The sequence below is a fragment of the Pseudochaenichthys georgianus genome, chromosome 14 (assembly GCF_902827115.2).
Source record: "Pseudochaenichthys georgianus chromosome 14, fPseGeo1.2, whole genome shotgun sequence".
NCBI classification, from domain to species: domain Eukaryota; kingdom Metazoa; phylum Chordata; class Actinopteri; order Perciformes; family Channichthyidae; genus Pseudochaenichthys; species Pseudochaenichthys georgianus.
In genome coordinates, this window is record NC_047516.1 from 18338122 (window position 1) to 18409852 (window position 71731).

General features: G+C 41.7%; 4 protein-coding genes across 5 annotated transcripts; 2 read left to right on the forward strand and 2 right to left on the reverse strand.

Moving 5' to 3' along the window:
- Nucleotides 1-592: 592 nt before the first annotated feature.
- On the reverse strand, nucleotides 593-4661 carry casr (calcium-sensing receptor). Its single transcript, XM_034099969.1, has 6 exons — nucleotides 4477-4661; nucleotides 4085-4391; nucleotides 3092-3931; nucleotides 2768-2998; nucleotides 1812-1935; nucleotides 593-1722 (listed from the first exon to the last, which is right to left on the reverse strand). Exons 1-6 carry the CDS (start codon nucleotides 4659-4661, stop codon nucleotides 593-595), a joined length of 2817 nt encoding a protein of 938 aa, XP_033955860.1.
- A 7768-nt stretch (nucleotides 4662-12429) lies between these two features.
- Nucleotides 12430-18140, forward strand: LOC117458022 (cationic amino acid transporter 2). Its single transcript, XM_034098259.1, has 11 exons — nucleotides 12430-12799; nucleotides 13042-13197; nucleotides 13394-13556; nucleotides 14151-14284; nucleotides 14748-14970; nucleotides 15544-15680; nucleotides 15792-15894; nucleotides 16597-16721; nucleotides 16810-16976; nucleotides 17788-17896; nucleotides 17998-18140. The coding sequence occupies exons 1-11, from the start codon at nucleotides 12430-12432 to the stop codon at nucleotides 18138-18140; spliced, it is 1830 nt and encodes a 609-aa protein (XP_033954150.1).
- Nucleotides 18141-26473: 8333 nt separating this feature from the next.
- kif20a (kinesin family member 20A) lies at nucleotides 26474-40822 on the forward strand. 2 transcript variants are annotated; one of them, XM_034099485.2, is made up of 19 exons: nucleotides 26474-26680; nucleotides 33802-33976; nucleotides 34169-34291; nucleotides 34369-34488; nucleotides 34649-34787; nucleotides 34936-35111; nucleotides 35233-35332; nucleotides 35729-35941; nucleotides 36091-36202; nucleotides 37169-37243; nucleotides 37343-37486; nucleotides 37703-37871; nucleotides 37984-38133; nucleotides 38300-38439; nucleotides 38627-38729; nucleotides 38904-39111; nucleotides 39200-39285; nucleotides 39381-39518; nucleotides 40156-40822. In XM_034099485.2, the coding sequence occupies exons 2-19, from the start codon at nucleotides 33809-33811 to the stop codon at nucleotides 40495-40497; spliced, it is 2706 nt and encodes a 901-aa protein (XP_033955376.1). In that variant the 5' UTR covers nucleotides 26474-26680; nucleotides 33802-33808; the 3' UTR covers nucleotides 40498-40822. The 2 variants fall into 2 exon arrangements, with proteins under 2 accessions (XP_033955376.1, XP_033955375.1); XM_034099484.2 differs by lacking the exon at nucleotides 26474-26680 and adding an exon at nucleotides 32554-32770.
- Nucleotides 40823-41187: 365 nt separating this feature from the next.
- Nucleotides 41188-45908, reverse strand: cdc23 (CDC23 (cell division cycle 23, yeast, homolog)). Its single transcript, XM_034099486.2, has 16 exons — nucleotides 45744-45908; nucleotides 45224-45296; nucleotides 44547-44684; nucleotides 44383-44425; nucleotides 44191-44296; nucleotides 43960-44092; nucleotides 43524-43701; nucleotides 43332-43429; nucleotides 43047-43128; nucleotides 42711-42864; nucleotides 42488-42607; nucleotides 42316-42391; nucleotides 42165-42226; nucleotides 41953-42031; nucleotides 41568-41687; nucleotides 41188-41482 (listed from the first exon to the last, which is right to left on the reverse strand). Exons 1-16 carry the CDS (start codon nucleotides 45854-45856, stop codon nucleotides 41330-41332), a joined length of 1728 nt encoding a protein of 575 aa, XP_033955377.1. The 5' UTR covers nucleotides 45857-45908; the 3' UTR covers nucleotides 41188-41329.
- Nucleotides 45909-71731: the final 25823 nt, after the last annotated feature.

Sequence of the window (71731 nt, forward strand, 5' to 3'; positions counted from 1 at the left end):
CCCTGCATAAGGTGGCATCGATTTGACAATGTAATGTCGAGGAACTATAGTTATTTTTCTTTTGTTGTCTTGTGGTTGACCATAAACGTAAGTAGTACATAACTTTAATTCCACATCCTGTAGTGTATTGATTTATAATGTGACTCATACTGTACATCTTCTGGTCTCATTAATCCACTTACAAATGGAAATGCCATTGTTGTCCACAAGTCAAATATTGATCCATGTTACCTGTCTTTGTCCTAACAAACAGATTTTGTTAACTCTTGCTGTTACCGTTGGTTGGTTGGTAGGTTCATAGAGAGATGTGATAACAAAATGAACGATCTAATGTAATGTTTTTATTTGTACAAAATCTTGTTTTAATATTAATAGGCTTAGTGTACATCAGGGTCATGCTGGAAATAATAAAAGTCACAGGATTCAGATAGTGTACAGTATACATCTTTCTGAAAAAATGTAAAAAAAAGAAGACAGGAAAAAAAGAAGATGGGGAGGTATAAGTGTAAATTAATTTCAAATAAGCACAGCCAATTATTGGTATTGATGAAAGGTTAGGGTTAGGGGTGTTTGACACAACCACATCATGCGATCACATGAGAGAGCTCCTCCTCGACTCCTCGAAGCTCAGGGACAGAGTTACTGTTCCACTGCCGAAGCTCATCCTTGGTTTGTGCTTTCCTGCATCGCTGTCCTTGCCGTTGGTCTTGAGGCTGATGGATGAGGACGGGCTCGAGGCAGAAGATCCACCAATGCTACCGGATTTCTTTCTTGCAGCCGTATTATGTTTCAGTGTAGCTTTGGCAGCTACTTTGAAAGCGTGGGCCGCGGTGCTGCATCGGACTTCCTCAGTGGTGTTACTGGAGGGTTTGAAGAGGATGATGTAGACCTTGTTGAAGAAGATACAGGCCAGCATCCCAAAGCTGGATGCCAGTATAGCAATGACTTCCACAGCTGAAACAAACTTGCCGTAAGTACTAAAGTACGCAGGTATAAAAGAGATCCAAACAATAAAGAATATGAGCATGCTAAAGGTGATGAACTTTGCCTCTGTAAAGTTTTCTGGAAGTTTCCGAGATTTGAATGCAAAAAAAAAACATATAGCTGCCAGGAGGCACGTGTAGCCAATAAGAAACCCAAGAGCCATCACAGATCCCTCATTGCAGGTGATAAAAATGATTTCATCAATGTCGTGATTCCTGTAGCTGGAAGGAGGGGCGTTGTAAAGCCACACCACACATATCATGACTTGGACAAATGTGCACAGAAACACCAGCAGGAACTGCAGGTTCAATCCCCACCATTTACGATGGAGACTTGTGGGGATCTTGGCTTCAAATACCAAAAGTACTCTGTTTGTTTTCACAAGGATGCAGGAGATACAGAGAACAAAGCTGATACCAAAGGCAGGTTGACGTAAACGACATGTCCAATCCTGTGGCTCTCCAATGAAGACGAGGGAGCTGGAGAAGCAACAGATCAGTGAGAATAGGAGGACGTAGGACAGTTCTCTGTTCGTGGCCTTCACTATTGGGGTGTTGCGAAATCTGACAAAGACTCCCATCACAAACGCTGTCATGAACACACCCAGTACTGCACATATGGCCAAAGCTATCCCGAATGGCTCTGTCCAGGAGAGAAACTCGATTTCCTTCAGGAGGCAGAATGTGTGGTTCCCATTGGACCAAGAGTTATAGGGACACTTGATGCAAACACCGGCATCTGTATAAAAACAAAAGTAATTTGTGTCAGAATGGCAACATTAGAAAGGTTTTACATTAGTAGATTGGGAATGTTTGTCATTCCGATACCTTTATGATTACTGTACTCTCCATCTGAGCACTCAGTGCATTCAAAGCAGCATGTGGGCATACTGTCGATGATCCCCTTTCTGGTACCAGGTTCACAGTCCTCACTACAATTAGAGAATGGCACCTATAGGATGTAAAGGTGAGAACAAACAGTTGTAACGTTCAAATATCATTGGTATAGGGTTTTATAAACAAAGTGTGACTTTGCAAAAGGCTTATCTTTTTTTAAGGGACATTATATGGTTTTACTACTAAGTCAGCTGTGATGTAACGGAAGGAAGTAAGGGACGAGGGGTTATGATATTTAGATTAAGGACCTAAGAAAATGAAAAACCTTAGACTACCAGGAGTTCTCCTGATCTGGGTAAATTGGTGTGTGAATATTCCCCAGCATACAAACTTACAGACACACACACTCTTAAACTAATTACACATAATGCAATGTGACAGCAGTTACATTGTTATTTATCAGCGAATTCTGCCACTCCCCTCAGCTAAAACAAGTGTTTTAGTATCTTTTATCCCATTGTTTTTGTTTTATTACACCTCACACTTACTGATTAGTTCACTCCCACCACTCTTTGTGATTTTGTTTACAGCTCTGGTGAAACCACTGTATGCAATCTGCCCTATTTGAGCGGCTAGCACTTAATTAGTATTTGCTTACAATATTATCAGGTAATAATACAATGTTGTATTTACAGCTAGTTCTACTGCCTCCAAGTGAACATACCAAATACCAAGTCCCATTGTTGGTCCAAGGGCTAAGATCATCTTAGCCTTAATGTTAAAATATGGCCCGGCAGCAGTCGTAACAATGTACATTTGCAACAGTTTCAATAATTTTTTGATAATTAGGAAGATCATTTCAGGGTAATGAAAAATACACCAAATGACAGTGGGAAACCGAATATGTTACTATAATGAGGAGATCCTCTAAAAACAGTTAGACTGACCTCAGAGCTGTATCCATTCCACAAAATCTGAGTCTTATCGATAAACAGTTTGGCCCCCCTCTTGATGTGCATGTTGTAGTATCCAACCTCCTGAAACAACACAGAGCCGTCCTCAGCAGACCTGTGCCAGTTTATGATGGTGTAGTTTGCTGCCAAGTCTGCGTTCTCATCAAAGTGCATCTTTTCGCCCATACTGTTGGTGTAGTTCAAGTGTCTGAGCTGCTTCAGGACCTAAGAGACAGAACCACACATTTTAATGCTTCAAAATGGTAAATTACTAGGAATGTCATTGCTTTGTTTTGAGGTATTTGTGCAACATTTTACCTGCCATGCTTCCATTTTCTTTAAATCTGCACATGAATGGTTGGCAAACAGTCCTTGTCCATGTGTGCAGATGAGTATGTCTTGTAGGGCCTGTGCAATGGAATAAACTGCAACATACACATTATAGGAGATACGAAGGTGTGTGAAGTCCAGGTATGGGGTCTCAACATTCGTGATGTCTTCTTCACCAGTACACAAAGGCCTGAAACTAGTGCTGCCATTCTCACTCTCATGCTGCCTCGGGCTGTCCTCAAGATAGCAGTTAAAGGTTTCTTCCCAAAACTCCCTGACAAATTCATTATGACTGTCTCTCTTTGGTTTGACTTGTTGTAAGAACCCTCTAAAGCCAGGTATATGCCCTGCCTTTAGGGCAACACCAATAGTCCCCGCTACAACATCAAGATACTCTGGTTTAGCAATGAGAGAGGAGCTAGCCCACGCTTCACTGGCTAACCAGGTGCGATCTGTGATGTTTCTCCTCACCATCTCTTTGATTAAAGGCTCCACATCTGGGCCGCTGGCAAACACAACAATGACTTTAGCGGTGGAGTTCTCAATCCTGTCAGCCAGTGCTTGGATTTCATGATCCTCAAAGTACTGAGAAATGAGTTCATTAAGGTGAATGCAGATATCTCGCTCTTCCATCTCCTTCTCAAACTTCTCGATGCCTGGGCGTCCGTAGTCATCATCTGAAGCCACAGCAATGACCCAGTTCCACTCAAAGTACTCAATGATGTCTGCCATGGCTGTGGCCTGGTACTCGTCAGTAGGAATGGTTCTCATGAAGGACTTGTACTGATTCTTGTTGCTCAGTAGGCGACTAGAAGAGGCATAGCTGATCTGAAACGGGAAAGATTTCACGTAATTCAACATAAAGGTTTATCAAGTTGGTGATAGAACATCATCCAGGAGGCCGATTAAATGTTTTATCGAGTGCACATTTATTGTCGACAACATTTTCAGGATGCAGGTGAAGTGTTTTGTGAGACTCACCTGAGGAATATAGAAAAGACCCAGTAGGTTTGCGACAGCTGTAGAGACGGCAGACCCGGCTGCTCCTACTACTGCTATGGTGGCTGGGATGTGATCAGTGCAGTTACAAAATTCATCTAAATTCAGGGAGTCTATCTTATTTTGGGCCACAAAGCTAAGCGTAGCTTCCAGGGCTTTTGACACTGTGTTGCATGTGTCAAAGATCCTGTAGCCCAGGGTGATGTTAGGCAGGAGGTCACTGCTGTTGTTTATCTCGTCAATCGCAAAAATCATGGCCTGAACCCAACGGAAACCACGGAAATTGAACCTGTGGAAGCCAAAAACAGGTGGATTTTAGACAATTTGAGCAGACTCATTCAGTAAAATCATAAAAACCTGTTTCATAATTTTACCTGACACACTGTGTGGATTCAGGCCGAGCGGCGAGGTCTTGGTCTTTGGATGCGACTCCAAAGTGGATGGGGAAAAGACCTCCGAGCAAAATATCCCCGGTCTTCTGAGCTCTCTGATGGGGCCCGTAGGTTGAAATCACATAACTGGACCCCATCACGATCAGGTAATACAGAACAAATCTCATCTTGTCTTTCTAATGGACAGGATTATTTTTCTACAACTCCCTGGAGTGACGGCTCTCTCAGTTTTATCTTCTCCTGTCAATCTTCCTGCTGCGCTGTTTTGCGTTTTTCATGTTTACACTGATGAGATGTCTGACTGTAGAAAAAAGGAAAAATGTATTATACTTTTGTAGTCAAATGGGCTAAATTCACATCAGGTATGCAACATCCTTTTTAAAATAAAACAAAACTTTGTATTAATGCAAATAAAAGTGGCAATTAAATGCTTTTTATTTCTTGATAGCCTTAACAATATATATATACATTCTTATAGGGATTTAGCGGTCTGGATACACGTTAGTCACTGAGCTCACTTTCCCACATAAAGCGTGACAGAGGTAAAAAATGGTGTTAATAGCCAACATGACCTGAGGCTACTACCACCTATTCTAACAGGACTACGCAGTTACATATGTTTTGGAGTTATGCTCTAGTAATGTTTTAAGAAAATAATCATTTTAACTTTTCACACCTCAGTAACACTGCAGTCCTGCAGCTGGAAATATCCATCTGAACCAAAATAGATTGTGGATTTACATTAGTGAAGTCACACTCTAATGACCCTCCTTCCTGCGAGCGCTCGGTCTCATGCAGTGGCCAGTGAACCCAGTCACCATGGAGAGAAGCCGTCTGCGCCTGGCTAATACTGCTGGAAAAATGCTGGGGCAGAGCTGTGATAATGAAGGAGCTAACGGCTGTAAGAGCCTCTGTTTGCCGCTTTCACAGCCTAAGTTCCACACTCCAGTTCCAATTGTTTTTTAATTTCCTTTTGCCATTATTATTGGTGGAAAGTGTATTCAGCAATAAATCCTGAAATACCTACAAAATACATTTTAGAATATAATCATTCAATTTTCCAACGTCAAACTTTGTGATGTCCTCCCTGCACAATCAGCTTCTTCAAGCGCTGGAATTTGCTTGGTGCTGAACATAAAACGTGAGAATTATATATAAATCTGTACTTCTCTCTACTTTGTTTTAAAATTGTTAGCGTGATGGAAATTATGTACACTATGTGTGTACCTGCCAAAGGACTGCATCATCACAGAAAGGATTAGGGCCACATCTTTTAGATCTGACCAAAAGTGAATTTTGAGTTATTTGATTAAAGTCAGAATTTTGATAATTCATTCTGTATTTTTTGTCAGAATTCTGACTTTTTTCTCAGGACTGAAAAAAACCACGAGGCTCTTATTCTCTTCCGCACATCCTTTCTCTCTTTGAGACCAATATTTGTATTATATATCATCCTTGTTAAAAAAAATACATAATAATACAAAATAAAAAAAATTACAATTTACCTACCTTTTCAATAAAGATAAAAAAACGGTAATGTAACCATGTTTACTAGCAAAGCAAAGTATGCAGTGTGATCTTTATACTTTAATTTGTTAAATAGCCTTGTTTATTTCTACATAGAAAAGTTATTCAATGATTTTTAACTCCAATTAAAAAGTAATTAAAACACCAAACGTGGAAAATAACATCAAACTTACCCCCTGAACTCCTGTGGGTTTTAAATAGGCTTGAAATAGTTAACCTGCAGGTATGCACAGATATTACGGCCTTTTCTCCAAAATGTCCCGAGTGCTGAATGAATTCACTGGACAATGGTGTGAGCTTATGAACCTCTCTCTGTAGATTAATCATTAACAGGGAGAGGGGTAGTCCATTTCCTTCAGCTAATGAAGTCTACTCACAGTTCACTTCACCTAAACTAAAGTCATCACAACCTACAGTGGTAAGATAAAACATAATCGACTTTTAGTACAGCGTTACAAGAATGCAATAATACAAACTGGCTTCATCATGTGACACCAGCTAGAATATGAGATGGAGACACATTGCAAAAGTTATTGTCTACAACCCTAATTTACGTGTTTTTCAAGTAGTGTAACTCGACTTTTGTGTCTGTACTACCACACATGGATTTCTTCGTATGACATCTCCAATTATAAATTAAATCTTCTAAAGTGGCTCTCTAATGGGATTTTCCACTACAGTGCCTCGCTCAGCTTAGTACGTATGGCTATAGGCCTCGTTAGGCCTTGTTAGGCCAGGCTCACTTTATGCTGCGTTTCCATTACAGTTTAGGAACTGGGGTTGTAACTATAGTAACGCAGTGTAGGCGGAGCCGTGATGCCATCTTCAATGCGAAATACAAAACCAACATCAGCCGTTAGCTGTGAGCTCTTAGAGCTCACAGCTCCTCATATCTGTTCAGAAACTAGACAAAAGTTAAACAAGTACAAACCACAGAGTTTCTGTGTAATGGCGAATCCAGTCGCTGATTTATTTATGTCTGTATAGGCCGTTGTTGTGAGTGTGGACGGTTGGAGCATATACTGTATTAGCTTAGCCGATCTCCATTGAGAAAACACGCATTTTAAACGGTTTTTCACCTGCCGTCTTGTCTGCAGACTTGTCAAAGCATTAATTCATGGTTTTTACTAACTGGTATCAGTATGTTGTTACTTCGGCATCATTTTGAAACGTGTAATACAATTAAATCACAGTAAAATATCTTCATTGTGTTGTAGTTGCCAGCGATTCTCTCACTAATTTAGCATACTCAGCCCGGTTGTTGGCCCGGAAAGAACCTCGATTTTGGAGAGCCAGAAAACTGTGAAAAAGTACCCACTAGCTTAAACCGCGCTCCGCACTGTAGTGGAAATGCGCCATAAATGCAGAGGTGTTCATCAGTGGCCCTCTACCGCCAGTCAGAAGAGGAGTGGAGAGATTCAGCAGATTGTTTGCACTGAACACGTGACTTTCAACTGTCTGTACTGACCATTCTGTACATTTTATTGACAATTTTAACTTTTTCTGGGACCGCAGACATCTTTTTAAGGCAGATAGAGTTTGCCGGAACAAGTCAGGCAAACTGTATCCTATAAATATAATGTATAATGTCCTTTATTGTTTTATGTTTCATGTGGAACCTATATGCTGCAGGTCTCCCTTGAAAAAGAGATCTATGATCTCAATGGGACCAATCTGGTTAAATAAAGGTTTGAAATGAAATGAAATGAGGAGTGAAATTGTCTCTAACATATTCAACTGCCTGTGTCATCAATCTGTTCCCTCTGCCAAGCACAAGCAACAAGAGGAGTCAAAACAAGAGGAAGACACAACACATCTCTCAGAAAACCTTGAAGATGTATCACTGCACCCGCCTGAGGAATGTCTTGATTATGGGAGACCTATGACACAAATGGAGGAGTCTCCACCGCCCTTCATCCCCCTATCACCTTTGAGGATACTCTTCCTTCACCCCACAGCTCTCTACTCTCCGTTCACCCTTTCACCCTCGCCCACCCTCCTGGAGATCGCTGAACACATGAAGGAGATACAGAGGGTTGGCACCAATTCCTTCCTGGATTTCAATGACCGCATTAAGACCCCATTTACACGGGAATGTTCGCGTTTACGCACCGAATTTGTTTTCAAAAAAGTCTTCTGTTCACACGCATTCGGCTCATTTAACGTGTCCGTTCACACGAGACCACTGGAAACGCTGTAGTACATATGCCGGGCCTGTAAGTGGCGTAGTAACTTCCGCCACAAAATACACCAAAAGCAGCAAAGAAGACCCCCGAGCATGGTTGCTCATGGTTCATGTAATTCTCCATGTCCACTTGTTGCTGATAGTTGTGGTCAGTGGCGGGGGGGGGCCAGTTATTTTCTGAGGGGGGCACAATAAATGCAGGACGAAAAAGAGAACTAGACAGTATGAAGTAATTGCGCATAAGAAATCAATGCAATACAGTTATTGGTATTTGTTTCAGTACACTTATTTATTTCAGATATATCTTCAATAAATCGTGTAATAAATCATACATTTTTCAATTTTTTCACTTTTCATTTTTAGGGGGGCCACAGGGGGGTCAGAGGTCAATGTTGGGGGGGCACTGCCCCCCCTAGAACCGCCCCTGGTTTTGGAAGAGGAGCTGTAGACATGCTAACATCTGTAGCATGACCAGTAGCAGTAGCTACTGACCATGCTACAGCAGTGAGCAGCAGAGGTGGGGAGAGGGAGGCGGGGCTATGGCTTCATCGCTATCAGGAAATGATCGTATAGGGCGTACACAGAGCGTTCCGGTTGCAGATCTATCCACCGCGGGACCTGCGGGGTCCGTTTCCCCGTTTCCATTACGGCCTTGTGTGGCCGAACAGGCTAAACGAAAGAGAAAAGTAGCGGATACAACCGTTTGCGTTATTGTGTAAACAGCACATAAGGCGATACACATGGTTGGCAGCATGTCCTTTATCCCCGCCCCTCAACGAGGCCCACCACAATCACCAAAGTCCATACTTCTCAAAAATTATAAACTCGTTTCTTTGAGTCAAAAATAATATACACATTTAAGTTGTTGTTGTTGTTGTTTAGTTGTTGTTGGGAAGACAGCTTGGCACTTGACATGCCATGTCAGCCACAGCTTGTCACAAAAAATCTGACTGATAGTGTGTTTAACGAACTTAAACTAGCTTTATTAATTGGCAGGTCTTTGGCAGGAAAAACATTTTTAATCAATGATTTTATCACTGAGCACAATCTCGATTTTATGTTTTTAACGGAAACATGGATTGAACAAAATAACAGTGCAGCTGTTCTTATCGAATCAACCCCTCCCAACTTCAGTTTTATTAGTCAGGAAATAATGCATAAGAAAGGAGGTGGAGTTGCTATTTTATTCAATGATTCCCTTCAATGCAGGAAGACATCTTATGGGAAATTTGCTTATTTTGAATATGTGGCCCTTCAGCTGAAATGCTCCTCTCGAGCTCTGTTCCTAAATATCTATAGACCTCCCAAATACTGTGCAAGCTTTTTTTGATGACTTTACTGAACTGCTGTCTATAGTCTGTATTGACTTTGACCGTCTAGTCATTGTTGGTGATTTTAACATCCATGTTGACAACCCCCAGGACAGAGGGGCTAAAGAACTGTTTTGTGTTCTTGATAGCTATGGACTGACTGAGCATGTGACGGAGCCCACGCACAATAAGGGGCACACTCTGGACTTAATTATCTCCAAGGGTCTGAATATGTGAGGTTGAGGTGACTGATGTTGCACTGTCTGACCATTCCTGTGTTTTCTTTGAGAGCTCTATTTCTGTTCACAAAAATGTTCAAAAAGAGGTAACCACAAAGCTATATTTAACTGAAAATACTATAGGGAAATGTTTACTCCACACTTGCCGCTGCTAACATCGCAGTACGATGCTAGTAGATCATTTTAATTAAAAAAATGATCAGTCATTATTGGGGTTAAAGTCCCCTCGTAGGTTAAAGTCCCCTGCGTGTGCCGTTTTGGTTTCAAGAACCTGGTTCACGGAGGATACCAAAACGTCCTAGAAATACAAGGTAAACTTAACCATGTGCATTTAAAAATAAAAAAGAGGGATAGTTTCGGCGAAAACTATAAGGTACCATGGGGTCAGATTATAATTTTCCAATTTCTTGAAATAACTAAAGGACAAGTTAAACAAGAAAGAGGAAAGAAAGGGTGGGAGGTGATAGAAAACTATTTATGCTAAAAAGTTAGCAATGATTGAGAGTCAGACCTAAACATTTCAGATGTGTGTATCTCACTCTGCACTGTTACTTTTATTCATGTATCTTTGCTTTTAAACAAGTGTTTTTAGATATCATTTTATAATATGTTTCTTAATGCTATTAATGTTTTTCATTTTTGTAAAGCACTTTGAATTGCCTTGTGTTGAAATGTGCTATATAAATCAACTTGCCTTGCCTTGCCTTGTTTTAAGCATCCAGCGAATAAGTTCTCTAGGAAAATGTTTATCTTTTATTGCCAGTAGAGACACGATACCAGGAGCCCCTAGAAGCAGTGGATTGCAACATGATGTGCCTCAAACAATTAGCTGCTTCCTTATGCTCTGCTGAACGCGTCTTCAATTTGTTGCTTAGCAGAAGTCGCCAGAGAAAAGAAAATTCACTTTACAACATGTTGACTTTCCTGTGGCATACCCAACACTGTGTCCATAAGACATGAGGCATGTGACATCCTACAAAAACAAATAATCTGAATTCTGAAGACACTTTCTTTCTTTTTAGTTTTGTGGTTTAATTTATTTCAATGTGCTAGAAAATTATTAAAGGTTCCATGTCATGGCCATTTCCACTGATCATAATTGCATTGTTGAGCTCTACTAGAATAGATTTATATTGTGCAATTTTCCAAACTCACATTGGTTTCTCAAACAGCATCTCTGTATAGTATGTGTATTCACTCTCTGTCCTAAACGCCTTGTTGGAGCTCCTATTTGTATCACCATAGATTAGGTTAGTAGTGGCGTAAGACTCCCACATGTGGCTATGTGACTCATTAGGTTATAAAGTGATACAACAGTTAAAATACACCAAAGAATAATGTTATGTTTAATGTACTGAGCCCAAACTGAATCCGAAAGCCTGGTTTTCATATTACTGAATGCAGTGGTGGATTTGAACAAAGTTCATTTACTCATCTTTAAGTAGCACTACAATTTTTCACTAGATTTTGGTTTTGCTGTTGTAATCCACAACAATGAGAGAAAAGGTAAAAGACTCGTGTAAGACTCTGTGATGAGTTGTACTGTTTTCACTCAGCATTGATCGTTTTCAGCCAACAATAGAGTTAAATAAAAGATATCTAACAACTAAGTTTATTAATAAATAGGTTTTTTATGATACTCTTACAGTTACAAAAAAAAGTGACAACATTACTTTATACAGACCTCCAAAGGTTTATATTTAAATGAAATAGCAGTGATTGGTTATCTTGTGTACCGCTTAGTATTAAAAACAATTGTAATATCCAATTAAGAATATCTCAAATAAAATATATTATTAACTCGTATTTGAATTCAATCCTGAATGAGATTGTGTTTGATTTATTTATAAAAATGTAAGCACATTTTGGCGTGAATGCCTCCATCTGCACACACATAAAGTCATTTATGGAATTCCTGTTATTGTTTGACATGCCAGAAAAGCCCTCAAACCAATCAAACTGATCCTCTCTTTTCAGAAATGACATGTATGTATGAAATGTAACATAATCTGTCAAAAATGTTGAGCCGCAACAATTTCACAGTGAGTGGATTTATCCTCACGGGTAGTGTGTGGACGAGTACGGATCAAAACACAGTCACATTGCAGCATTCAGAGGAAAGGTAAGGATGTCTTTCTTATGGGAATACAACCTATACTATACTGGATATTATCTATGTTAGCTAAAAAAAACATGGTACTTGTTTTAAATTATATTTATATCTTTCACAGTGTCATTAAATAATTGACTTTGCATGTGGATGAAAGTATTCCTGTGTAAAATCAATCTTACAGCAAACACACATAATAAATAAATGCAGTGTTCAACCTGTGTGTCTCTCGCACCCGTTTTACACATTCAAACTATTGCAGCATTTATTTATGACTCAAGATTCCTGCAATGAGACAAATGTTTCAAATTAAGAAAGGAGAGTTAGTTGGTGTCTAAAAATGTTTAAAGGGAGCATTTGCTTTGGAAATATGCCTTTCACTTTATGTTCTAGAGAAAATGTATTGAGTATGTGTTATTGTTGGAATAGTTTTCTTTATGTGTAATACACAACTGGTATTTTTCCTACTTCCTACTTTCCTACTTTTTCCTACTCATATATGCTTAAGTCTTGTTTAATGATTCTCTACCTTCAGCAAACAATTAAATGTCTTTCTTTAGCAGGATGTCAGGTGCAAAGATCCTGCTGTTTCTGAAGAGCCTGTCCCGTAGGAAACCTCTGGAGCCTGAAGGAGAGGTGTCCAACTTCCGCCGATGCCTGACCACTCTGGACCTGGTGGCCCTGGGGGTCGGCAGCACGCTGGGGGCCGGTGTGTACGTGCTGTCGGGAGAAGTGGCCAGAGCTGTGGCCGGCCCGAGTATCATCATTGCCTTCCTGATAGCAGCCGTGGCCTCCGTCTTTGCAGGACTTTGCTATGCTGAATTTGGAGCACGTGTTCCCAAAACTGGTTCTGCCTATCTCTACAGCTACGTGACTGTGGGCGAGATATGGGCTTTCATCACCGGCTGGAACTTGTTGCTGTCCTATGTCATAGGTAGGGATATTGCTATATATATTTACTGTGTGAGAAAGGTTTAATAGTCATCTTGGAAAAGTCACTTCTATCCTCTTAACAGTGACATTGCTCCATACAAGCCTCAAGTCTAAAATAAAAAGATAGGTTGGATAATATGTTTATTTTTATAACACAGGTTGCCCTATTTAGCCATTTATTTTGTCATTCAACCCATGCTTTATATACTGCATTTAAAAATCTATTTATTTACTGCTTTTAAGGGACGTCAAGTGTTGCCAGAGCATGGAGTGGGACCTTTGATGATCTTATTGGAAATTTAATCTCCAACTCTCTGGGGAAACAGGCTGCCATGAATTTAACTGGATTGGCTCCCTACCCAGACTTCTTTGCAGCTGCCCTCATAATGCTATTGGCAGGCAAGTTTCATAATATAAACCCCTGTGACCCTTTGGCATGTGTACACATTTATTATTATGAATTATGTGTGGAAAGTGAAGGAAAAAACCGTAGATAATCACATTTTATGATATATTTTAATGACATTTTCATATCTTTATACAAACAAGGTTCCATGTTTCATCACCAACTTTATATTTGATGTGTTTCCCTCAGGGATTCTTGCATTTGGCGCCAAAGAGTCAGCTGTTGTAAATAAGGTTTTTACAGCAGTGAACGTCCTGGTGTTGCTGTTTGTTATCCTCGCTGGAGTCGTTAAGGGGGACATCAACAACTGGCAACTTGGTGAAGAATCTCTGCTAAATCCATATGAGTACGGGTTCTTATTATTTTAATTCAAACATGTAAAACGTTTCCACAACATACGACACCAACTCAACTTCTGATGTCGTTATCTGCTGTATTTAAAGGGGCCCAATTATGCTTTTTGGGTTTTTCCTTTTACTGTAGTGTGTTATTTATTTCTGTAACATATTGACATCACTTTGTAACAATTGCACTTCTATTGGCTAGCACTCAAACACATTATATTTGATAGGCTAAGTGGCGGACCACATTTAAGTGGTTGACCAATCACAACAGAGCCGCCAAGCTAACCAATCAGAGCAGACTGGGCTCTGGTTTCAGACAGAGGGTGAAAAGAGGTGCTGCAGCACAGGCAGTATGAGAAGAATAAATAGCTTTTTGAACATTAAAGCATGGAAATATCTCACAGTAGAGACACAAAATACAAATATGAACCTGGAAATTAGCATAATAGGACCCCTTTAATACAATTATTGTTAAGTAACCGTATTTTTAAGGCTGCTAATGTTGGCTTTTCTTTTTAAATGTTGGTTACAAATATTAAGTTATTATTTGGTTGGCAGATTATTGTTGCATGACCAAGCATCAACCTGCCTATTCTTTACAGAAACTTTACATCGATGAACGACACCGCTATATTTGGCACTGGAGGATTTTTCCCTTTTGGCTTTGAGGGGACATTAGCAGGCGCAGCCACATGCTTTTATGCATTTGTTGGATTTGACTGCATTGCCACAACAGGTAAATTATTTCACTCATGTGCGGTACACACAGAGAGAAGAAGAGGGGATGCATGCCATAGCACGATATAGAACATAATAAGTTACTATACGTTATAATAATAACAACGTTATTACAATAATGCACATTTTATGGACAATCTAACACTAATATTTATTTTTGCACATTCGATGGACAATCTGCACTAATGTACATTCTCAAAATATTGAAGTGACTGTTATTTTGTATATATTGATTATTGTGTTTTTATTTAGATCTTAATATGTGCACATGTAAAAATGTGTCTTTGACTGTGTATATATACATATTTGCGCACATATTTTTATATTTTATATACATTTGTTTTTATATTCGGGATTGTGGGAAACAGTATTTCGATCTCTCTGTATGTACATACAAACTTGAAGATTGACAATAAAGTTGACTTTGACTTTGTTATGATAATAATGTGGGTTTTTTTCAGGGGAGGAGGTTCAAAACCCCCAGAAGTCGATCCCACTCGGCATTGTGGCGTCACTCCTCATCTGCTTCCTAGCTTACTTTGGTGTGTCTGCGGCCCTGACTCTCATGATGCCGTACTATTTGCTCAGTGTTAACAGCCCCTTGCCTGTGGCCTTCACATACATCGGTTGGGGCCCTGCAAAGTATGTAGTGTCTGTGGGATCCCTCTGTGCACTGTCAACAAGGTATGAAACACAGTGTGCCTTTAACAAACTGCCACATGTATCAATTACTTAATGTTATCCTTTGCTAATACAGTACATCCTGTAGATCAGGGGTGTCAAACTCAAGGCCCGGGGGCCAAATCCGGCCCGCGACTACATTTGATGTGGCCCGCAAGAGCTTGCAAAGAATATAATATGTTTATTATACTGTTACATGCCACTTTACAGAAGCAGGTTGCCCATAAACTACATGTCCCACAATGCATCTCGTTTTGTGACATGCGCACTGAAGAAACTTGCAATTATTTGCCCTTGACTTCTTCTTTCAGACGTAGTTAATTACTAAGTTATTATCCTATCCGATAATAATCCAAGTCAGAGGCAATAATGTCATATAATACATTATTTTATATATATTATATATTTATATATGTATATTTATATAGTTACCACCGACCCTTTGTGTGCAACCATGCTAATGTGGCCCGCAATGGAATTGAGTTTGACACCCCTGCTGTAGACGAAGATCATTTGAATCAGAGTTACAGTACATATTCATTTATATACATGACTTCTTTGTTCTTTTCCCCTCAGCCTACTAGGATCAATGTTCCCGATGCCCCGCGTTCTCTTTGCCATGGCCAGAGATGGACTTCTCTTTAGCCCTCTCAGTAAAATGAGTGAAAGACAAAGTCCTGTTATAGCGACACTGGTTTCAGGTGCTGTAGCAGGTAAAGTTTGTCAGATTCATTTGAATGCTTTTTCTCAGTAATTTTCTGAAAGTTGTAGTTTAAATATTATTCAATGACAGTATTTTTCTTATTATTGTTCATGTCTTTCAGCGGTCATGGCGTTGTTGTTTGACCTGAAGGCGCTGGTTGATATGATGTCCATTGGAACCCTCTTTGCATACACTCTTGTTGCCATATGCATCCTAATATTAAGGTTTGATCATTTCCTTTTTTAATATTTTTGGGCTCAGATTAGCCTTTGTTGGACAGTGGGAGATAGAGGGGATGACACAGTGGGGACTGAGCCAAAGTACATGAGCCACCAGCTCTAACCACCCATACCGTATGAGCCATACAGAAGCACTTCATTTAAAGTAATAATGAAAATATGTGTGGTATTATTACTCAATTGTTAACTACTACTATGATTGTTTGTGAAAAGAGCTCATGTTTATGTTGCTATGAGCTAGAATCCGTGAAGTTTTTGCATTTCTTTCTTCCATTTAACCTCCTGATAATGACAACATATTAAATTACATTACATGTTACTTGTTAGACGCTTTTATCCAAAGCGACTTACATACTCAATACTGTGGACAATCCCCACAGGAACAATTTGGGGTGAAGTGTCTCAGGGACACAACGACATGGTGACTGTAGTGGGGTTTGAACCTGACCCCCTCATCCGAACACCAACGCACAACCCTATCATTAAATAAGATGACATGTGTGTCTTGGAAACATTAATAGTACATAACTTTATAATAGACAGGGATTTGAATACATTGGTTGACCAGAGGAAAAAAGGACAACAAGATCCACCAAACCTCCCTGTTTAAGTCAAACATATCACGATATAGAAAATATTGTTTCCTCAAGGCTTGGTTGCATAGTTATATTGTCTTTACTTTAACAGGTACCAAGAACACCTCAGCGAGGACAGCAAACCAGAACCCTTTTCAGTTACTGGAATATTGTATCCTCCTTCACAAGCCACTTCACGGACATCAAAAAATGTGACTGTCTTAACTGTTTTTATGAGTAAGTGGTCTTTCTAACACAATCCTCTATACAGCATATACATGATTTTCATTGTTAGTAATCACTGGACTTGCCTTGTTCTCCTCAGTCTTTTTAGCTATCATCCTAAGCCTCGTCATAAATAGCGCTGTGGACTCCCTGCAGGCCCTGGAGTGGTGGAGTTTACTTTGTGTCTTTATCATCGTACTGCTATTCGTCTTCATCACACTGATCATCTGGAGGCAACCACAGAACGCCACCAAAGCTGCTTTCATGGTATACTACATCTAACCTAAGTGCACAGAGCCTTCCATAAAACGTTGTAGAATAATATGTCATACTTGACATAAAAATATCAATGGCTAGTATAGTATGTATCCTAAACCAACGTTGTATATCAAAAAACTTTATGGAAAAAATGTAATTAATTTAGAACATAGCAGCCTTTCAAATTGATGACATATCTCTAAAATAATAATATGGTATCTGATAAACATTTCTCATATTATAGCCAGTTAAATACTATCAATCCATAACAACAACATTTAACTGTTTGTGATCCTCCGTCCAGCAACACCTGTCACCTGAGTTAAACATGCACAGTATATAACAATTTACACCAAGCACAACAGTGACACCTATTGGACCAATTTGGTACATGCATTTTGATAACTAATCAGAATCGATTTTATTACCAAGTAGGTTTGCACATACGAGGAATAAATAGTATACTTATAAAAGCTATTTAAATCAAATTAATTTAAGACTATTGCAACAAATGAAAAATAAAGGCAATATTTACACAAAATCTAGTTATGTAGGAAAGGAAAGGAGTGCAGTTAAATATAATAAAATATAACAATATTATATTATAAGTGGAGAGTTATGCGGATTTAAAAAAGAGGTAGCGTGGAGCGGAAATGTGCAATATGTCGTGCCGGATTTACAATATTAAAAAGAACAAGATATTATATTCTATACTATATTCTTTCCATCTGTATACTTTTTAGCAGGAAAATTGAATACCTTTTCATTGTTATGACATAATTTTCCAATTTTGTTCTCTCTCTCTCTCTCATGTTTACAGGTTCCTTTTATTCCGCTGCTTCCTATTTTCAGCACCTTTGTCAATGTCTATCTTATGGTTCAACTAGGCTCAGACACGTGGATCCGCTATGCAGTGTGGATGGCAATAGGTATGTGAAGAATATAAACTTTAAATTACACATTTTATTGAAAGAAAAACTGCAAAAAACGAAAATGTAACCCATCTGAGATGTAACGTTTTTTCCTACAGGTTTAATCATCTACTTCTGTTATGGTGTTCAGCACAGTGTGCAGAAACAAAGGCTCCAAAACGCGCAGAACCACGTCAGTATTCACAGCATCACCACCACTATGGACCAACACTTTGAACCGGGACACGACTTTAATGATTAAACAATACAACATCTTTTGATTCACTGATATAAGCACAACTGGGAGCATCATCGAGCAAACTAAACACTTTCCTTTGAATAAAAAAAAGTGGCCACTGTGTGTATACATGTCCTTATAGTGTTTCCTGCATTTCGTGACTTGGTCATAACTCACAATTACCTCACATTTTGAAAAAGTAAATCTGTTTACAATTCTGTTTCAAATGGGTGTTGAGAGATGTATCCATAGATCTCTTCATTTTGCTCTCAAAGTGCACCAGATTGATGCTTTTAACTTCAATATTTAAAAATCTTCCCGGGGGAGCTTGCCCCCAGACCCCCCTATGTGAGGTCCACACACACCACCTATAAAATTAGCACTTTACCCCTGCTTACACCTATATGCCGTGAGCTGATCGAGCCTTCATTGTAAGTCGCGGGTACATTGTGTATATGCATGGGGGTTGTTGCAGTAGAAAATTCCACTGTAGCGCCCGGTACATTAATGGGAAGCCCTAAATGTTTGAGCACCCTCTATGAAACGTCAAGCTACCCCACAGCACCCCCAAAATAAATTCCTGGCGCCGCCACTGATCCTGACTACTTGTGTTGGGGGGGCCCGACTTTTTTTTTTCTCCAAAGGGGGGGCCTGACAGAAAAAGTTTTAGAACCACTGGTCTACAGCATCCTCTCTTTGTCTTCACTGTACAATGTGCCATTAGGTCCTGTGGGGATTGTCCACAGTACTGAATGTATGTAAGTAGCTTTGGATAAAAGCGTCTAACAAGTGACATGTAATGTAAATGTGATGTGACTCCTGCTGCGGTCCCGTTTGGTGGACTCCCATCACCTGAGGATGGTCTCTTCTGAGCATTCAACGGGCTCCTTGATGTCACTGTCGGTGCTCTGTTTACCTGATTAGAAAAGAATCAATTTAGATACATGTCAAAAATACATTAGGATTCAAGTCAAAAATATTACAGTGAAATATTACAAAATATTACAAACGGCAAATAGCAGAAATGCATTCTTACCAGGATGAGAGAGGATGCTATCTGCCTGAAACTCTCTCCTGCTCAGGATCTCCTCCTGCTTTGACATCTTTAAACCCTGTAAGGCCCACTGTTGTAATTTTACAACATTACTTTAAGCTATCCTAAAAAAGTCAGTAAATGTTTTTGTTTTTTAAGGACTACATTTATATAGTCAATAGGACCTTTTGTTCAGCCTCACAATGCTATTGGGTATAGTAAATGTGTTGGTCCTGCCCTCTGGCCATACACTCACAAAACCTCAGAATCTTCAAACGAGCAACATCTCTTTGTTTTATTGGACTGGATTTGTCAGATTCAAGTAAGTAAAATGCCTGATTATTACAATGTCTAGAACATGTACATATTTAGTTATTGTGGAATACAAATTTGATTTTGAGCAGCTGTCAAGATGTCTTTGTTGTAATATTACAACTACAGTGTGGTAGTCAAAATAGCATGAGCACCTGTCATGGACCCCACCCTTCTTATATGTTTATGCATGTGGAAATAAAACACAAATAGAAATATAATGTCTTTGATAATTCACTATAACTATGTTCTAAATGTGTCCTCTGTTAAGATTTTGAATTAAGAACAGAATTGAATAAATTAATAAATTATTTCTGATAAAAGTATGTGAAATTATATCTCTAGCAATATTTTAAACTCTACTTGTATCTTATCAGTTAATTAGTTACAACAATTCATTGAACTCTTCTCTGGTTCTGGCAGAAACAGTTCTTTCTGAAATGTGTTGGGACACTTGAATGTATCCCTTTTAGTATGATAATTAGCCTGTTAGCATTAGCCAGACAGCATTGTGTGACTTGTTGAACTGGTTTACCTGCATGTGTCAGTGTAGGTAATAGTATTCCTTTTATTACGATAATAGGCAGGATTGTGTGATTGGCGCGGGAAGGGGGTTGCTGAGGGCGCTGCAGCACCCCCTAGCGGCAGGCGGTGCGGAACTCCCCTGTCTGAATGATTATTTGACGGTTATTGCTGCTCCCGCTGTGCATAATCTGTGTAATATGTAGCCAATAAATTCCACATTGTCGGTAAAATAATATTTTGGCCTGACCCGAATGTTTTTCTGTAGCCCCGGACAATTCTACCTCAATAATCAACACACTCTCACTCCATAATCGTCCAGGAGCGACGTTTGGTCAGGGTCCCGTGGCGTGCAGTTGTGACGCTCCTAGGCTCCTTCAGCGTCATAAAGGGACGCAAATAGCTTTCAACTGATTGCAATGTATTCCCACCTGCGGCGGGATTTGACACTCATGGAAGCACAGCATTCGTTTGTGTCGGCTGCCCTTAAAGGCAATGTGAGCGTCCATTCCCATTGGATAACGGCGAATTGTACACCCGGAAGTAAGTATTCCCCTTACTGTCGATTGATTTTACAGTGATATCTGCACTACTCATCGACTAAAAAACACGAGATTATCCTTGTTAATTAACATTTATTGGTTTAAATTGTGTGCAATGCTTTTGTATTTTTCCCCTTCGATTTTCGGAGAAACAAATATTTTTCCGGAGTAAAGGATGGCAGAAGACACTACACTACCCAGAATCCCCAGCTATCGTTTGGACTACACCATGTGCTCCGTTTTGACAAACCCCCGTGATAGTCGGGATATGACTTGCCTCTCTATACTGCGCACCTCTGCAGTAACCTAACTAGCAAACTAACTAGCAAACTAACTATCCAACTTACAAGGATGACCTTATTTTAGAAACCTCGCACAGAAGCCTTTTGGTATACAGTAGCATCCCACTTAATGTTTTACACTCTTGGATGCTACCAGGCAACCTCAAACAGACTATGAACTGTAAATTAAAGTCATTGTACGGAGATGCTTTTTCAACAATTGGCGGGACATTAAGCGGATAAAATGCAGATCCCAGCAATTTCTACAGTAGCCTGCATCATGGAGCATTGGCAGGTTATTTTCATACTGCTGTTAATCTGGAGAGTGCATCAACAGACTCTGCGGCCGGCGCATAGGATTATAAATCAGACAACGTGCATTAAAAACATTATAACACATAATGAGACGTTATGCAGTGAGGAGGTTTCACCGATGACAGGTGGCTCTGATGAGATTGTACCACTGCCTTTTCTCTACAGGGGACCAGTGAGGTAAGCAGTCACCAGAATGAATGCATGACCCTATAGGTTACTGGATGTTGCACACAGCATAGATAGCAAAACAAGCGATGACGCGCAAATAGTTGTTTCCCATGTTTTGGTGCGGACTACGTCACACCAGCGATGAACCTCTCCAGAGTTTACTAGCGAGCAACCCGAGACCACCTCTTTTAGGCGGAGCAGAGGTATCGGACTGCTTCCACACCAATCCAACGAACTGCATCAAGGGGTTAACGCTACAGGGACCGATTCAATAGTACTAACCAAGCAGGTGTGAACGTGACCTATACTATGGTGCCTTAAGGTTTGAACAGAAAGGCTAGCGCTTGTTCCTTATAAATATAAAACATCTCTTTTAGAGAGACTACCAGTGGGAGACCATAATTGAAGGCAGTAATCAGTATTGAATGTATTACAAGTCTAATATGTAGTATAACGTAGAGCACTTTGAACATTTGGAAAGGCGCTAAATAAATAACATGAATTGTAATTATGGCTGTTCTGATGCGGGACAGCTTGTCTGGTGGCAGTGAAGCTTGCATCAGCACACTATCGAGAATGATACCGATAATTCTAGACGTGTGGAAGGGCTTCCAGTTCCTGTTCTGAAAGAGGTAGGCCTTGCTGTTGAAAAGTTTTATCTGGGAAAGTTAACAACTAGGAAATGGTTACAAAATGGACACCAAGGGGTGCTTACAGGTATTGCAGAGAATCCAGCATAATGCTTCTGATGAGGTGTCAAAGAAACGTGGGCTACTATGGCAACCAAATGCACATTTGATTATAAAACCTTAAATATATATGCCACAGAAGGCATATGGGATGTCTGCTTTCCCTGCCATGTCATCTACAGAGCAAAGAAACGGGAAAATCTTTAGTAGTTAATAATACTCTTAACAGAATAATCGTGAGGAACTAACGGGTCAATAAAGAAACGTTGCTAGAATAATTCCTCCTAGCACTAGGCTAGGGGCCTGTCGTGTTTTTAAACGTTTAAATAGCAGCACGTGTAATACTCCTGGCTCCTTCAGTGCAAACTTCAGTCTTGAGTGCAGGTTTCAACAGACATGGATCCCTGGGAGCCAGCATAACCTGCTAAGAAACCTTGATTTATGCCTGTGATAAGGTCATTTGACGAACATCTGTGATTAGAAAGAGCTTGGAAACGATTTGCAGCATGAAGCCTCCTGAGGCACACCCAGCGAGGGGCAGATATTGCAGGTAGAGCTTAATTCCTGTGAGGAAAAACTCTTCTTTGGTTGGTGATTAAATGTACATGGCCGCTTGGCAGAGAATGATTCATGGTATTCATAGAAAATACACTGTAGGAGATTGAAGTCTAAAATGACGGTCAAAAATGTATCGAGCTTCCCTTCATATTCACGTGATGGAAATTGTTAATTTATTTCCGTTTTTAATTTCATTGATTTATAGTAGGCCTAGTATAAATACTTATACACATACAACTTCTGTATAATTGCCTCAAATATGACTTACTGCAGGCCAAATATTTCAATAATAAAACATTGCTTATGCAGAATAGTATTATATACCTGCCAAGATGCGATTCCTAAGGAATTGCTGCTGCAGGGGGCAGGAAGCTAGAACTCGTGGCTGGATCTGGGACTCCAATTCCCAGAATCCTCGGGAGTGTGACGCCAGCGGCACAACGTGGTTGAACGCGGAAGTAGAAACATTTGTTTACATTGCAGGTAGAGGAAATCGAGTTTGTTCACGGGAATATATCGTGCAATTAAAGGCTTCAAGCGCTGATTTTACTTCGAGAAGTTTGGACAGGATGGCAGGTACTTTGGGAATACCGGAGTCAGCTTGCTCCTGCCTTTTTTGGTGTTTAAATACCCACCGACCGAGAGACAGTGCGACTCTTAGCTGACACACAAGAGAGGGGTTGTTACCGGAGCTGGCGTAGAACTCGGGACTTCCTCTGGCCCAGATGAGGACGGAAGGGACACCTGAATGTGTGTCATGCGGGAGCTGTGGCTCATTCCAGCGGCGTCTGAACCATGCTCTGAGCTAGCCTGTGTTTCGGGAATGAGGCATTTCTTACGGCTTCTTGCGTATGATGATTCGGTTCCAGAGTCGGAGATTGCAATAGACATTTTTAAGGACAGCACCGGCAGGCAAGCAGCAGCAACATGAAACACAGCAGCAGGAACATGAACGCAGCAATAGCAAATGAACGCAGCAATAGCAAGTGAACGCAGCGGGAAAGCAGCAGCGACGTAGAGGTAGCTGCAGCAATAGCAGCAACAAGCAATGCATGGGGAGAGATCTGTCAGATTAAATAGAGCGGCATATTAAGGAGACTCTGTTTGGTTGGTTGTAGAGTGGCAAGGGGGCGTTATGTATGAATGCAGCATAATTGCTCGAGTTGACTGCCTGAACTAGCTCGCAGGCTTCGCCCCATTTGTTGCAGTTGCTGCATGTAGTCTGTGTCTTGGAGTCCTTTGAGGGTCCACAGACCTCACAGCTGGCTGTGGAGGTCTTCCAGAAGCTGACTGTGGGGGTCTTCCTGCGGCTGGCTGTGGGGGTCTTCCAGCAGCTGGCTCTGAGTCAAGTGCATCTTCCAATTTGCTGTCAAATTATGAGTTTACCTCCACATCATCCTCATCTTCAGAAATGTCTTCCTGTTCCACTTCACCGTGTTCTTCTAATGCATTCCACTCACTCTCATCCATTATTAGCTCCAAGGCTCTCTGAGCAGAATATCTTTTGGCCATTTTGTTGGTAGATAATTGTAGTTCTGTACTACACTGTAATGTGAGGTTATGTCTCTGTTTAGTCCCTCCTCTGACGTGCAGGTGCGAGGGGGGACAGTGCGAGAACATTTTAAATGTTTATACATTTCTGGAAGATCTAAAATGTTTTTAACAAAGTAGTTCTATATTATCCATGTCCATCACTAATACCATGAGACACACATAATTGATGCATCTCTTGGTATCTGTAGGCACTCATGAACCAAGCACTACGCATCAGGAGTGGAGTGCACCAGCTGGGCGTAAAAAAGTAGGTCTTAACTCTAACGTCGGGCTTAGCTACGTCCGACTTAGTGATTCGAATTTACACCGAGTGCACCAAGCCTGACTAGTCTCGGTCGTAGCTGCGCCTGGTCTTAAGTGCGCGTCCACGTGAATACACGCGAAACAGTAATTGTTGCCAAGCAACACACGTCTACATAATTTAACACTCAAACTCCTCCATTCAGAGCAAGCTAAGACTTGGATAACGAAGTCATGGATAACGGAAACCAAAAGAAGAGAAAAATGACGCCCACACCCCGAAAAAGAAAGAGGGATTTTACAGAGCTACAGCGTGAACTGGTGGAGAAAAAGATCGTTCATGTGGAGGTGGAGACCGCACAACTGAGAGCGGAACTTGACAAAATTGAGCTGGAGAAGGAGAAATTAAGACTCAAAATTATAATTCTTAAGAATCAGCAAAGAATCACTGAGGAAGACAATTTGTCATTCACCATTCTCTAATCATATTTGTTGTACTTTGAAGCCCGTAAGAACTCTGGAGGGGAGTTTGACAGGGGATTACTCAAAAAGTACACAGTAAAAGTACTTGATTGTACTTTTGGTAGTAGTCCAAGTAGTACTGAATCCAACAGTATCAATTTCATTAAGAACTTATTGCACGAAATTATTTTATCTCTCATCAAAGATGGCAGAAAACATGCATTATTGTACTCTGGAGGGGAGTTTGACAGAGTATTACTCAAATAGTACACAGTAAAAGTACTTGATTGTATTTTTGGTAGTAGTCTAACATGTACTGAGTCCAACAGTACCAATTTTATTAAGAACTTATGGCTAAAAATCATTTTATCCCTCATCAAATATCATTGATTGATTGATCAAATATAGCATAAACACTTGTACTAGCGTCAGCGCCACTTCTCGGCGATTACCGTAAATACGCTATTAATCGCGCACTCAAAAATGAAGCGCTGCTCATTTGACCAAGCAAATGCGAGAGACGGCTGAGTTGACCGCAGTACCAAGCAAGGAGGCAGAGGCAGAACGTCCAAAAATATAACGCGACGTGGGCATTTATTAAAAACATGGGCACAAAGTTCACAGCCTCAATCAATCCTGCTGTTCCCTTTGTCCACATCCTGCTGCCACAAGGATCTCACACACACACACCCAGTGCTCTCAACAGACAGAGAAACCAAGCCTAAATACACAGACACTAATTAACCCAACAAGACACAGGTGAGGGGGGAGGAGACAACACAGGACACCAGGTGCACACCGTCATCAGCCACAGACAACATATACTGTGCAATCACGCTAATAAAGTGCCCTATTACCCGGCCTGAAGCCGTCAGTCCATAGTGACGAAGTTCCCTTCGTCACATTTCCTTCCCCCTCTCCCCAGGAAGCACAGTGTCCCTACCGTCCCGGCCCCGGGACAACCAGTCAGCCACCCGGTTTCAACGCCGCCTCCAGCGGGGCCAGTGAAGCCGTTGTCCCCTCGTGAGTCCGGGTCCGCCTCCTCGGCCTGCAAACGTCGCTCCTCCTGCCCGTCTCCCGCTGCCCGTCTCTCGTCTCCTGCTGCCCGTCTCTCGTCTCCTGCTGCCCCAACAGCCGTGGCCCCCTGGTCCGTTCCAGGCACAGCCACCCCCCGCCGCGGCTCCTTTCTTTGGTCCCTCTTCCTTCCTCTCGCAATTTTCACCTCCTTACTTGGTCGAATCCCACTTCTGACACCAAATGTGAAGCTTACCGTTGAGCGGCCCAGACCAAGCAAGGAGGCAGAGCAGAACGTCCAAAAATATAACCCGACGTGGGCATTTATTAAAAACATGGGCACAAAGTTCACAGCCTCAATCAATCCTGCTGTTCCCTTTGTCCACATCCTGCAGCCACAAGGATCTCACACACACACCCAGCCCTCTCAACAGACAGAGAAACCAAGCCTAAATACACAGACACTAATTAACCCAACAAGACACAGGTGAGGGGGGAGGAGACAACACAGGACACCAGGTGCACACCGTCATCAGCCACAGACAACATATACTGTGCAATCACGCTAATAAAGTGCCCTATTACCTGGCCTGAAGCCGTCAGTCCATAGTGACGAAGTTCCCTTCGTCACAAAGACGCACTGCCATAGTTATTTTCCTTCTTGCCTGTTTTACGTTACTATGGATACTAGTCTGTCTTTCCGATTTACGCCTGCTCCATACTAGGCGTAAAAGTTACACCCGGGCGCAACGCATACAGGGCTTACTAGTCATAACTTTAGTTTGGTCTTAACCTTCGGTTCTACGTCGGACGTAGAGTTACGCCCAGCTTACGCCCAGCTGGTGCACTCCACTCCAGGAGCGACAAGATGAAGGTTTGTTATGAACATTTCAACTGAACAACACACACACACACACACACACACACACACACACACACACACACACACACACACACACACACACACACACACACACACACACACACACACACACACACACACACTATATATACCTACACTTTTCTTTCCCCTTGGACCATAACATCAAAAAAGAGCCACTGAAATAGTTAATACCAATTAATTGAATACTATCATATGCTACTCTTCACAGGTGTATTGACAGAACTATAGGTTACTTACGTAACCCCAGCCTCAGAGTAACATGAAGTGAGATGTCTCACTATGGGATACGCCTCAACGCGTATGCAAACAGAAGCATCAATCTCATTACGCCAATCCTGATTGGCTGGTGATCTTGACGTCTACGTCAGGGAATGCACCCACCCTTTAAGTAGCTTGCGCTACGTCGCAGCGTCATTCAAAATAAGCACCTCTTCTCGCTTCGCCTTAGCAAGAAGGGCCGTCTGGTGAGACATCTCACTTCATGTTACTCTGAGAACTGGGGTTACGTAGGTAACCTATAGTTCTCATTCATAACACTCCGTTCGATGTCTCACTATGGGATATTAAAACTTCCGTATTGCCAGACATGCTTATCTCGAAAATCACCAAAACAATCAGAACTTAACAGGTAGAACCCTGTCTCAACACGGGGCCCAGCACTGCGCGGGCCACACTTGGAGCAGAGACATCTAGCCTGTCAAAGCGGACAAAAGTGAGCGGTGAGGACCAGCTCGCTGCTGCACAAATGTCTTGGATGGAAACACCCTTGAACAAAGCCAGGATGTAGCCAGTCCACAAGTAGAATGAGCACGCAGGCCCGTTGGTGCCTGCAAACCCTGACTCGTATAAGCCAGAGCAATCGCTTCCACAATCCAGTGGGAGAGCCGTTGCCTGGTAACCGGATTGCCCTTATGAGGGTTAGCCCAGGATACAAAGAGTTGGTCATTGCATCGACACTCTTTTGACCTGTCCATATAGGTGCGTAAAGCACGGACTGGGCAGAGCAAATTCGGCCGCTGTTCCTCAGAGGAACACAGTGGCGGAGGAAATACCTCAATGTCAATGGGGGTACATGAGCCAACCACCATAGGTACAAAGGCAGGGTTGGGCTTCAGCAACACTCTTGTTTGCCCCGGGGCAAACTGAGTGCATGAAGGATGTCACTGACTCGCTTGGCAGATGCTAGAGCCAGTAACAGCACTGTCTTCAGTGACAGGTGTTTCATGTCAGCTTCTTCCAGCGGGTCGAGTGAGCCCATCTAAAACCACTGCCAAGTCCCATAAGGGCACCAGTGACCTGGAAACAGGGAGGAGCCTGCGAGCCCCTTTCATAAAACGGCAGACCAAGGGATGTTGGCTAGCCGTCTTTCCCTCAAAGTCCACATGGCATGCAGCAATAGCAGCCAGGTACACTTTGATCGTAGAGAAAGCTCTGTATTTATCAATCAGGTCCTGTAGAAATGATAGAATCACCCCGACAGGACATTGAAAAGAGATGTGTCCTTTTTGAAGGCACCACTCCTCAAACACCCCCATAGAGGGACCTGGTGGAGGAAGCTCTTGCACTCTGAATAGTGTTTATCACCTTCTGAGGGAGTCCCACTGTATTCAGGTTATACCACTCGCGGGCCAGGCCCATAGTGCCAAGCGCTCTGGGTGTGGGTGAAAAATCGTCCCCCCTGCCTGAGACAGTATGTCCCTGCGTAGTGGGAGCTGCCACGGCTGCACGCACAGCAGCTGATATATCTGATATAGCCAGTACATTGCAGGCCAGTGTGGAGCTATTAGGATCAGTGTGTGGCATTGTTCTCTCACTCTGGCCAGAGTTGGGGTTATCAGAGCCAGGGGTAGGAACGCGTACAGAAGGACCGGAGGCCAAACGTGTGCGAGCGCGTCCACGCCTAACGGTGCGTTTAAATCGCGCATTGAAAAGAACAGCTGACATTGAGCGTTTTCTTTTGATGCAAACAGATCCACCGTGGCTCTGCCATAACGCACCCACAGCTGGCTCACAATTATTGGATGTAGAGTCCAGTCTGCATATAGTGGTGCACCTCTGGACAGCAGATCTGCCCCGAGGTTCATCACTCCTGGTACGTGCGTTGCTCTCAGAGAGAGGAGACGTCCGCAGCTCCATAAGATCAGTTTGCGTGCCAGCATGTGTAACTGGAGAGAACGCAAACCCCCTTGGCGGTTTATATACGATATTGTGGTCGTGTTGTCTGTCCTCACGAGGACGTGATGTCCCCTGAGGAAAGGCAGAAAGCGTTTCAGGGTGAGGAACACCGCTAAAAGCTCCAGGTAATTTATGTGTGACCGTTGGAGGTCTCTGCTCCAGAGACCCCTCACAGGTCGACCTTCGTATATACCCCCCCAGCCCGTCAGACATGCGTCTGTGGTGACCACCTTCCGCGATAGGACAGCACCCATAGGCACGCCCCGTACTAGAAACGTTGGGTGCAGCCAGTGGCGCAGTGCCATTACGCATTTCATAGTGGCCATCACTCTCCGCGCGCCATGATGCACGGGGTCCAGTCTGAGGGAAGCTACCCAGCGCTGAAACTCCCTCATGTGTAAGCGTCCCAGTCGTACCACCAGGACGGCTGACGCCATGATCCCCAGTAACCGCAGACATGATCTGAAAAGAACGTATTTGCGTGGCTGGAAATGAGCGAGGCAAGCCCTGAAGGCTTTCACTCTCTCTGCTGACAGGCGGGCTGTAAAGGGCACCGAATTCAGGCGTAGGCCCAGGAAGAGTACAGTCTGGGCTGGGGACAACATGCTCTTTTCTGTGTTTATTACGAAACCCAGGTCGAGCAGATGTTTTACGAGGACATTCGTCTGCGTAATAGCCTCTTGCTCCGACTGTGCGAGAAGGAGCCAATCGTCCAGATAAGTTGCCAGGCGAATACCCTGTTGTCTTAACTGGGCTATCGCGGCTTCCGTACACCGTACAAACACTCGTGGGCTGAGAGACAGACCGAAGGGAAGTACTCTGTACTCGTAACAGACACCCTGAAAGGCGAACCTCAGATATTTCCTGTGTGGATAATATACTGGGATGTGGAAATACGCGTCTTTCAGGTCGACTGATGTGAACCAATCGTTTTGGCGCACGAGACGCAACAGAGATGTGTGAGTGAGCATTCTGAATTTATATCTTTTGAGATATTTGTTCAGAGCCCTCAAATCTAGTATAGGCCGAATTCCATTCCCTCCCCATTTGGGAACGAGGAAATACTTGGCATAAAAGCCGCTCTGACTCTGTTCGGAGGGTATTATAGATATAGCCTTCTTGTCTAGTAGCGAGAGGATCTCTTGCTCTAGAATATGAGCCGACTCTCCCCGGGCTTGCGAATGCAGAATGCCCGAAAAGTGAGGGGGGGTGACAGCGAATTGGAGCCTGTAACCCCGTGTTATTGTCTTGAAAACCCAAGCAGAATCTGTGAGCATCCTCCACTTTTCGCTTCTCAAAGCGAGTGGAGATGTCACATCTCTGTCGTCTGCCCTCTGTGTCTTTATTTGTTGTGTTATGGGACCCTCTAGTGTCTGAACACGGTGGTACCCCAGGTTGACAACCCCGGTCGACACTGCACATGTGCGTGGCGGTGATGCCTTCACAGCCCCGTCCGCCTTCTGAGAGAGGTAGCAGCCACTCTTAGAGGGGGGTAGACGTTAGACTGTTTATTGTTTTTATTGTCTTTCATTTCATTTGTATTGACTGTGCCCTTGGCTTTAAGCTTGGAAACGACAGTGGAAAATGATTTATTAAAAGACAATAGTGATGACATGTGTTTGTGTGACTTAAATGAGCAGCGGAGCTTGCTGTCGTTGATGTTAAGTCCATTTCCCTCATGGCGCGAACTTCAGGATGACATTCTGACATCATTCGAGGCGGCGGGAAGATGGTTGCACCCCAGAAACACATGAGCATCTAACACTGAGCGGGAGCTGAAAAGGGAAACCGGAGCTGAACCAGAAAAGCTCCCGCTCGGAGCTAGAAAGGGAAAAGCGCTGGTGTGAAAGCCGCATGAGTGGTCCTGGTTTCAGGCAGAGGTCATGGCTTGGAAGGTTCATGCGAACTAAAGAGTTCGCATGAACTAGGTTCGCATGAACCTTTGTGGGAAAAGTACCGCAGTGTGAACGCGGCTATTCACACCAACGCAACTCCGGTTCAAGCTCCGTGCTCGAGCTTTTCAGGTTCAGAACCGGTTCTTCGGTTTAGCTCCGGCTCTTTTCACACTGCCCAGAGTCCGACTGGTGCTGCGTCATTGCGTCATCGTTTGCGTCATGACGTAACCGTTTGCGTGCCTGCTTCATAAAGCCAAACCGCGCGGAAACCCCTCACAGCTGACACCGACAACAACAACAATGGCCGATTGTGCTCCAGCTTCCTCTGTACCTCTTCGGAGGACCAGATTCCCAGTAGGTATCTGGTCTCTTCAGTTGACCACTGCTGCTTGTTAAGTTTCTCCATCGTTGTGTACCAGTTGGGACATTTGATGGACAGTTGGACAGTTGAAAAACGATACATTTGAAATAACTCAACCGTGATTGGGCAGGACAGTGAATACACTAATGTGTTGACTATGTGCATTTTTATTTTTTCTATGTACACACATGTGTGTGTAAAATAGTTCAGAAATGACACTGAATGTGTTGAATTGCCTTTGACACAGCAGTGTGTTAAAAAAAATGACACATTAATTCTAGGAGTGTAATACTTTTACAAACACTATGGTAATAATATGCAGGCTATGGCTAGGCTATTTCTTCTAAAATGGTGGCTATGGGGTAAAGTGAACCATGGGGTAAGTTGAGCCAGTTTTTCAATGGAGAAATGAATGAAAGTAGGCCAAGTTGATAATAAGAGCTCATTGTAGGCTACATTTAAAGTTGAATTTACCGTTTTTGATTGGTAAGATCAGATGTATGAAATTGTATCACCATTTCCATTTGTATGATTACTTTTCCTTTTAACATGTTAAAAACAAATGTAACTAAACTAAACTTGTATTTGGTTTGTAATTTATTGTTTATAGTTATCTTTAAGATTTGTTGTAGGTAATTGCCATTGATAGGAGACATCCTGAATTATAGGTGTGCGTTTTCATTTTTACTATGTGTCATTTCTCCTTGCTTAGAGGACAGCATAACAAAACAATGGCTCAACTTACCCACTCTCCCCTACACAAACACCCAATACACCGAGCGTGACGTCCGTCTGTGCTTTTCTGATGACAGAAACTGTTTTTTGGACTACCATATTCATATTTAATAAATGACTATTCATACAAAATATGACTGATGTGTGATTAATAGTCATGCTCTATAGGCCTACTGATATAGGGCTAAGTGAGCTATCAATCCTGCAAATCAACCCTTAGTTGTTCAATATATTTATTCAGACAATGTGAGTAGAAATACAGGAATTCTGCTCCCACCTAAACCCAACGTTGCAATATTACAACATTTCGCTAAAAACTTACCAACACGTACAACATGTGAAAACTCTTTCATTTCTGCTCCAGAGGCTCCCTACAACAACATATGGTCAAAAAAAATAATTATAATGTGTTTCTATTTTTGGGTTTTACAGGGTTATTAAACTAACATTTACTGACTTTTTTAGGATAGCTTAAAGTGATGTTGTAAAATAACAACCGGGTGCCTTTCAGGGTTAAAGCTTTACATGTGGATTTAAAGCTCTTGCCACATTTATTTTCAACCCGTGATAGGAACCCATACAAGGCGTCGTTTGTTTGAGGAGGTACAGTTTAAAAAGCCCACCATGTGAATGCTTGCTAGCCAATCAGAAGGTAGATCTCGAGTTTTACGTCACTAGTTTTGGCCAATCGGTGACACGTTCTGCGGGGGAAGCGCATTGTTCAAAAACCAAACGCAATCGGTTATTATTATAACTCAGCTGAGCTTCAGACGCCAGAGTGCTCCGAGGTAGGGAAGAAGCAATAGGATAGTTTCAGTTTCAGGGAAGTTTGATACACATTAAAGACAGTATCTACGCTGTGTCCAGGCGCTCATCGCACTTTCGACATTCAAAGTAAGTGAAACGAATCCCGTGGTGCTAACAACAACAACACATCTGTTAGTTTACACGATACAGCTGTGATGATAAACGTTAACCGAGCTAATATACACGTGTTTAACCAGATAACAGTTAGTTAAGACGAGAGCGACATTTGCATTATTGTGTCAGTTTGGTGGGAGTGACCACATGATTTCAAAAAATGTCCCAACAGGGTCACAGCTTCTCGTGCACGCTTAAACGTTAACTTACGTTAAGTAAATAATGTACTACTCACACACTTATACTTTTGATTACAAGTCTGCTTTAACTGTCTTTATAAAGTAATGCTAAACCGTGAAATATCCTTACTTAAACCAACTGTCCTAACAATTTAGCATATTCTTTCCTGGGGGGAAAGTAAACGTTACTCCTAGTTGGAATATTTATTTGTATGCTTAAAAGTTGACATGTCTGACATCATTTGTAAAAACTATTAATGCCATTATTTTAAACATAACGTCTTGTGTTATTTTAAAATGTGATGTGCTTTTGGCATAATAAGTCCTAGTTAAAATGCAGAGAAACCCAGTGAAGTCAAAACCGTTAAAACATGTTTTAATTATGTCCTTCTTTTGCAGAAATACAGTCTCTGTTCTGCACCAGTACTTGTCTGGACAGGTGATAGCATGAGATAATTTTCCTGTCTGACTAGTCTAAGTCGGACTATTTGGTTTTGAAGGGCAAAGTAGGCTTAAAGCAGTTTCTATGTGTTTTAATCACCTCGACTGACACACCCATTCTCTCAGAACAGTGAGTTTCTGCTTAGTCTTCGTGTAGGTTCGTTTTTTTGTGTCAGAATAGTTAGGACAGGTGTTATTGAGCTCTAAAATCAGGTTGTCGTTTAACTCTTTATATTGTATCCTGATATATCCCCATAATATATGCAACGGGTCACTAAAAAGTGGCTTTTACTTGAGATTCTGGTACACAGCCAGGTTTGATTGTGTGATTACTTTATATTTGCAATAACCACATACTCACTAAGATTTGTCTTCTTGTAACAGGGTAAGCATGGCGTTCTTTTTGTCCTCCCCGTGTGGATTCCGCTCTGATGAAGACGAGGAAATGGCTGTGTTTGAGTCTACAGCAGCAGAGCATGGAGGACCGTCCAGACCTGGTCTGCCTGAGTTGTCGGTCATTTCCCCCGGCCTGGACCGCAGGCCATCCATTATAGAACAGGTGAGAGTTGCTAGGAGTTTAATATTTTAGTGTTGCAATGTAAACGAATGAATTTAACCGACGGCATTTTCAAAGCCATCCATAAATGTTTTGTATCACATATATTTTTAATTGACTTGTCTTTCCTGAATGAATTTGGTTCTCCTACGTCTTCAATAAAACATTTAAGATTTTTTTTATTGTTGTCTCTAGAAAGCAGTAAAACCTGCTGCGGCGAGACCAGGCAGCTCTGATGGCGTCAAATCAGAGAGGGTCGAGGTTTTTCTGCGTATCCGGCCACTAACTGAGGCGGAGAGTGAAAGGGGAGAAGAACAGGTAGGATTGTGTTGGTAGATAATCCACATTTATTAGTATTTGACTTCTCCTATGCTAATGCTTTGCTCTTCTTTTAGGGTTGTGTGGCTGTCCAAGATGAAGAGAATGTGCTGCTTAAAGCTCCAAAAGAATCTCACAGCATGAGGGCTGCAGAGAGGGGCATCACCCAGAGCATGCACAAGTTCAGCTTCTCAAAGGTAGGAGGGGGTTATACAAATAAACAGGTTGATTATCACCTGTTTATACATTATTGGTGATACGCATTGGGCTAATGAGTGTACATCATTAGCAAGCAATGCCAGCAAAAGAAGGATCTGGAACACATACTGACGTTTTCCTATCACCCATCTTTTATAGATTATGGGGCCGGAGACCACACAGCAACAGTTTTACGAGTGCTCGATGAAGAAGATGGTGAAAGACGTCCTTCAAGGAGAAAACCGACTCCTCTACACTTATGGTGTCACCAATTCTGGAAAAACATACACAATTCAAGGTAAGATTTTTTTATTTTCTTAAACACATCTTTATAAAGCCAAGGTTTGATGTGGTGTTAATGTTTGCAGCTCTGTACAATTATTGTTGATGCTGGTATAGAATTCAACTCTTTTGTGGTCATTTAAGTCTCTACCTCTGTCTCGCAGGCAGCGGTCCAGAGGCGGGCCTCCTGCCACGGGCCCTGTCGTCTCTGTTCAGCAAGCTGCAGGGCCGCCTGTACGGCGCCATGGACATGAAGCCTATCATGTATCAGGATGTGAGGCACCTGAGCTCCGGAGAGATCAGGATGGAGGAACTCCGCAGAAACTCTCTGCTCAAAGAGGTAAAAGGAGTATATGGAATTCAAAATGTTATTCTGTGCCTTAAGGCTTATGTGCCCCAGTTTCAATTTCTGCGTTGTTGCACATAGATTTGAGCTGATGTCCTCCTCTTGTTTGCGACAGGATGACAATCTGCCTTTTCGTCGAGGTGGAAACGTGACAGTCTGGGACAGCGGCATTGGAGGACTCTCCTCTACAAGTAACATCGCCACTCAGCTTGAAGGTGAGGACAGCAATGCCAACTGTAGACATGTTTGGCACATTTTCAAAGGCTGGCACACACATTTAAATATGCTTCTGAGCTAATTCTAGTCCATTTTCTTTTACTGAAAACATTTAAAAATAACATTTCCATATATTGTTTGGGAAAATGTTGGCTGATGTAATACAGTGTAGTGTAAGAAGTCTGCATATGACATTGTTGACTATTTACAGAGTTTATAAGAAAAACCCAGAAGCTTTCTAGTTTGCAATTGCATACCAGATTATATTGTAGCATGCATCCAGTTCACTTTATGATTACGAATTTAAACCCTGACTCTGATTCATTTAAATCATAACTGCAATTGTAAAAAGCCTTTCAAAACACATCCATTGATAACCGTGTCTCTCTCTGCAGACACAGACAGTGTGTGTCTGGAGCCCGGCAGCCTTTCACACAGCGGAGGGGATGATCTGGAGGAAGGGGTGCAGTTTTCTATCTGGGTGTCCTTCTTCGAGATCTACAATGAGTTCCTGTATGATTTGCTCGATGCCTCTCCCTCCCTGCAGCCCAGGAAAAGGGTCACTCTGCGGCTTGGTGACGACAAGCAGGGCAACCCCTATGTGAAAGGTAAAATGTTAAGAGAACATGAAAGTCTTTGCTACTTTGTATGTGTGCTTTTTCATGGATACTCAAGCACATAAAACATGTTTTTTTGCTGACAGTGCTGCTGCTTCTGGTGTCGCCTCATGTTTTGTTGCCTCTTCTTGTTGTATCAGACCTCGTCTGGATCCAGGTCCGCAGCGCAGACGAAGCTTGGAGGATTCTGAAGGCTGGGCGTCGCAACCAGAGCTTCGCCTGCACTCACCTCAACACAAACTCCAGCCGTAGGTAGGAGCAGATCAAACTTTTGCATTATTTTTGATTTAATTTGACATTTGTGACCCGCTCTATCGAAATCAGTCGGAAGTCGCAACGGCTCATTTCAAAATAAACGTGGATTTGTGTAAAAAAAATAGTTTTTCGGGGTTCGGGTGTTTTGTTTGATTTTAAATAAACAAAGTCTTGGCTTTCATAATATGAAACTTTTATTTCCAAAATCACACGATAAATACATATTTGAAGATGAAATCTCTCACACGCCACTCTGCTGTTCCGCACGCCGCCCCCCCTCCCTCCGGCTGAAATTATGAATGCAAGGCGTATAGTAATCATAGATAACACGGCAGGGTCCGTTACAGTTTGTTTTCATCTGATTTCAAATAAACAAAGTCTTGGCTTTCAAAATATTAAACTTGTTTCGGCAAATTCAGATGATAAATACAACTTTGAAGCTTCGGCATAATTACAAGCGGAGAACGGAGTAACTTGACGTCACAGCAGGCACAACAACAGCCGGTGTTTCTCGAGAGTGTTTTCCCCGGGAAACAAACACAATACACACAAAGGCAAAATCACACACACACACACACACTCGCGAGCTTCCCCCAGACCAGTAATACAAACGAAAATATCTTCCCTCCGTACTACTTTGATCATTCGCTCCGCTAATAATCAATCAGATCGATGGATTCCAGAGAAGAGGAAACTTTGAAGGCCTTTTTCTCAAAGTGATGACAGTCATTATATAATGTGACATAGTTTGCTTAATATTTGGAGAACAAACATAATCCTGATATCGTTAGAAAGCTAGGAATCTCCTCTTTCCAACAGTGTATACAACTCGAAATGTGTCTGCGGGTCAATGCGACTGATTTCGATGGAGCAGGTCACATATGTGTTTGACACACTTTTACTCGCTTGATGATGATGATGATGATGATGATAATAATACATTGATCACCATTCATCATGCAGCCACAGCATTTTCTCCATCCGAGTCCTGCACGTCAACCCAGAAGCAAATTCAGCCAAGTCCATGCACATCAGCGAGTAAGTTGAGATACTCCCTCTTAGTTTCAGCTTTGGTTGATTTTGTTATATTGTTTTTGGAAATGCAATAACACTCTGCTGTTTCTTGCATTGTTTTAGACTGAGTGTGTGTGATCTAGCTGGGTCTGAGCGCTGTAAAGAGCAGCGGAACGGCGAGAGGATGAAGGAGGCCAACAACATCAACGCCTCCCTTCTAACACTGGGACGCTGCATCGCTGCTCTGAGGCACAACCAGAACAACAAGTACGTGTTTAACCATAACTTGGAAAGAAAGTTAATCACTCAGTTGATGTGTTGTAGCAAATAAAATAAATATATACATACAAATCCTCCTCCAGTAAGTGGACCCTTGAAATAGACGTGCTTCACATGCATTGATGTTGTTTTCTAATCATGAGATATTGAAATGAGCTGTTTTGAGAACGAGCCATAATTAAAAACGTTCCTGCGTTTCCACAGATCGCGACCCGCTCAAGTGGTGCCCTTCAGGGACAGTAAACTGACCCGGGTACTGCAGGGTTTCTTCTGTGGCCGAGGAACCTCCAGCATGGTGGTCAACATCAACCCGTGTGCCTCCATCTATGACGAGACCCTCCAGGCCCTCAAATTCTCAGCTCTAGCCTCTCAAGTAAAAGCTTTACTTAACATCTTAACGTCTGTGAATTTTCGAGACGGATTTAGTTTTGCATGTCACAATGGCACGAAAGAAAAATAAACATTACGTCATCATATCATTTCAGCTGGTGCACGGGCCGTCCACAAAGACCAGGGTGGCCTACATCCTGTCCTTACTGCGTGAGCCGGCTGCAGATGGAAACGAGAGTTCGGTGATGGAGGACGAGGAGGAGAGTGATGTCGAAGATGGAGATATCTCCATGTTAAATACCGAGGTAACAGCCTTTGCCCTCATTTTCAACATCTAATTATTGAACTAGATGTTTTGCATATTGAGATGAACACCTAGATGAGGCCTTTTGAGATCAACTAAAACCTTCAAACCAGCATTTAAAAGTTCTCAATAAGAGTGTTTCTAACAGCTGACTGTGCTTTATTTAGTCCATGCTGCAGGCCATCGATGTCCTGAAGAGAGAGGTGCAGCGCCAGCGGGAAGAGAAAGAGGTTCTTGAGGCGAATGTGAGGGAGCAGGTGGTCTCTGAGGTGATGGAGGTCATCTCTGGGATGGAAGCTGGCTTCAGGTATGTGACTGCCTTTAAGTGTGAAATGCACATTGTAACTATAATTTAAGAACATCAAAAATGAATTCCATTCCAAGATTTTATCAAAGAGATTGCCCCCAAAAGAAGGCTGAAATATGAAAATGCTGAGGAAATGCATGCATGTTTAACCACGGGAGACAATAAGTTTGGATTTCTTGCCCTACAGCGAGACCTTGGAAGCAGAGAGAGCTCTAACTGAAGAGAGATACGAAGACAAGATATCCACCTTGCAAAAACATTTGAAGATATTCTACAGCAAGGAGCTGAATGTGAGAGCTAAATCATCCTTCTCAAGTTTGCATCACTTCAACAGTGTCTGTCCCTGTAGCATTGTTTCAATACACACATGAGCTGTAAAGAAATTGTCTTGGGGTGAATATATTGGAAATCATGTTGCTGTTCCTCTGCAAAAATATTCCTCAAATTTTTTTCTTTTCATTTAGGAGCGTGATCAGGTGATCGAATGTTTGTCTGCTGCTCTTGATAAAACCAAGGCAGGCGAAGCGCCCCCCCCGTCGCCCCCTGGTGAGGACTCCATAGCATGCAGCGGTGGCCTACTTCGGCGTTCTGAGCGCATCAATAAAACAGAAAGTGGTCGGCTGCAAGTGGAGCTGGACCAGTGTCGCGCTGAGCTGCTCGCAAAGACACAAGGTGATTGAAACACTGCCCTGTGGCGACGTGCTGATGTTAGGGTCTTGTTCATAATGGTGTGTAACTCTTGTTCTGCTGTCCTGTGCAGAGCTCACAAAGCTGAAGACGCAGCTGGAAGCCCCCGGCTCAACTGGGACCCTCGCCGCTGACCGCAAGCTGGAGGACGGGCAGCGGGTCAGTTAACTCTTTAACATGAAATGCATTATGATTTTGCTGCATGCGAGACTATTTCTCCTCAAAGACTCAAATTCTGACTTTTATTCTCACAGAACCTGCGGCAGCTGCGCCTGGATCTGCAGCGGCTCGGGGCTGACCTGCAGTCTGGAGAACGAGCCTGCTGCCGGAACACGGGGGGGGAGAAGCTGCGGCAGGCGCTGGCCGCTGCAGACGAGATGCTGGCCAAACAGGTACAGGCACAGACATGGATCGTATGAAGTGATTTAAAACATTTTATTGTATTCACTCTAATGTTTATCATTTGAAAAGTGTTGAGTGGCCTTCTGTAAATTATGCACAAAACAATAAATGTCATTATGTAGAAAAAGTTCACAATATTTGGGTTACTCCAAACCTTAAAGAATTAATCAAATTATTTCATTTGTGTTCTTTATTTTTATTTACTGAAAGAAGAGCTTTACTCCTATCTGACAAACCTTAAACCAACATAATGTTTTCCCTGTACGTACATTTTTAGTTAGCGCAGAGTCTGACGGTGACGATATCTCTTCTCACTTGGAAGCTAATTATGGAAGCTCTTAATAGAAGAGCAGTGATGATTTGAATCTGAAGGCTGGATTTGTATTTCTGAATTTCAAAAACGTTATTTTTCTCTCCCTCTGCTCTCTTCATTAACAATCCTGCTGCACAGCTGGCTTTTAAACTAAATCTAGGTTTCTAACCTCTGCACCAGGTGATTACTGTGCAAAAGCATGTTCCAGAGTTTGGTTTTGGCTCACTTTTCTCTCCCTCCACCTCCCCCCTCCCCCTCACCCTCACTTTCCCCTCTGTGGTCTTGTCTAACCCTGTTCACTCACTTCTTCTTAGGACCAGATCCTTTTGGAGCTCCAGAACGGCCTGATGCTTGTAAAGGCTGATCTGAGGCGGAAAGCAGAGACCCTGGCCCAGAAGCAGCTGGCCACCCCCCTCTCTGCTGCCCACCCCACACCAGGTTCCTGCAACAAGAGGGGCTGCGGGGCCACGGCACCTATTGACACTGAGAACCGGCCCCCACAGAAACGTCCCATTTTCCAGTCTATTTTCCCCACACAAACCCCAACAAGTAGATGCAACGCTCGTTTTGCAGAAGAAGCAAACGCCACCCCCTCCTCAAGAATCCTGCGGTCCCGCCAGCAGTCCCCCCCTCGCAGCCTCAGGGGGAAGTACTGAGCTTCTTACAGCCCGTCTTCTTTGATATTATGCAAACAAAGTTTTATCAGCTTGTAACTTTATAGTATTTTTATATGTCTTTGTATATATTCACTTTTTGCAGCAGTCCAAATAGTTCTGATGTTTTAACAGTTACGCTTGAAATAAGGTAGCTGTACACTATTGAGGTGATTGTGAGCAGTATAACCGCTCAGTGGCTAATGGTTACTCTATGGCTTCTCTGCTCTTTCTATACTTTTGAGAAATCTAAGAGCTATTTCAGAAAAAGGCATTTTATTTTCATGTACTGTACAACGTGAAATAAAAATTACCAAAAACAGTCCAAGCAGGTATGCTTTATTTATACTATTTACATATATACAGCATTGTTGATGGGCATGACTGAAAGTCAAAACAAGACGTGTTTGTGTGCTGCATTTGCTCTACGTGTGTGTGTATATATGTAAATAGTTCAAGGTGACCCTTCTCTACAATGAGGGGTCTTTTTATTTGTGCTTTTTTTTACAGTTGAACTAGCCTTGAGTTATATACAGGCATCGTGTAATAAAAAAATCTATTTAAAGAAAACCCTTGTGTCTGAGGTATGTACATCAAGTTGAAAGTACACTGCATTTCTTTTAAAGGGCTTTGTGTTTACATTTGTCGTATGGAACTTGTCTTACCCTGAACAAAAATGATCAGGATTGCAAATTGTACAAACAATATTTTAATGTCATTAACAAGTCCGTGTTGACAAGTAATCCTTCGAACAATGTCTTTTGATCAAGTAAAACCCCAAAGCTGTTGGAAATACAAATTGTCCGTTTTGAAGCCAGTGAATGGAGGGGGGGTGTCAGGGTGTGAAGGAGATAAGGTTCAGCGGAGACACCCTCCTGACGGGAGTGTTGTTGTTTGAGAGCGGCGCAAACAGATCTGCTGATGGCGTCTCGATCTGATCTCTGACCTGTGAAATCTGCCTCAGCAGAGCCTTTCCCTCTTCACGAGCCTGCGAGCAGAGGGACCACGGTTAGTTTATACTACATGCAGTCCACCACAGGAACACAGTGCTCACTTTGTGCAGGCCCACTCACATCGTTGTAGTCGCAGCAGCGCTGAGCGCAGAGGGACGCCTCGTCGTAGAGCTTGTTCTTGAAATAGTACTGACCCAGGTACCGCAGGGCTGTGCTCACCTCAGCATGCTCCAGTTGTTCCTGTGATGACAGGGTTTTATTAGAAATGGATACAAATCCCTGAAGGGCTTGGATGGGGTTAAAGTTCAAACCATTGCTTTGTGCACAGAGAGGGAAGTTGTCTTGTTGACACAGAAAAGGGCATTATGCAAACTACGACAATGATATGCTGCTGTTCTAACAGTTGCCTTTATTGAAGCGAAGGGGCCAAGCCCAAATCAATAATACCCAAAGGTTTCTGAACATCTACAACTACTTGAGTATTCAGATACTTCAAAATGCTTACCCCACAGGAGAAAATGTCTTGGATGTAAAGCATGTAACACTGGGCAGCGTCATCAGACTCATTCAGCTGTTCATGGAGCCTGGGAAAAGAGAAATCTGAATATAGGCCATAGATCAAATCATTCTTTTGTGCATATGTGATGTAAACTACTGTTTTGGGTCTACAAGATGATCCTTCAGTTGTACATCCTCAGGCTACAGTGATACACTTACTTTGCCAACTTGAGTAGAGCCATTTTCTCTACATCTCCAACAGAGTATGCCCTCCAGTAACACTAGACAACAAATAGAAAATGTCAAAGCCAGAAAGCTTAGTGATGTTATTACACAAACCGGGATTTGGTGAGAGTTGTAACGTGCGTACCTTCTTTGCTTCCAATTGCTGTGTCAGTTTTTCGTAGCTTTCCCCCAGCGCGACCAACATACGCGAGTCATTTGGCCTATTAAGACAAGCAACTGGTGTAAGAGCATTGCATTGACTTACACTTTTAGCCTTTTTTGTTAAACCTACATAAAGCATTATGTCAAATCCTTACCTGAGCTGGTGAGCTTTTCGATAATAGTACAAACAGTAAAAAGGCATCTTGAGGATCTCGTACGTCTGACCCAGACCGTACCAGGCACGGTAGTCCCGCTTGTTCACTTCAATGGCATGCCTGACAGAAAAAATACACGAGTTAAAACACAAAATATCCATAAAGATACTGAAATCTCTTCACAAATAAGTGTCTTCATGCTCTACTACAGCGTCAGTCTGACCTGTAGGCCTGGATGGCTGCCGAAGTGTTTTTCATTTCCATGTACTCATGGCCCATGAGGGTCCAGGCCCCGAGGCATCGAGGGTTCAGTTTGAGGGCCCGCTGGAAGTACAGAGCCGCCTTCTCATGCTGAGAGCGTAAACTATAATAGTTTCCTGTGGATCAGATTAAAAATATTAACAAGGAGTTAGCATAGAAAAAAACAAGCTAATACACCTGTGAAGCTGTAACAAGCCATTAATTAATGACAATGCAAGATGCTTTTCACATATTCAACAACTAATAGTTTTATTTGTAAATTGGGTATTAATGGTGATCCGATTGGCTCTGCACTTACCGATAACGCAGCATGTCTCCACCCTGTACTTGTCGATCTCCACCAGGTTGTGAGCCAAGTAGCTCAACTCTGGCTTCATGCTCTGTGGAAGCGACAATTAGATGTTTTAGTGGTTCTTTGATCCTACTCTGCAAACATGACTTACAGAGGTCATATAAAAACATCAAGGGAATATAATGAATGACCATTAACTGTTCTTGTACAATGCCCTACTAGCTGATATTAGACCTCTAACCTAACTGTGAACATATGTTCTATGCTAATCAATAAGACATCACAACTCACTTTGACATAGAGCAGGTTGGAGAATGTGTCCATGTTATCGATGCGATAAGGATCCTGCTCCCTTAGCTCGTTGAAGAGAGCCAAAGCTTGGTCAATATCTGAAACAAACAGACAGAGTGCTGTCAGACTAAACCTGTCCCCATCACATTCTTCTGACAGGCAAAACTCTTCTATGAAGAAGCAGAAATAAACCTCTGATGTTGTGGTAGGCGACGGCAATCTGTGAGATGATGTAGGTGCTCTTCGAAAAGCCGGCCTCGATGAGATTCTGGTATTTCTGCAGCGCCTCTTTGATCATCTGCAGCTCTGTGTACATGTGCGCCATGAAGAAGTCTTTAATCCAGCAGTCTGGCAGGGACAGAGACTTCAGCTGTGGAGAAGATATAAGAGACAAATGCAGATTTAATCAATTCAGCCCAAATATTTACTTCAGATTGAGCCTTTTATAAGTTTATTAGCATTGATTCAATATGACAAAAAGTTATTTTCTATTTCTTTTAAGGCAGAAATGATAGATTAATAGTGATGAGGCTGTGTTGTGAGCATTGACTTTGGTTTCATATGGTAACTGGACCTGGGCCCATAAGGTTAATGACACAATGCTAATTACGATACGTGTTGTAGTTACCATTTCAATGTTGGTGACGAGGTTACTGAGCTCCAGCCAGGCTCCCCAGTGAAGAGGAAGCACGTGAATAGCCGCAACAAACACCTCCACCGCCTCCTTCAGCAGGTCCAGCTTTCGCAGCACCACCCCGTACCTATGTTCCCACAAACACAATCACACATATGCAGTTTATGAGCTATCCACTGTGTTTTTCTGCATGTTGTGAGGAAAGTATGCATGAAAGCTTCTTACAGGTACAGGGTGAACCCGTCCAACTCTCCTGCGTTGTGTTTCTTACTGAGCTCAACCCTCAGCTCTCGCAGGGCTTCATTGCGCACCTGACCTTTCTCCAGTGGACCTAAAACACACAAAAAAAAGTTAGTGTTAAAGAGTAACTAAAGTACTTTAAGTTCTCTTTGAATGTCCAAACAGACAGATCCTTACCCAGGCTGTCCACAGTCTCATCGTCCTTTTTTTTCTCGCCTGACTGAAGAAATGAAGGGGAACTTTTAAAATGGTCAACAAACATTACAAGCAACTTGAAAGCAGTCACGTCATGAAATAAAATCAAGGCTCGAAGGATGTGCCAGACATCTAGAGAATCTTACCAGATAGCGAGAATACATATAGAGGAAATAAGCCTTCTGGCTGCAGCAGCCTTTCAGGAAGTAAGCAGCTCGGTCATACTCTTTCAGGTCAAAGTAGGATTTGGCCAGCGTAAGTGCATCCAGGTCCTGTGCATCTTCCTGTATGTGGGAAAGACGATCACAAGAAAATGTATCCGAAAATATCTTTATCAAGTTAACTCTTTGAATAAAGAAGATAAATGAAGAAGAACACAAAAGAACTTCATAAAGTAATTGTGTTCATTGTTTTCCTTTTAGAAGAATAGCCTACTGTCACCAGGTGGCAGTATAACTTTTCCATTCAAGAGAACAGGACACAATTAATTACAACTAAAAAAGAGCTGCAGCTTTATACCTCATATTGTGTAATTCTTCAATGTGTGACTTTACTTTAACTTCAAGAACATGTATTTATTATTTTTGTTGTCAACTTATCACAAGAAAATACCAAAGCTAACAATGGAGGATCCTACTAACAATTGTCTTTTTGGCAATATCCTGATCTAGCTTCTACCTTTGTGCCAAAAACATAATTGTTATCCAAAAAAGGAGTCAATTGGACTTTTGAATAAACTGAAACCTCGATTGTAGGTAGTTAAATGTTATATTGTGAAAAATAAATAAACCCAGGCACTCCTCTGTCCTGGCAGGGTACAAACCTCAGTGAAAGGATGGGACGGAGGTAATTCATCTTTGGGAAGACGGTCCAAAGCAAAGGCCAATTCAGAAGCCCTGAAATGTAAACACAGGAAGCATGTGACAAAACTGTGCCATGCAATACAGTCCTTTTTAACACCACATTTATTTGTACAGCAGGCAAACATACCACAAAGGTTATTCATGTTCTAATGCATATTTGTTCAGTTACTTTTTATTTGCTAATCGATAGCAATCAACAACAAATACAAATGGAGCCCAGTAATGGTAAAGGAATAACACCATGTATCGTTACAACTTTTATAACATCTGTTTTGAATTTATTACGACTCTTTTCACTGAAATGCAACATTGATATAGTGGTATATTTAATACATTTGTACACTTTATCTTGATTTTTTCTTGAGACATGTCAACAGGAGAGCTAACGTGCTAGCAGACTAACGGACGTTACCGCTCTGTTACCAAGGTAACACAGCACAAACAGGCAGTTAACGGGACATTGGTCGCAGTCAGTCTCACCACTTGGAGCTGTGTAAGAGTCCTCTTTCTTTAGAAAGCGATATCACCGATATTAGCTGTTTCTTGATCTGTACCAGGTCCCCAAACTCACTACAGAGAGCCGCCATTTTCATATTTTACAAAGCAACTATGCTATTGGTGGAAATTACAAAGCGGCAGTTCCGCCCACACAGCGTGACATCAGTTCTGCTTCCTCCGTGTTTCCAGAATAAAATAATAACTTGTGACTAAAACCATGTTATTCACCTATCCTAAAAATCATCGGTGTCTGCTTGACTCAAGATGCAAACATACACATATTGCAATGACATTTAAAGCCTCAGTGGATCGCAATGTAGTTCTGTACATGTACTGTACATTCACAAAATAACTAGTTTGTACAATTTAACTTAATTATTTCCATTCATTATTTTATGTTATGCAACGTTATAGGCCTAATTATTGTCTTATACACCTCAATATTTCCCTTTTTAGTAGGCTACACTAAATGTATGTATTTTTTTTTTTTTACAATTAAATCATTTCACATGTTCTCATGATCTAGTCCTATAATACAGATAAATAAAGAGTATTGTCTCAATTTGATGGCAAATTAAAGAACTACTGTCAAACCAACATGTATTCATAAGTGTTAAAGCAGAATAATAAGATAGTATGACAAATATTTAATTAAATTGTTCACACAGTAACTACATTTTTCTGATAAAACGTATTTTTCAATAAAGTGACATTTTGATTTCAGGAAATGTTCTTGTGATAAAGTATTTTTAGACTGTGGCATTATTCATTTGACTTAGGCCTAGGAAAAGGACCTATTCCTAACATAATACAACTGAAACATCCATAAGCAATGATATATAAAAACAACAAAAGATATGTTTTACATCATATTTATTATGTAATGCTAATTAATGGCATGCACCACTGTACAGTCTTCTCTCTTTGGAGTCACCTCAACAATAAAATGAATGCCAAGGTTCTCGAATGTCACCTTGCCAACATTAGCTCAAGAGCCAAAGTGGGAAGTGGGTCCTTTTTTATGCATCTGGTGGGAGGATTTTTCCACGCTTTGTCTGAGGACAGGCCCACAGTCTCATGCTTTGATAACCACCATTACCTATTTATTACATTGTTTATGATAAACTATACTATGACTTGTTTCTTGATTATTTTATGGCAGACTGGAGTATGACCTTTTTATGACACTTTTAAAACACCAAGACTTTTATTAATGACATTTTTATGGCATATTATACTTTTACTTCTTACTTATGTCATAGCAAATTATAATATTCATTTATAATATTACTTTTTGCATGACTCTTTTATGACCAACTATAGTTTGAATCTTGTATGGGTTTTTTAACGACATACTATATTACGACCTCTCTTTATTTATTTATTTTCATGGCATATCATAGTATGCATTTTCATTATTACTACTATTCATTTTGTTGTGCTTTTATGGCATGCTATGTGTTTTTTTTGTGGTATAAAATAACCCAATCTTAATCCCATAACCAACTATTTTTACAAGCTTTGTCTGAGGGGGAAATTGTGGTGTCTCCCATAACTGCTTTGTTTTCTTCATCAGTAATCATATACTGCATAAAGAAATCATGGACTTTTCACACTATATTTAGCTTAGGCCTCGACCTCTGTTAGCTCAGGGCTTAAGGTTCTGTTAGCCTTGAGTTATTCACACTCAAAACTTCAATTGTGTAGGATAACCTCACCCTGAGCCCAGGGCTTAACCCTCCTTCAGAGCAGGTTTATCCCTGACTTTCTGTGGTTATACCCAAAAGATCAGGCTTAAAATAACTCATGTGAACTGAGGTTAAAGCAAAGCAATAGGATGTTGTTCATATCCAATTAAATGATTATACTGTGGTACCAACTTGAGAGCGTTAAGTATTCTGGAGATTTGGACCCTGGATCCTGATTTTCGATCACATGGGGCTTACTTATCTCTAGGCTTTATTTATTTATTTAAAACTCATACAACAAACATGGCAACTGGTCCCTTTCCAATGCAAGCAGATGAACGTTATACTGTCTCTGTTACTATTTACAGCACACAAATCCTAACCTGTAGTCTATTTTCAGACCTCTTTGTGATCTTGTGCTGTTATGTTAGACCACAGACCTGCCTGCATGGCTCTTTAAAGGACAGGGTTGGTCTGATCTGACTTTGAACTACTGACATTTAAAATTACCATATTTGAGTCATTAAATGTTACAAAGAACACAAAAGCATTGCCGTAACTTTTCTTCAGTGCCTTTCACAATAGTACATGTGTTAGGTAGTATAACAGAAAGCACCATCCTGGTTCAATCATACAATAACGTTGTAACGTCAATGTGTATTAATGACCAAACCCATGCTGATAATGTTAGCTTGCAATGCACTATACATCAACCAGGTCAATCTTTATTTAAGTCTGTAGAAAGGCTATTTTATGCTCTGCTTACCCCAACTTGTATTATTTCAGTATTATCTGCATTTGCTTTCATGGAAACATCAGTTACTTATTAAATCAATATCTAATTCTAAGTTGTGAGTTTTGAAAGAGCAGCATTATTATGACTCTTTCTTTGGCCAATAATGGGTCTTATTTGATTGCCTATACCAGCCCCCCCCCCCCCCATATTAAAATCCTCCCTTTTTTACTCAAATCAAATTTTAGGTTTAGTAACATTGACCTTCATCAAGTGAAAATGGAGTTAGGTTAACTTTAAAGCTTTCAACCATGACTTACTTAATAACAAAGACATTCTGACCAACCATGGACAGACCATTAACATATTCAGCTGATGCACAGAGCTCAAAAGTTGTAAGTGAGAACAATTGTAAATCCTACCCATGCAAAGGCTCATGGTCCTATAGCATGCGCCCTTGAAACAGTCGACCAACAGGTGTCCGACACTGAGCTGCCACGGCCACATGACAACTGCCAGCTGCTTTAGATCGTTAGCAGGCTTGTACTATAGGTCTTTTTGAACAAGATGTTCCTCTTGTCAACGCTGAATGAAAAGCACACCATTTCTTCCAAGCACAAAGGGTTATTTCATCACAGGCTTTATAGAGGTTGATGTCTGTATTCATCAATAGAGAAAAGCAAGAGGAATTCAAATGTGCAAAGCAGGATCAATAATCGTTCATCTGTTTTATTAAGCCTGAAAAGGAAAACTATTTAAGTTTGATCTTTATATGTACAAGTGGCTATTCAGTGAAAGCAATGTACAGCAGAAATCCTTGAGACATGAGCTTGGTACAAGTTGAGAAGAAAAAGCATTTGGCGTGCTTGAGAGGAAACTGTCTGAATATACAATGTTATTTAAAAAAGTTATCTGTCTGTATAAGATCTGAATGTTATAGAACGAGACGTCCTCCAACGAAACGGACAAAGCTTTGAATACAGAATTGAAAAAAATGGGTATATAACTGTAAAACGTACTCCTTCAGTGAATGTTGAGCGTGACCTCGCAATTTACTGTAAGTGTTTTATAAAGCCATCTGGTGCAGCTCTATCTAATGCTGTTGTTATTCTTTACAAATGTAACACAGGTTGCCAATTCAATACATTTCTCCTTAACAGCTGCCAGTAAATTATTTATTTTGTACTTTCAATCTTATTTGTGCATTACATATATACTTTAACATTTCAGTGAGCAGAATATGTGCAGCAAGCAGACGTGAGTACCTACATTTGCCAAAGGGTGGCACTGTCTAACTAAATAGGATGAAAACCCTAATGGCTTGCTGGATAACAGATTTCTTAAACATTGCTTGATCAAGTCATCCGAGCAAAAATGTTCTTCATTTTGGTAATGTGTTTTCCTTGGTTAAAATGATCTGCCAGTATCCTCATAAATCATTCAAACCTGACCACCCGCATCCTTCATTCCCTGATTTCCCTCTCCTTGAAATGTGCCTCAGGAGTTTTAAATGTCTTCTTAATTACTTGAATTGTATCCAGATAAGTGAAATGGGAATTAGGAATGAGAAATTAAATGTGTCTCCTACAGAGTAGTTTGTGTTGTACACAGAAGAGGGAGAATGACCTACATGTGTATGTACACTAAATGACACTGAGGTCCTGGTTCACTCACAAAACAGCAAATTATAATTTCCTTTCATTTGGATTCAGCTCCTCCTCTGACCCTGAACCTTTTCCCACTGTTGGACATCCTCTGTCGGACTTGTCTCCCAAGTTTCTCCACTGAGCAAAAAGCCACTTTCGAAGACTGACAACGTAATCAAGTAGCTCCGCAGTTTACACGGCGGAGCACATGCGGCTCAGTGAGCAGGTTGAAAGAGGAGCAGATATAAAGTCCATCTCCTTCACTCAGCTCTTCCTCACTTCCTTGTTTTCATCTCTCTCTCTCTCTTTCTCTTATTCTCCACACATATACACAGTCACGCACACACCATGCACAAATTCCTAATGTATTTCCCCACACACACGCACACACACACGCACGCACGCACACACACACACACACACACACACACACACACACACACACACACACACACACACACACACACACACACACACACACACACACACACACACACACACACACACACACACACACACACACACACACACACACACACACACACACACATATCCTGCAGGTATGGGGCAGTGGAGTGCATGATGGAGTTGCTGAGACTGCATTTTGAGACAGCAGTGTGATTGAAAGGGAAAATATACAAAGTGCTTGATTGTGGGGTATTTTGTGAGTATCTGTGTGTGTGTTAGTGTGTTAATTCACTTTCCCCTTGGGATTCAAACCTGTTTGTCAAAGTCCATACGATGCATTTTCATCTAATTTAGTATAATTTGAATTACAAATGAACTTTAAACATAAAGCAGAGATGGTTCAAATGAGTTCAAATGGATGAGTTTTTATCAGCAGAAAAATACAAGCTCATACTCAGAAAATGAAGCCTGGATACTTTTACGTTTTTTTTTTTCCTATCTCATGTTTCTCTCTACAGCTTTATGCCAACGCTTTAGTTGGAAGAATATATCTGTCTTCACTGGTATGGCTAGAAGAGGGAAATACTTGCAAATAATATGAGGCAAAAGTCTGAGGCAAACGAAAACATATTTTGGAGAAAAAGAAATAACAGCAATAACTCCCCCTTTAAGCAAAACAGTTCTGTACATCTGTCATATTTGTGTAAGTAAGCGTGAAAAAGTGGCTCGCAGGCTAGCCCTGTCCCTGTGGTTTTGATCTTCAGGGCCCAGCGCATGACCCTGTGATTGGCTGATGATGTTGTTGAGTTGGATTGAGAACAGCCAACGGTCATGTGTCATCAGGACAGCCACCACCTGAGCACTCTGCCTGCACTGCCTTCACAGGGACACACTCACTGGTCTGCACCGGATCTAATACAGGGCTTTAGTTGGATTAGTTGGATTTCTTGTATCATCATGCAATAGTAAAAGTACCAGTGGTGGAAGAAGTATTTAGATCCTTAAAAAGGCTAATATTTTTGCTCATTTTCAGGTTAATATTTGTATGTTGTTTTTCTCTCATACTGCCTGTGCTGCAGTAGCTATTTTCAACCTCTGTCTGAAACCAGAGCCCAGGCAAATATATTTTGATTGAAGGGAAAAAAAAAAAATACACTTCACATGGTAGTTGCACTCTCTAGTTAGACTGAGCCCTGCAGTAACCACATCCTTCATGTCAAAGTGGCATGTGATGTGTCCCAGAAACATGCCAGGCTGTGGACAATGGCTGAGACAGATGTGGTATGGCGGGAGGGATATCTTTTGGGTGAAGGATTAATTTGTCTTTTGGGACAGGTGCTGAGAGGAGCGGGAGCAGACACAATGAATCTAATGTTACACCCCCCCCATCCAACTTCACAGGACACTGGGAAAGTGTAACTGCCTGATTCATATGGAAAACCTCTGTCAGCGGCATGCTTTTACACCATTATTATTTCCTGTAATGTGATACTGTTTTTACTCTTACTCTTGGCTGGTCGCACTCATGCAGCCAGATGGTGATAACAAGTCAGTCTGAAACGCCCTTGATTTAAATCAGACATTACATCATGTTGGAAGCTGAAAAACATGAAACTAATAATAATTAATATCGCAGGGTCGCTGGTCCAGTACACGAGTTATAGTCCACAAATACATTTTAACATGTGATAAGACAGTCAAACTTAATTATCAGCAGCTGTAGCTTAGCTCAGGAAATGCAGCACATGTCGAGGGAGGATGGGCATGATGTGCTGCTGCACCCAAGTCTATGGGTTTAATATTTTATGATTCATGACTTAATACATGAAGTCTGATATCTATTATCTCTCCTCCATAAAACCTCGAAGAGATATCACAAATGTATACGAGGACTTAATGTTCTCTCCACTAAATGGTGCAATGCTCGCAGGTAATTAAGAAATGTATATTGCAATGACACCTTTTCCAGCTTGTCTACTTCTGTAAGTGAAGTCATTCTTCATTGGATGTTCCCAAAAAATAATGGACAGAAATGTTTTATTAATATTAGAAAACAAAATGTTTCTTGGCCATTGCTGGAACAGAGACTAATGATGATGGCATCCAAGATCAATGTAAATATAATTTACCAACCAACATGTCAAAACTGGTTATTTGGAACTCCTAAACAACTGTAACAAAGTGCATATGCAATATTTAGACTGTTTTCCTCCTAAGTGGATGCGGAGATCTCTAGAAATCAACACTGAGGTTAAAGATTTGACCTTTTATTGCTCCAACAACTGGCGCCCACAGCCACTCTGACCTCTGAAACCTCGCTGACCTCCCAGCGGGACGGTCATTACAAACTCACTCTTTTCAAGTCATTTTTCAGACTTACAAAACTCTGCTTAACATTCAGGTGGAGATCCCAAAGGTGTATACTAAATGATGCAGCAGACAATATTTCCATTGATGTAACTGACTGTGCAGCCACAAAGAATGTATAGTCTTGGGTTTGCATTTCTTATTCAGCATCAAATCAAAGAGATTCAATGAAGAGCTGGAACATGCTAGATGGTGATAGATAGATAGATGGATAGATAGATAGAGAGTCCTTTCCTCCTGAAGTGCCAAACATTCAACGAAGTAAGGAGCGTTTACTGGAACAAGTTGAACTCTGTAATCCCAGGTTTCAAGGAGGTTGATGACCTCTCAAGACTGAGAGTACTCCTAGGAGAAGGAGACAAGGCACACCTTGCTGCCCAATATGTATACACATGCCACAACCTGAGGGACAGTGAATGACACACACACACACACACACACACACACACACACACACACACACACACACACACACACACACACACACACACACACACACACACACACACGCACGCACGCACGCACACACACACACACACACACACACACACACACACACACACACACACACACACACACACACACACACACACACACACACACACACACACACACACGTGTTGAAATGTAATTATATCACTGTATATATATCATCAATAATATGTAAACCTTTGAAATGTATGTTAATGTTGTTAATTATTTTGTATTGTGATGCTTTGGCAACATTGTTTAATTTAACTTTCATGCCAATAAAGCCCCTTTGAATTTGAATTTGAATTTGATAGAGAGAGATAGATAGATAGAGAGAGAGAGATAGATAGATAGATAGATAGATAGAGAGAGAGAGAGATAGATAGATAGATAGAGAGAGAGAGAGAGATAGATAGATAGATAGATAGATAGAGAGAGAGAGAGATAGAGAGAGATAGATAGATAGATATAGAGAGAGAGAGATAGATAGATAGAGAGAGAGAGAGAGAGAGATAGATAGATAGATAGATAGATAGATAGATAGATAGATAGATAGAGAGAGAGAGAGAGAGAGAGAGAGAGAGAGAGATAGATAGATAGATAGATAGATAGATAGATATTTTTTCAGGTTGTCATTTGATAAAAAAAATGGTAAAATATGAATTATACTTGCTGTAATGCTTAAGACAATTACAAATGGTTGGGGGTAGGGGGGGTTAATATCAAGGGGTTTTAAATGTCACCTATTCAAGTATAAAATGAACTCTTTCAAACTATTTAAATCCAAAACACAAATCTGTACCAGAGCTTGAAATGACCCTTCGGGGCCACACTATTTTTCATGATGACAGACGAACAGAAATACCCTTTACAATTTGAACCGTGGTTATGCACTGCTGGTGCCACATTTCCACAACCAGTACTCCAGCAAACATTAACAGTTGTGTTCACCTCAATGGAAACTCACACAGTCCATTCTCCCTCCGTGAGTTTCCATTGTTGGTGCTGATGTTTACATCCTGCTTGAAACCACTGCCTTCTTTTGTGAGTTCCTCTCCTCAGTGCACGATTCCCACGCTGAGCACTGTTTGGTAACATTAACCACACCAATCTGCCTTTTGAGCTCCATGATGATGACAAACAGAAGACAAGCCCCCGTGGAAAAAACCTCAGAAAACCAAGCACTGGAGCAGAGTTTGATGCTGCTGGGACTCACTGACCATGTCATGTTATTCCTCTCAGGGACTGATTTAAGTCTACAAACTGGGTTATGTTCACTGCAGCCCGGACACTTTTGATGACATGAGGACATCACACAAGTACATCACTCTGTGTGAAGATAGTGAGGCGCCGCATCCGCTGACAGGGAACTGCTCTTCTTGAGATCAAGGCCCAGAAGAAAGCTGCATGTTGAAGATCTCATCAAGGCTCCAAGAGAGTTGAAACTTCACTGAGTTCCCATCATGCGTCTATTTTATCCCTCCGATTCAGACCGCTGTCTGCGTTATTCATGCTCGTACATGGCGAAACACTTTGAGCTTTTGAATGTTAAGGGAGCTATATCAATTTGGAAACCAAAAAAAGACTATCCTTCCTCTCCCCCTGTCTTTCGGCCCTTTGTTTCTCGCTCTTAAATACATGGATTGGATTTCAAACTAAATTAATTAAAAACTGTGCAGAATAATTAAAGATTGATGTGAGAAAGGAAAAAGAATCATTCAGATGAATTGACAGCTGCTAAACACTTGTGTTAACATTTATAAACTATGAATGCTGCTAATTTGTGTATTTTTTCAGAAAGAGTTTGATCTTCTGCATATCAGGTAAAATTAAGTTTTGATTGACATTTTTTACATACATTAGACTCTAGCTACATTCCTCATAACTATGGGGATTGACATATTTGAAAGGTTACAAGCCTAGATACTGTCCTTTGACAACGCATCTCTTCTCTTCTCTTTTTCTGAGGTTGTGATGTGTTTTTGTTAATCAAGCACAATCGACAGCGGGACTGAGCTTTTGTTTTGAACTCTGATTTAATTATTGTACATTAATGACTTACTGGTGGTGTGCAGAGGAGAGCCGCATTTAATTAGAACATTATTTATATAGCAGCTGTCATTCCAATGAGTGCCCCAAAGAAGATGAGACAACAAAAGAAACAAGAAAAGCAACGCAACAAAACGCAGTTATTGTCTTATGCAGTGCTACATCCAGGCTTCGGAAGAAATGGATTACAGGTAACAGGATTACGTAATCAGGATTAGAAAAAAGCTAACTGTGATCCATTACAGTTACATACAAAATATGTATTCAGATTACTGTTATTAGTCTTTAAAATGGGGATAGCAGGATTACAGTGTTATAATACATTTTTAGATAAAGATGAATATATTATATCTTTTTTTAAATGCAGTAGATGGACACCTGTTTTTAATTCATGTGTTTAACTAAAAGCGCATTTATGAACTATACTACTCTGAATTCCTTGAGACGACACTTTCTGTTCTGTTGTCTTGTTTATTTTGTATTTACAGTATTTGCATTGCTTTCGATATCGAGGTAAAAGTAACAGAAACTAATCTGGTTATATATTGTGATAATCCGATTAGGTTACAATTATTAACAGTTACACATTAAATGTTTAAAGGTACCCTCCCAACACTGGGCACATCTGACCATTAATTCATACAAAAACAAACATATATATTGGTATATATGCAACTAAGACAAATAATGCCCTGAATGAGGTATGTGAGTATTTGCAGACAGCAGAGTGTTGAGCTTCTGCCTCCGTTGTACATTATTCCAGGAGGATGAAGCAGCATGTCAGAATGTCCTGCTGTCACACCATCACATGTCCAGAAGACATTGACAATTGATTTACTAGAAAAATAAGAAGAGTTTCTCCCCAACTTAGTCTTCAGCATTTGATTGAGGTCATGATTCAAACTTCAATGAGTGAGAAAATGTGCGAATGCAGGGATGAGTCATTTAGACACATTTATTATTAAACGGCGAGTGCATTGTGTGTCTTGACTCTCGCATCAGAACATCGTGAGCCATTAAGCTTTAGTTAAAGGGATGTTGTCTTGAATAACATCTGAGGCTTCAAACACACACACACACACACACACACACACACACACACACACACACACACACACACACACACACACACACACACACACACACACACACACACACACACACACACACACACACACGCACGCACGCACACACACACACACACACACACACACACACACACACACACACACACACACACACACACACACACACACACACACACACACACACACACACACACACAGAGAGAGATAGAGGGAGTTGTTTTTCTCCAAACACTTCAAATAAAGAGATAATGTGTGAACAAACTCAATTTCTACTTCAAAATAAATATGATCAGATAAATTCTCTCATCACTAACGAGAACACAATCAATGTATCCATAGCACCAACACTGTTTAAATGTCTAAAACTTAAATATGTCCATAAAATGTTTGTGAAAAATATGATATTACAGAACCAGGCTGAGAAAAAGGGACACTATACATTTGTAAGTGTCAACGCTGGAAAGTAAGTATACCTTTTATAATGTCAAAAACAATTAAATTAAAAAATATTGCAACTGAATCATGATGAAACTGGGATGTGATTACAGCCTCTTTCTGATGTGTAAAAAATATATACAACCCCCCTTAGTTTAATCTTCTTAAAAGCCTTGAACCAAACTCACCAACAGCCTCATAAAACTGCATGTGATGTAATTATTATTTAATTATGTTTTTAAGCTTTAGGATGACGATGCTGTTGCTTATGACTTAATCAGATTCTTGCTCCTGATACCAAAGAAAAGGAATACTGATCGACGTCTCTCATGGTTGTCAGAGGATGTGTTTGTCTTTTCATAACACAGCAACACTGAATCCTCAGAAACCTGTCGAGAAAGTCAGTTGGTCAATTAATGTGGCACCACTCTGGATGTCAAAAAGTAACATCTAAAACAAAGTATCCCATATTTTATGACCATCTTCTCTTCTAAAGGACACTCTAAAGGACACCTCTTGAGTCAGCTCTTGATTAAATAGATCTATGGATCAATCTTTCATCCACAAAAAACGTTTTTTTAAATGACTCGAGGCAATTACTGCAGAGTTTGCCAAAGGTCTCATCTCTCTTTCTCTTTCCATGCTCGATAGTGCTCCTTCTGCTTTCCCTGCTTGCATTAGTCACATCTGCCTTTGTGGAGTGAATTAGTAAAAGACTGCTCTAATAATAAAGCAGCCAACCGGAGCTGACAGATTGAATTAATAAGCAACATAATCATCGCTGATCTGTAAGGTTTTCTACAAGCCGGAGCACTGAGAGCAGCGGGTGTATCTCGCAGGAGAGCGTCTGGCTGCCTGTCACTTCTCTGCATCTGCTCCTTGCTGCCGTCAATCCCACCTTCACCTAATTGCTTCAGATAGATGGTTGCAAATTGTCTAAAAGAGCTCCCTCTTCTGCTTGATATTGCTCAAACAAAAAAGTACAATATTCTTGGTTTGTTTATTCCTGCCTCCTTTGAATGTTTACCACAATATAATCAAAATAAATGGAGAGATTAAACGTCCCTTATAAATCTGGCAGTTCTAGTTTGAGAAACATGATTTGAATACTATGACGTGACAACTTCAACAGGTTACCAGAATATCACAAAAAACCTTTCTTACAGTAAGTCACATATTTCCCAAAATGCAGAGGCCTTTTAGATATTTTTAGACGCGTAGCACGACTCCTGAAAAGGCAATGTTCGTCTGTTTTTCGGTCCACCAGACTCAAATATCTCAGCAACTATTAGACCTGAGAGGAAGATGTTCTCAGATATTTTGCTTTAGTTAAAGTAGAAATACTAAATTGTGGACATATGTTGTTACAAGTAAAAGTCCTGCATTCAAAATCTTACTTAGGTAAAAGTACAAAACTTCTGGCATAAAAATATAGAGTACTTAACCTGTTAAGCCCCGAGCCTGTTTTCCAGTTTCTCAGGCTCGAAAATGACATTCCCAGAACAAATGACTATATCTTCCCTTCTAAAAGGGGTAAATTAATAATCTCTTTTCTCAAAGCAATGATAAACCTGTGAGTTGGATGTAGAAAAGTCAGAATCAACATAGATTTTTTTTTATTTTAAAGTAAATTCAGATTGAACACAGTAAAAATATGTAAATTATAGTGTCTGTCCAAAAAACAAAATTACTTATGGTGAAAACCACCCTTGAATGATGGGATAGTAGACTAAAAGCTTTAGGAATCCAAATTATAACATATAATAAGTACCCTGTATCAAGATTGATGCAAAACAAGTGACATTTCACCTTTTTAGAGACACACTTCTGGGGCCATTTGGGTGGATTTGACGTATCTCTGGCCCCCCGTGGTCGATTTTGATGATTGACATCTCTTTTTAACCGTTAGAGCCAATGGAATCGAGGGGAAGTTCCACATACAGACACACATGACCAAATAAGGAGTGAGAGTGATGCGTAGCCAGAATACCCAAAACAGGAAGCTATCATAGCAGCTAATATGAAAACTCTGTTTTTGACATAACAATTGAATGATGGATTATCAGTAATTTTTTCAAAGTGACACAGACACATTGGATTAACCTATGGATTAACCTTCAGCCGCGTTTTTATCGTTTTAATGCCATTGATCACAACTTTTGATCAGAACAACAGCAAAAGGTAAGAATATCTCAGTTTTTGCTACCTAAAGCTACGTTGTGTGTTGTCTGGGTTTGCTTCCCATGTCACGAGTTCTGATCGCCCAGTGATGATACTTATATGTCTGGAATCTGTGGAATCTCAGCTTGCTAGCTAATATATTGTTTGTGCAGATACAATAAGTAATAAAGTATTTATACCTAGAGTTCTGTGCTAAGTGCGTTAGCATTTTTCCACTCAGGGCTCATTTAGACGCTTCTGGTGAGACTTGTGTTTTGTTTCGGTAAAAATGGTTTATATCGTCAGTTAGCTGAGTTTCTTCCCATTACGTGAGTATGACACATTCATAGTTTATAAATGTTAAGAAGCCCTGAGACACATTTTTACCTCTCTGAAGAACCAGCACCTTACCGTGGTAGAGAGGTTTGTGTGCCCTGATGAACCTGGGGGCTGTGTTGTCTGGAACCTTGTGTTCCTGGTAGGGTCTCCCATGGCAAATTGGTCTCAGGCAAGGGGCCAGACTAAGATTGGTTCAAAAGACCTCATGAAAGGAAAAACAAGAAGTGAGGATACCCGGCCCGGAGGAAGCCCGGGGTCCCCTTCTGGAGCCAGGCCCAGAAGGAGGACTCGTTGGCGAGCGTCTGGTGGCCGGGCTTGCCACGGAGCCCGGCCGGGCCCAGCCCGAAAAGGCAACGTGGGCAACACCTCCGCTTCTCTGTCCCGCGGGCCCACCACCTACGGGAAACATCGATGGGGTCGGGTGCGCTGCCAGACGGGTGGCAGTGAAAGCGGAGGGTCTCGACGGACCAGACCCGGGCGGCAGAAGCTGGCTTTGGGGACGTGGAACGTCACCTCTCTGGGGGGGAAGGAGCCGGAGCTTGTGCGGGAGGTGGAGCGGTACCAGTTGGATCTGGTTGGGCTCACCTCTACGCACAGCGTCGGTTCTGGAACCTTACTTCTGGATAGGGGTTGGACTCTATTCTTCTCCGGAGTTGCTCAAGGTGTGAGGCGCCGGGCGGGTGTGGGGATACTCACAAGTCCCCGGTTAGGTGCTTCGTTGTTGGAGTTTACCCCAGTGGACGAGAGGGTCGCCTCCCTACGCCTGCGGGTTATGGGGGGGAAAACTCTGACTGTTGTGTGTGCTTATGCACCCAACAGCAGTTCAGAGTATTCAGCCTTCTTGGAGACCCTGGAAAGAGTCCTGTATGGGGCTCCTGAAGGGGACTCCTTAGTCTTGCTGGGAGACTTCAACGCACATGTGGGCAATGATGGAGACACTTGGAGGGGCGTGATTGGGAGGAACGGCCCCCCTGATCTGAACCGGAGTGGTGGTTTGTTACTGGACTTCTGTGCTAGTCATGGATTGGCCATAACAAACACCAGGTTCGAACATAAGGATGCTCATAAGTGTACGTGGTACCAGAGCACCCTAGGCAGAAGGTCCATGATCGATTTCGTTATCGTATCATCGGACCTGAGGCCGTATGTTTTGGACACTCGGGTAAAGAGAGGGGCGGAGTTGTCAACTGATCACCATCTGGTGGTGAGTTGGGTCGAGTGGCGGGGGAAGCCTCTGGATAGACCTGGTAAGCCCAAACGTGTAGTTCGGGTGAACTGGGAACGTCTGGAGGAGGCCCAAGTTCAGGAGGCCTTCAACTCACACCTCCGGCGGAGCTTTTCGGGCATTCCTGTGGAGGTTGGGGACATTGAACCAGAGTGGTCGGTGTTCAAAGCCTCTATTGCCGAAGCCGCGGTGGGGAGCTGTGGTCTCAAGGTCTTAGGTGCCTCAAGGGGCGGTAACCCTCGAACCTCCTGGTGGACACCGGTGGTTAGGGAAGCCGTCCGACTGAAGAAGGAGGCCTTCAGGGATTTGTTATCCCGGGGGACTCCCGAAGCAGTTGCAAGGTACCGACAGGCCCGAAGGGCAGCAGCCTCATCCGTGGCCGAGGCAAAGCAGCGGGTGTGGGAGAAGTTCGGAGAAGACATGGAGAAGGACTTTCGGGCGGCACCAAAGTTGTTCTGGAAAACTGTCCGACACCTCAGGAGGGGGAAGCAGGGAACCATCCAAGCTGTGTACAGTAAGGATGGGACGTTGTTGACCTCAACTGATGGAGTGTTGGGACGTTGGAAGGAACACTTTGAGGAACTCCTGAACCCGACAACTCCGCCCTCTATGTTAGAGGCAGAGCTGGAGTATGACGGGGGATCAACGCCAATCTCCCGGGGGGAGGTCACTGAGGTCGTCAAACAACTCCACAGTGGCAAAGCCCCGGGGGTGGATGAGATCCGCCCGGAAATGCTGAAGGCTCTGGGTGTTGAGGGACTGTCATGGTTGACACGTCTCATCAACGTTGCGTGGAAGTCGGAAACGGTACCGAAGGAGTGGCAGACCGGGGTGGTGGTCCCCCTTTTCAAAAAGGGGGATCAGAGGGTGTGTGCCAATTACAGAGGCATCACACTACTCAGCCTCCCCGGGAAAGTTTACTCCAAGGTACTCGAAAGGAGGGTCAGGCCGATTGTCGAACCTCAGATTGAGGAGGAACAATGCGGATTCCGTCCTGGTCGTGGAACGACGGATCAGCTTTTTACTCTCGCAAGGATCCTGGAGGGGGCCTGGGAGTACGCTTATCCAGTCTACATGTGTTTTGTAGACTTGGAGAAGGCGTATGACCGGGTTCCCAGGGAGTTACTGTGGGAGGTGCTGCGGGAGTATGGGGTGAGGGGGTCTCTACTCAGGGCCATCCAATCTCTGTACTCCCAAAGCGAGAGCTGTGTCCGGGTCCTCGGCAGTAAGTCGGACCCATTTCCGGTGAGGGTTGGCCTCCGCCAGGGCTGCGCTTTGTCACCAATCCTGTTTGTAATATACATGGATCGGATTTCGAGGCGTAGTCGTGGGGGGGGGGGGGGGTCTGCAGTTCGGTGGACTAAGGATTGCACCACTGCTTTTTGCAGATGATGTGGTTCTGATGGCTTCATCGGTCTGCGACCTTCAGCACTCACTGGATCGGTTCGCAACCGAGTGTGAAGCGGCTGGGATGAGGATCAGCACCTCTAAATCTGAGGCCATGGTTCTCAGCAGGAAACCGATGGACTGTCCACTCCAAGTAGGGAATGAGTCCTTACCCCAAGTGAAGGAGTTCAAGTATCTCGGGGTCTTGTTCTCGAGTGAGGGATCAATGGAGCGTGAGATGGGCCGGAGAATCGGAGCAGCGGGAGCGGTACTGCAGTCGCTTTACCGCACCGTTGTGACGAAAAGGGAGCTGAGCCGGAAGGCAAAGCTCTCTGTCTACCGGGCCATTTTCGTTCCTACCCTCACCTATGGTCATGAAGGATGGGTCATGACCGAAAGAACGAGATCGCGGATACAAGCGGCCGAGATGGGTTTCCTCCGCCGGGTGGCTGGTGTCTCCCTTAGAGATAAGGTGAGAAGTTCGGTCATCAGGGAGGGACTCGGAGTTGAGCCGCTCCTCCTTCGCGTCGAAAGAAGCCAGTTGAGGTGGTTCGGGCACCTAGTTAGGATGCCACCTGGGCGCCTCCCTAGGGAGGTGTTCCAGGCACGTCCAGCTGGGAAGAGACCAAGGGGTAGACCTAGGACCAGGTGGAGGGATTATATCTCTTCGCTGGCCTGGGAGCGCCTTGGGATCCCCCAGTCAGAGCTGGTTGATGTCGCCAGGGAAAAGAAAGTTTGGGGCTCTCTGCTGGAACTGCTACCCCCGCGACCCGACCACGGATAAGCGGAAGAAGATGGATGGATGGATGGATGGAGACACATTTTTGTGAAAAAGCCCGTAGCCCACAATCAAATTAACTAAATGACTGGATCCTGATTAGTGATAAATACATGTGTCTGTTCACAAAACTAGAGACAATCTTTAAATACATGTAATAACTGCTACTGGATTCGTTGACCAATAATAAAATGTCCATGTTCATTTATCAGTTTATGTGCTGTGTTAGCTAATAATCTCAATTAAAATCGTCATATAATTGCAGTACATTAAAAAGTACAATATTGGCTCTGGAAATGCAGTGAAGTAAAGGACTATAGTAGCATAAAATAAAGGAATTCAGATGTTTTTTAGTTTATCTTTTATATAAAAAGTGAATTGTTTTCAGTGTAAAAAATGTCTTTCAGATTGGACCACCCGCTGCAGTCGCCTGAGAAAATTACAGACACATTTCTGACAATTTTAGTGCTTCTGAATCTCCTACAAATAAAATTGCATTTCTCCCACTCCATGACACCCCACTGATATTGATTCTTAAACAATCACTAAAAGGAAAATACATAGACATAGGGAACGAGATATCACCATGTTGCTTTTTCATTTCGTGCTTCATACTGTGACTTTCAAAACATAATTACTGAACAAATTTGCTCTCCATAGAAAAAAATAAAGCTCTGACAAAGACCTTAAAGATTCACAGCTCTCACATCTCCTCTATCTTTTGCCCACACAGAAAACCCATTAACCACCAAGATGGTCATCACACCAGTGGCCACACACTCCTCATGGCAATAAACAACTCAGTACGCTGCTCGTTAATGCTCCTTGACTCTACCTCAGGCTGTGGCCCAGTTATTAATATCCATGTAGAGGTATCTGTGTTTATTTATCCACAGAATCCCAGTAAATAATTGTTGTTTGCGGTGGAGAGCAGCAGTGTGAGAGAGTTACTGATACCCAGTCTATTAACTTGTTGACACTTTGGGGTCGGCCTGACTCTGGGCTAATGTGCAGTGTGACCGAGCAGAACCTTCATTATCCCGCCGTAATGTTTCATCGCTTCAGGCCCGTGCACTGATGGCCACCCGCCTACTTCTCAGATCCAACCTTCTATTGCTATCTCTATCTTTGGTAAATGTGGAACGGCCGCTCGCCATATTTTTAAAAACATTTTCCCAGTGGTTTCTAGTTTATTTCAGCCTCTGTCCATCTGTCTCCACCTTCTACTCCCATCGTTCTCTGTACTGCCAGAGCTTAATTGCATCATCTTTTCTTGGTAAACTCATATTTCCTCCTCTCATTTGGCTTTTCCTTGAGATGTTGCCATCTGTCTGCACTTGCACTTGCTCTTGTATTATTTGTACATCTTTTTCACAATATTGCTGGGCCAAATCACAGCTGCTCTCTCTGTAATGTTCTCTCTCCTCTGATTTTGTTGGTCTCTGTGGCACACTGAGGTTTTCAAAAATGTTTAAGGGGAATAGCAGGGCGTCTCTTGATACCTGAAAGAATTTTTGATTGACTGCTGCTTGAAAATATTTAATTTCGATGTCAATATAGACGCAGTTATGCATTACAGTTGCGTGAGAAAAGCAGTTATAAAACTCAAAAATGGCATGCTGTGCTTTTTGAAGTAATGACATTTCAGCACTGCGCTCTGAAGGGGAGCCAGGGGAACAGACCGGCTTTTCAAACATGTCCCCATTTTACTTTATTTGCATTCTTGATGCTTATTGTAAATCATTGCACATCTACATGAGCTGTGCCAATTAAAGTTCAGGGAGTAAACAGCTTCAGAATAATTATGCATTAGAGGAATAAGTCATATGAAGCTGTCCACAAGAGTCTCTCGCTGCCTTCCCACTCCTTTCACAGCCTGTCATTTTGTCACTTACTCTGTCAGGAGCTCTTAAGTCACGCTAGCATGGAACTGGAAGCATGAAAAACACAAATAAATTACCTTTTCCTTAGTAACATTAAATCAACACAGATATGCAGAAGAAGAAGCATAAAAAAAAGGTAGAAATCAGCCAGGTGTAAACTATTGAAACCATGACCTTTTTAACACATCCTCCCTAATTATCTCCCACAATTCCCTCCCTAATCTAAAAGCTGCATCTTCATAATGGAGCCTCGCCTTATTTTGCTGCAGTATTTAATGGAAATCATTGTGAGAGAAACATTGAAGGGTTCTTTGAGTTGTGTAGAGCTTCAGACATCTATGTTAGCATTGACGTAATCATGTAAATAGAAACATGAATGGGTGAGAGGGAAAGTTGTCATTGTATGAATTACAGCCCTTCGTTAATATTTTTATTTCATCATATATTAAACAGGTATAATATAAATCTCATTGAGATTCAGATCTCCTTTTCAATAGAGACCTGTGTATACAAAAATAAATATACACACATCTAATGTTCTTCTTTTCTTTATGCTTCATTATAAGCTGAATGTTGTCACGTTAACAGTAAACCTCCTTTGGGGTTTAAGGTCCGGCAGTGGCTCAGTCAGTAGGGGATTGGACTGTGAGCCGTAGGGTCGCCGGTTCAAGTCCCCGACCAGACCTACAAATGGAGTGTGGACTGCTACTTGGAGAGTAGCCGTGCTGTGGTGCCCTTGCTGCAATAGCTGCCCACTGCTCCTAGTACTAGACTCCTGGTACTAGGATGGGTTAAAAGCTGAGAACTGTGTGTGCTCTGCATGTGTGACCATTAAAAAGGGTTTCATCCCTCCCATTATTAATTAAATGAATGAATGAATAATTAATTAATAAGGTTTAAAGTCTCTGAAATGTCAAATACACCATAACATGAATGACTGATGTACAACAAGTGTGCTAAAAATATGAAGGAGAAACGTTTTCAAAAGACTGTTTTCAAGATGTTTAAAATCACCATGTTGTTGTCCTGCTGCCTTTAGTGTGGTCTAAAAACAGCTGGAGTGGCTGTGTCAACGCCCCCCCCAAACCCCTCGTTCCCTAAACTCCAGCTAGTGAGTGTGACACGATGAAGACCAGCCTCATCTTCTCTGCTGTTCTCCAGTTCCCCTCAGAGGTCAATCCTGTTGATCCTGCTAAAGAAGAAGTTCAGCTGGATGACAAAGAGACAGAATGACCTCTCTCTGATTGCTGCGTTTCTCCAACATTAAACACACATAAGTAAGTCCTTGTAAGAGTTTTAACCTCATTTTTAAACATCTATTTAGTTCTGCTCACATCACTTTATTGCACATGTGTCTACAGATATTCACTGACTTCCAACTTTATAATCACTCCCTGCTAATAAAAAAAACTGCTCTTACAACAATGGAATTCAATTATAACACGTATTTCCTCTTCAGTTGTTATGCAGACTATTATTATTAATATTATTAACCACTAAGCTTAAGGGTGCAATAAACACGTGAGTGAATATTGTGTTCATATGAATGTACTGTCTGGTAGTGTGCAGGTCTGAATGGATTGCTGGTCGTTTTGAGAACATTCTCTTGTTGTTTCCTAAAGTGGTCACGGTATAATTTTTCGAGTCTGAACATCTTAATGAGTTCCTCTTAGTGTTAAATAGACTGAAAACAATATCCCCGGGACTAAACTCGAGCCCTCATGGTATAGTCTCCTGATGTTTTCTAATCATTTTCTGTTACAATCTTTGTAACATTAATGCCGGTTATAAGCAATGCTGTTCTTTGTACTGTCAAAGCTTGTTTACAGAAGAACAAGCTGACCCTTTGTTTGCCTCACAAAAATAATTAGTTTTGTGTAATGATCAATTTCACATGTTGTGATTGTCCACAAATGTCTAATGCAGTGTTTGACATGATTGCGTTTGCTGCAGATGTCATGGACATTTTAGCCGTGAGTAATGTCTGCATGATCTCAGCATATGTTATAGTAACCTAAAAATGTTTGGTTGTTTTTATATGACCTTGAGAATGTTTGCCTATTTGACCGTTAGACATGCTGCGTCACGTCAGAGAAGATGGCGCTTTATGTATACTTTGATTTCCTTAAGTCGTTCCTTAACCTTATTCAGTTCAGGTTTACGTCTCCCTCTCTGTGCTACGACTCCTTTGGCAGGGGCCCCATAGCTAATCAAAGCCTCTCCTTCTGCTTAGCTGTCATGCACACAAATTCCCAGCAGCACATCCTTATTAGCCCCGAGTCTAAAGCGCACCAAAGTCAACTGACAAGTTCTTCAGACCCTGCAAGAGCAATTCTTAAGAAGTGTTTCTTTCTGTCTGTCAGACACATGTGGATCTGAGCTGATGACTTTGCATCTTAAGTCGGACGCCTTCTCCTCCCACCTCGGCGTTTGTGTTCAGGGTGAAATGCTTTCAGTGATTTAAGGGAGTTATCAGCGTGAGTAGCTGCTGGAATAATTTGGACCCAAGTAGAGATAAAACTTGATGGGAGAAGAAGATTAAGTACAGATTGTTCCCAGAGTAACTTTAATAACATCCCATCATCAGTACTGTTAGGGATTAATTTTGTCTTTACTTACGATATTTGACCTTTCGGCCTGTTGACATTTACGACGAAGTCTGTTATCTGTCTTAAGGAATGGGAAGTCTCAGCTATTGCTGACATTATCAGTTTTATGACCGGTCAACTCTCGGTCACAGAGCCATAGAGTCAAATAAGTGATTCAGTGCCTCCAGGTGTTCACGTACACCTTCCCCCAATATGTGGGTTGACTCTTAGTGAAGCTAGTTAAAAGGTCTGCCAAGATGAGAGGGTGATCAGATTTGACATGGCAACCCACCCGTGCAGTCAGAATCTTTGACTGTGTGACTTGTGATGTGAAATTCTCCGGCCGATGCTTGTATTAAACTACCAGTGTTTGACATCAGAACTCCTGCTCGTGCTGTGTCTCCTTCATGAGTCGGTGACTCCCACTGCATTGCTACACAGAAGTTTCCCTTACAAGTACTGTCTTACTTGTCCCCAGAAACTAGAACAAGATTTCGGTTTTTGGAGTGAAAATAAACTAAGGTGCATGAATTTTGCATGAATTTTCTGCAGTGTTTAGCGAACTGATGTCAATGGGTAAACTGGTAAAGCTCTTTTGAAAGCTAAAACCCGAACTCGTAATGTATTGTAACATGTTTTTGATATTGTTCATTACCAAATGTGACTGCTTTTAATTTCCAATGTTGCATGGCCTCCTTTTCAGGTTCATATAAATGTCTTGTTGTTGTGACATGTCTACATGCTTTTATGTTCAAAAAGCTCTTCCTTTTTCTCATATTGCCTGTGCTGCAGCACCTCTTTTCACCCTCTGTCTGAAACCAGAGCCCACTCTGCTCTGATTGGTTAGCTGGCCGGCTCTGTTCTGATTGGTCAACCACTTAGAGATGTCCTGATCCTTAGCTATCAAATACAATGTGTTGCCAATAGAAGCGCAAGTTTGTTGATTGATTGATTGATTGATTGATTGATTGATTGATTGATTGATTGATTGATTGATTGATTGATTGATAGTGATGTCACCATGTTATAGAAATAATTAAAGGGGTCCAATGGAGGGAACTTTGGGATTTTAGTCTTTGCAGACCATGAAAACAAAACCTATATAACCGACTACAGGAAAGGGAAGACCTTGGAAATCATCACAGGGCCCCTTAAGGACTTGCAGTGACAGTCCAGGGACTTGACTTGCTCCAGACTCCTGTGGATACATTAATGGCTGTTCTTAAACGTCTGAGAATCTTCTGTACAATCAAAGGAAATATGAAGCTCTCTGACGGTCTTCTCCCGCTGCAATCGCCTGAAGATGAGCTCGCTCTGGAGCTTATTCTGCTCTTCTGTGACGGAGCCGATGGATTATTCAATAGTGTAATGAATGAGGCTTCATTCAGCTCCGGCAGAATGATTTCTCTCTGTCTACCTCTGCCTGGCTATGCGTTGCTGTTATTGATTATGATGAGGCTTTCTCCTCTCCAGTTATTACAATATTGATCTCAGACACGCGCAGAAGAACGGAGCGAATAGAGGAGTGAAGTTTCAGGCTGAGAAACTAAGAGCGGACGCAGTGAGAAGGATCGATGCTTTGGGAAAGATGAGCACATTAAGCTGGGTTTGGTGTTGCTGTAGGAGAGGTAGACAGTTCATGTGTCTGGAGATGTGTTTTTGAGGACTTATAGGTAAACAAATAGGTAAATAGAAAGAAGTTTGTTGCATGATCTCACACCAACTCGTTTCCAGGCCAGAAATTGTTTAAGCCCCTGTCACACTGTCCCGAAATTGACACCCGATGGACAAACGATAAAGGAAATGTTCAAATTCTGCTCTGATCGTAGCAACATCGGGCCATTCGTGAGGGCATCTTAAGCCATCGTATGACCGCCGGTGGAGTTTCTCAGGCTCCGGCAGCAACTTCGTGAGCGGCAACTTCGTAAGGCACTCGTGAGGGCATCTTGTCAAATCGTGTCATCTTCGTGTTATCATCGGTGCCATCGGGCATTCGCCCTCACTCTGATCGGGGCGAATGCCCGATGGCACCGATGATAACAACATGCCCTCACGATGGCCTTACGAAGGGTAACATTGACACACAAATTGAACACGAAAATGAACATTCGCAACGTCCTTCGGCAATTTTTTGGCATGCCAAAGATTTTTCCACCGCTCACGAAGTTGCTGCCGGAGCCTGAGAAACTCCACCGGCGGTCATACGATGGCTTAGATGCCCTCACGAATGGCCCGTTGTTGCTACGATCACAGCTGAATTTGAACATTTCCTTTATCATGTGTCCATCGGGTTGTTTTCAAAATCATGTAAACATATTATGTAAATAACCCAATTTGTGTTCTCTGAAACTGAAAAGGATATAATATATTATTTTGAAGGCGACTTGACAGGAAATTGTTGTTGCTATGGAAATAACATTACGGAGAAAACTTAATATCTTCTACATATAAAGACGCATAAAGTAAAGAACAAAGTCTGAAAATATCAGTACAGTATCATAGTACTTAGTACAGTTGTATGTCTTAAATGTAATGTAAATGTTGCCTTCGTGTGTGGTTCGGGGCCATCTTCGTGCGAAATTCACAAATCCATATTCGTGTGTCCATCGGGTGTCAATTTCGGGACAGTGTGACGCCAGCCTTAGGGTAATTCTACAAACATTTCGTCTTAGGCTTTAACACTGTAATGACACTGAAACCATTCAAGCTCCAGCAGTCTGGTTTTTTTCATTGCAGTGCTTAACTGACATTTAAGTTGTTTGGAGGCTTGCCATTAACTTTTGTGATGCATGTCAGACCTGTAGAGCCCTGCAAACGTTGAAGCATATCTTTCACAACTTTCTAAAAAAGTTTAATTAATTCAAGACATCAGATGCTTTACAACATTTGATGTTTTTTAATATATATTTCACCCGGGAAGTGAAAGTGTCAGCTCAGCTAGCTAGCTAGCGTGTGAACTGATTCCCCCTAAACATATTTTAATGTTATATATATCTGTTGATTTGTTGTCTGCTCCAACACAGTGTTGTGTTCAGCTCCTATAACACTGCAGAGCCAACCCAGTCTCACGGCATTTCGTGTTCACCAACACGATTTTTAATCTATTGATTCGTGTTCACCAACACGATTTGCCCCTTTTTTTCGTGTTGCACAGCACGATTTTAAAAGCAATGTATTTCTACTGCCTGCAGCACGTATTTTTCTCCGGTCGGGTCGTGGAAGACCGGAAGTTGTGTGGTTCATAAAAACATGTTCTTACTCAATATCAAGCCAGTTATTGCTTTTATTTGAAATCGTATAATTTCGGACTTTTGTTGCCGTCTGTAAGGAAAATAAATGGGGCTCAGAGCCTCAGGATACTGAAATCTGTATTTTTTAAATCTTTTTTTCCTTCTATTTTGTTATTCTTTTCAAAATAACACACTGTTATTTACTCACCAATAACACTCAATTATCCTTGCTTTTATTTATTGGTTTAATTCCATAATCTCGGGCTTTTTTGGCGTCCGTCAGGAACTGAATTTCAAAATAAAAATAACCGGAAACAGACGTAGGCATTTCGAGCGATTACCCAAGATCCTCAGCTATGGTTTTAAACTCGCTTATTGGATGTTTTAGCCGCAATGCATGCTGGAATTTGGTGTTTATATGATGTGAAATCCGGAAAACATTTAAAAAGAATAAAATAATACTTAATTCCGAGTGTTCTTGCTTGTCTCTTTGAAAGTCATCACATAACGGCATTGTAATACACGGTTCGGCTGCATTACATATTACAGATCTGCCGTAGTTCTTTATTTATAGAGCCCTGATGAGAAGACCTTTGGAAAAACTGAGAAAATGCTGCCGAAACTGAATACTTGACGTGGATCATAAATATATTCAACAATTAAACAACATCTTCAATTTCTCTTCACACAATACGTCTCCTTGCAGTATCAACACTAATTCGGCTGACTTTTACATTTGATCTAATTCACAGATAGGTTATATTTACACCATAACGGTGCACAGCTGATATAAAAGGATTGTAGTTTAAGATATTAAATTGTCTTTGAATGTAAGAATGTAAATACTGAGTCTGAAATAGTATAGCAATATGCTGTAAAATTATGTGAAAGCATGAATAAAACGTGTCCTACACTAATAATACAAAGTTATTATGGCTGTGTGTACCTTGTGTGCACCGCCTAGTGGTTCAAGCACGTTATTGAATTATTGTTTTTATGTGTTATAATAGAACACATAAAAACAATAATGTACTCTTAATATTTTTTTCATCAAATATTATTTGAATATTTGAATACAAATATGAAGAGTACATACTTTCATAGGGGGAAAGTAGAAGGTCTGTGATAGAAATATAGAATATAAAAAATCAAGAAGATACTATAAGTGATCTCTACAATAAAACAGTTTAGTGCAGGATGTACAAAGATATTAATAGGAGGAGGTGCAAAACAGAAAAACGAATTAACCTTTATTTAAACATTAAATAACAGATTAAGGTCTTCTTTTAAATAAGAAAAAAACCTTGGGGGTATCTATCTACAGATAAATATTAAGCCTGACAAAGTACTTAACGTATAATATATTGCTTTCCTGCAATGTTAACTATGTTGAAGCACTTATTTTAACTGAAATTATACATATGAATTATACTCTTATGTAGATAGAATAAGAAATGTGCAGAATATGAATATATTTAATGGTGGAGGTACACACA

Excerpts from the sequence above, each read along its gene's own strand:
- cdc23 (XM_034099486.2), bottom strand. The coding sequence starts at position 45,856 with ATGAAAATGGCGGCTCTCTGTAGTGAGTTTGGGGACCTGGTACAGATC. Across the intron at positions 42,608-42,710 it reads GCAGCCATCCAGGCCTACAG|GCATGCCATTGAAGTGAACA; the intron begins GTCAGACTGACG and ends TTTTTCTGTCAG. Across the intron at positions 42,392-42,487 it reads CGAAAAGCTCACCAGCTCAG|GCCAAATGACTCGCGTATGT; the intron begins GTAAGGATTTGA and ends TTGTCTTAATAG.
- casr (XM_034099969.1), bottom strand. The coding sequence starts at position 4,661 with ATGAGATTTGTTCTGTATTACCTGATCGTGATGGGGTCCAGTTATGTG. Across the intron at positions 2,999-3,091 it reads AGAAAATGGAAGCATGGCAG|GTCCTGAAGCAGCTCAGACA; the intron begins GTAAAATGTTGC and ends TCTGTCTCTTAG. Across the intron at positions 1,936-2,767 it reads GGAATGGATACAGCTCTGAG|GTGCCATTCTCTAATTGTAG; the intron begins GTCAGTCTAACT and ends TACATCCTATAG.
- LOC117458022 (XM_034098259.1), top strand. The coding sequence starts at position 12,430 with ATGTCAGGTGCAAAGATCCTGCTGTTTCTGAAGAGCCTGTCCCGTAGG. Across the intron at positions 12,800-13,041 it reads GTTGCTGTCCTATGTCATAG|GGACGTCAAGTGTTGCCAGA; the intron begins GTAGGGATATTG and ends ACTGCTTTTAAG. Across the intron at positions 16,722-16,809 it reads TGTCTTAACTGTTTTTATGA|TCTTTTTAGCTATCATCCTA; the intron begins GTAAGTGGTCTT and ends TGTTCTCCTCAG.
- kif20a (XM_034099485.2), top strand. The coding sequence starts at position 33,809 with ATGGCGTTCTTTTTGTCCTCCCCGTGTGGATTCCGCTCTGATGAAGAC. Across the intron at positions 38,440-38,626 it reads GGGATGGAAGCTGGCTTCAG|CGAGACCTTGGAAGCAGAGA; the intron begins GTATGTGACTGC and ends CTTGCCCTACAG. Across the intron at positions 39,519-40,155 it reads ACGAGATGCTGGCCAAACAG|GACCAGATCCTTTTGGAGCT; the intron begins GTACAGGCACAG and ends ACTTCTTCTTAG.